A 57,594-nucleotide genomic window follows, 5' to 3' on the forward strand; every position below is an offset into this window, starting at 1 on the left:
CCTTTTTTTTTTTTTGCCAGTCCTGGGCTTGAGCTTAGGGCCTGAGCACTGTCCTTGGATTTTCTCAAGGCTAGAGCTCTACCACTTGAGCATCAGCACCACTTCCAGCTTTTTTCTATATATGTGGTACCAAGGAATCGAACCCGGGTCTTCATACATGCTAGGCAAGCACTTTAACCACTAGGCCAAACTCCCAGCCCCTTTGCCTTCCCTTTTTTAAATAAACAAACATATATACAATATACCAGGTACCAAAGTCAGACATAGTAACAATAAGAGATAAACCTTAAGGGGAAAAGAAGAGAGAAGAAATAAGCTTCACATAGTATATTAACAACAACCACAAGAGAAACCTCTGGTTTCTATACCTGATAATTTCTTTTATCTACGTATGTGATATCTATCACTGTACACCAAATTCTTATACCTTGTATAGTTTTTCCTGGAGATATTTTTCCCTTTATTTCCCCCTTCTAGATGAATTCCAAGCACTAGAATAGCTCTTTCTCAGGAGTTTAAATGTTTTCTCTCCCTTCTAAGATGTTGCTCATTTCCAGTACTGGCATCCCACTAAAATGTTCTGTTTTCCTTAGCTTGTTTCACTTTTTGGTCAATGGCACTGGTTGACAGAAACTGTTTTTGTTTCAGTACAGGTGATCAGGAACATGCTTGTGCAGAGTCTACTTGATAATAGGGTTATACTTTCATTATTCGGACTTCAAACTCTGCTTCTTCTTCTTAATGTAATATTGTTTTAGAAAGGCATTTAGTTTATATGTCAAAACAGTCTTCAGAAATATTACATTCCAATTGACATGAGATTTTTGGAGGTGTGAAAATGGTGTCTGTATCCTGGTCAGATGCTTCCATTCTGGTAAATATTCTCAGGTCTTTTAATAGGTGGCTTTGAACGATACTTTATCTCAGTCTTTCAGGGCTTCTATAAACAAGCACCACAAATAAATTGGTTTATACAAAACAAAATTTATCTGTGACAGTTTGGGGGGCTGCAACATTCAAGGTTAAACAGCTAGCAGCGTAGGTGTCTGGAGACAGTGTGTTTTCGCATTCATAGATGCGGTCTTCTTGGACTCTCAAAGGCGAGTCCTCATGTAGTAGTTTTCCAACCTACCTCTTTGTATCACCATCTCAGGAGTTAAGGTTTCAGCACACGAACTGAGGGGGAGGACACAAGCATTCAGATCATAGTTTCCTCGTTGAATGAATGAATATGTGACTCTAATACATAGCTAGCAAGACTTATATTAGTACAAATGCTTGATGTATGTAATCAATAAACAGATGTTTGTGGAGTCTATATAATGGGCCAGACAATATGATTAGCTTTGAGAAAGAAAGGAGAGTTTGAGGCCCTCCACAGAGGACTTCGTACATTTAAAAGAGGAGCTATCATCTCCTGTTCCAAGTTTTCTAGTTGAAGTCTAGAGAGTAGAGAAAAGAAGACAATTAATTCTGCATGGGTAGAATTACCATGGGAAGAATCAACCAGAGAAAAAGTGGCACTTGATTAGGATGTTGTCCAAGGATTAAAATCAAGGTTTAGAAGGTAGTATGGAAGAAGAGAGTAAAGAAAGAGAAGTCAGAGATGGTAAAGTAGGTATTATACTTAGGACATGCTCTGTGGTCTTGTGTGGAAACTGAAAGCAGGTAAGATGAATAAATCGAACCACTGCAGTTCAAATGTCATTTACAAGGAATTGGAAATGGAGCTGAGTGGTGGAATATTTGCTCAGCATGTACAGTCCCCTGGATTTGATCTCTAGTGCTGCATCAAACATTGCTCATAAAAACTAGGTGAATTCTCTCAGGCTCCATCCTACATAGACGCCAGCATATAGTCAAGATGCAATTTCTGCCTCAAAGAGGATTGCTCAGGCAACTTGGGTAAGTTACAGAGCTATCTCCTGGATCAGAGGGGAACCAGGGCAAAATGCTTCATCTCACACTCAACTGTCAGAGGATGTGTGGATAAATTGTGCTGGGAACTTAAAAGCCTGAGAGAACTCAACGAGAAGTGAAAGGCCCATCATTGACGAATGTAAACACTATGGCAAAGAAAATGCATGAAGAAAATTCCTAAGTCCAAGCATTCCCAATGTGAAAGCAACAGGCCCTAAAAGGTAGTACCTGTTCTTTGATAATTAATTGGAGGCAACAGAAATAAAGTAATACCAACACTATTTGTGCCCATTTGCTCAATTTAAGAATGGGTGTTTTCCAAGATCAAACAAAAGGGAGGAAAACCCTGAGGTCAGTGACCAGAGTTGGTGACTTAAAGAGAGCACACGTGGATGCAGCTGTTGTTCGTTTTGTAACATGGATTAGTTAAGTACACACACACACACACACACACACACACACACACACAAACCAAAAAAAAAATGTTTCATTTGCACAAACTGGCAGGAAAGTAGAAGGTACAGAGAGATAAACAACTTTGAACAAAGGAGACTTTGCCCTGGCAAATAGGATTTTGCAAGTTCTAAGTTTAAGGCTGAACACCTTGTGACCTTTCTTCATCATTTCTAATGACACAGGGTCATCCAAGAGCCTAGAAAACAGTCGGTTTCCTATCACCCTGTCCTGTTCCACGGTTCTTATGCTGTCATCTCTAAGATCCCAGTAGCTCAGCCCTTAGCGGCAACAGCCACAAGCTCATGCTTAGGCAGAGCACTTGATCTGGTCATTCGTCAGGCATAGCCCTTTATTTATCATTTTACTCAGCATGTTATAACTTAATAATTCCAATGTGACACAATAGGTAGAAGTCTTCCTCGATATTTAGTAATACACTGCTATGTTTAGGAATGGAACAAGGTTTGAGGGCAGTGGAGAACTCCATGAAAGTGAATAGATTGGCGTCACACAAGACTTGGAAATAAAATCAAGCATAATGACTTGTTATTGTTGTTTCCGTTTTGGGGTCTTGTCCTGAGGGACTCTGCTTTGTCCATTGCCTGTTCTGAGTCAAGGCTAGCACTTTATTAGTTGAGTCATAGCTCTCTCGGGCCTTGGGGTAATTAATTGGAGATGAGAGTCTGGTGGACTTTGCTACCAGGATGGATTCAGACTACGATCTTCAGATCTCAGACGTCTGAGTAGCTAAGATTACAGGAGCTACTGGCATCCAGCTTCACTTATACTCTTTGAAACAACTGATTTGGAAGAAGAAACACAGCCAATGAGTAAAGTTAACTTGCTCAATATTATACAGCTTTGAAGTGTCAGAGACCTTAAACAGGATAGTCATGTCAGTTTAAGAGACGACATTCCAACTTGTTGGAATTCTGGCTGTGATAAGAATAGAAACAAAATTTTCTAAAAAGTTAAAAAAATTAAATGACAGTAAAGGGGATTCCAGAAAGAGACACCTCTCTCTTTTCCATCAGGTTTATTTTTTTTCTTGAAATTGCAGAATGGAAACCCAATGAAACAACAGGAATGGAGCTCAAGCCTATTGTATCTATCTGTCCAGCTCCTCTCACTCTTTTATGTTTCCAGACCCTCTTCTTAGGCTGAGATACTTGCCAAGATGTTTGCTTTGCAAGGCCCACAGATGTTGCAGAGGCTGGAGAAATCCCTAAGGAAGAGCCTCCCTGAGTCCTTGAAGGTAAGGACATTCCAAGGACAACAGACTGTCTATCCTATCAAACAGGAATGGATGAGCAAGAAGACCTGCTGGCCCCTGTGCTGTGACAGGCCCTCATTTTGTGGCCTGTGGTTTAGTTCACAGCACCCTGATAGAAGGGAGATAGATGGCAGCCATGTCACTGAAGTGGAAATGGGGACTGTGCCTATATAACTGGAGCAAAACCAGATTGCTGGTGACTGGCAAAGCGATTCCTCCACTGTAGTGGGATCTTTGCTGCATCATGACTGAAAAACACTGCCTGAACTCTCCCAAGAATTACAGTTTCTTGCATGGGAAGTTTTCCAGAGTTGCAAAGTTCAGTAAAATGAATGCATTAATGTTTAATTTGTTTTCCTAAATAGACACATTTCTGGTTAAGAAATTAGCCGCCTGATTATTCCTTGGTGCTAATAGTAAGTAAATGTTTATTGAATCTTAAATGATTATGTGCAATTTGAGGAAAGTAATTTTCATTTTGAATAGATTGGTTGTATTTTCTATGGAAGTTTTATTTCATGATAATATTCTGTAAGGAAACTAGAACTTTGCGAACTATAATGTCTTTGCATCATATAAATAGATGCATGAATATTTATTAGATAAAGATGTTAATTTGTTCAAAACACTTAACAACTGCTGGACTTTATCCATAAAACAACAGAGGCTCAAAATACATGAATAGAAAGTAGAAAAGTAGATAAGCCCACAAGAATTATTAAAAGCTTCAACACTCATATAGAATGGTTGAAAACATGTAGCATATAGACTTCAACAATACAAGAATGAACTCAAGCAAATTGACATTTATTATATAACCCCTTTACCTGTAACAGAATATATATTATATTAAAATGTTCATACAATATTGACCAAGGTAGGTTAATTCAAATTTTTGCATGTTACCAACTATGTCTAAATAAACCATGCTTCAGTGTCACAAAGAAAGAATATGTAAATTTAATGAACAAGAAAATATAGCATGTCTATATTTGTGAAATGAAATTGATAACTGGGAAATATATGGGATTTACTGTATATATGAGAAACAAGATTGCTGGATGCTGGTTGGTGGCTCCTGCTTATATTCCTAGTTACTCAGGAAGCTGAGTATCATAGTATGAAGCCAACCTTGGCAGAAAGTCTGTGGCAGTCTTCTCTGTAGTTAACCACCAAAAAGCCAAAAGAGGAGCTATAGTTCAAGAGGTAGAATATTAGCTTTAAGAAAGAACAAAGTGCAGGGATAGCACTTACGTCCTGAGTTCAAGCTCCAGAACTGTACCAAAAAAAAGCTGGAGAGAAAAAAAAAACTTAAATAGTGATTTTAGCTAGGCATTGGTGGCTCATGGCTGTAATTCTATCTACTCAGAAGGCTGAGACCTGAGAATTCCAATTCAAAGCCAGTGTAGGCAGAGAGTCAGTGAGATTTTGATCTCCAAGAAGCTATTCAGAAAAAACCAGGGAAGAACTGTGGTTCAAAGTGGTAGAGCAATAGACTTAAGTAAAAGATCTGCCCAAGTTCAAGCCCCATGACAGACAAGAAAAAAAGAAGAAAGTGATTTTAGTTTCTTCATTTAAAACTACAAGAAAAGGAGAACATTTTAGCAAGGAGACTATAAGAAATCAAGGAATTTTTCAGAGAGAGAGAGAGAGAGAGAGAGAGAGAGAGAGAGAGAGAGAGAGAGAGAGAGAGAGAGAGAGAGAGAGAGAAGGAAAGGGAGGGAGGGAGAGGAAGAAAACCACACACTTAAAATTTGTTTCTTAGAAAATATTCTATCATTTTGATAATTGCAATCAGTCTGACCAAGAAACAGAACAAGGACTACCACTACCAATATCATGAATGAAATAGAAGACATTACCATACCCAACAGAAAATATAGACATAGTATAGAATATACTCTTATCAACATCATATTCAGAGATTTTACAACTTACTCTGTGAAATATACAAATTACTAAAGGTCATCTGAAGAGAAATAGACAGCTTAAATTGCCCTTCAACTATAAATGAAAATATTCTTACAAAGAAAATTCCACATGCACATGGCTTCCTTGGCCCTTTCTCCAGCCCATATAAGGAAAGAAATAATCCAAATTCTACCCAAACTCTTTCAGGAAAGAACAGAGGAGTAAACACCTACAATTTCATTTTATTCGGCCAGGATTACCCTGAAAACAGAAAAACAGAATTAGAAATAACTTAAATGAGAAAACTACAGGCCAGCATATCAATACATTCCTTTAATCCCAGTACTTTGACAAAAGGAGATGGGGGAAGAGAGAGACAGAGAGAGACAGAGACAGAGAGACACAGAGAGACACAGAGAGACACAGAAACACAGAGAGAGAGACACAGAGAGACAGAGACAGTCAGACAGAGACACAGAGAGACAGAGAGAGAGACAGAAAGAGACCAACAGAGAGAGACAGAGAGAGACAGAGAATATCTGTTATCTATCTTATATTTATCTATAATCTATCTCTATCATTAACAAACACAACTGCAAATATAATTTTAAAAACCTAACAAGTCAAATACAGCAATATGTAACTATGGTAACTATAAGACATTTATCTGGAGAACTCATGGAAACATCAACACTCAAAAATCAATATGAATCATTGTATCAACCAAATAAAAAGAAGCATTTGATCATTTTGTGATAAGGACAGAAAAAGAAGTGAGCCAAGTTTAATCTTCATGATTACAAAACTCTCAGACAGCTAGGGCCCCTAGGGAATTCCACAGTCACCCCCCCCTAAAAGCACGTGGACAAAATTCACAGTTATTATCATTCAATAGTGAAAGACAGGTCGTTCCTTTCAGGATAGATTGCCAGGTAAAATATCCTCTCTCATTCTCCTTATGCTATGTGACACTGGCTCTAAAAGACAAGAAAAAGCCAGGCATGGTGGCTCAAGCCTGTAAATCCTAGCTACTCAGGAGGCTAAGATCTGAGGACTGAGGTTCAAAGCCAGCCAGCTAACTCAGGCACTCAAGACTGCAAGACTCTTATCTCCAATTAACCACGAGAAAACTGAAAGTAGTGCTGTGGCTCCAGGGGTAGGGCAATAGCCTTGAGCTGAAGAGCTCAGGGATAGCACCCATGCTGAGTTCAAGTCCCACAACCGACAAAATAAAAAAGACAAGAAAAAGAAGTACAAAGAATATGTATTGGGTATTGGAAAGAAAGATAGCAGTCTGGTCATAAAGGACATAATTATTTAAGGTAAATAATTCTAAGGAATATACATAACAGTAATTAAGATATAGGTTGAATAAGATGACAGGATTTGAGGTCAGTATGCAAAATAACAGAAATTACTTACCTCTATAATTCAAATTAAATCAGTTTAAATTTCAATACCATTTGCAATAACAAATGTACCAAAAAAACTACCCTGTAAACTTTATGTCTGAGCCCCTGTTAGTTATTTGTTGTTGCTCTTAAGTCCTCATATTTCTGGACTTTTGGAGCAATGTGAGGTTGATGTATTTAGTTATTGTGCTGATGTCGGAGAGACTGGAAGAACACATTCTTTCCTTGGGTTAATTTTTACTGGCACTCTAACACATTGTTTGTGGACTAAGCCACGGAAGCTTCATGTAGTGGCAAGTCACTGATGCAGAATCATAGCCCAGCTGCTTTGAAGGCAGAGTCCAGAATCAGATCTCTTTAACTCCACAAAGTCACTCATTACTGAGCCACACTGTACAAGTTCAACAACACTCTCAATATTCCTGCTTCTAAAATAAGTGAGATCAGAAAGACAATATATATATTATATATATATTTATTTATATAAAATCTTTTTTTTTTTGGCTAGTCCTGAGCCGTGAACTCAGGGTCTGCGCAATGTCCTTGGGCTTTTGCAAGAGCTCTACCACTTGAGCCATAGCACCACTTCCAGTTTTTATTTTTTCCTATGTATGCGGTATGAGGAATCCAAACCCGGTCTTAATGCATGCTAGGCAAGGACTCTACCACTAGGCCAAACTCCTGTCCCAGGAGATAACTTTTATAGAAAGTAATTTAGGTAGGAGATGATAGGGCTTTTTTCTAGGAGTCTGTTGACTTGGACATAGAAGTAATCCTAGAATTTTGCCATTGGAGGCTTATTTTCTAAAAATGTAAGCAAAAATGGTTCCTTACAGAATCAGAGTAAAATATCAAAGAACATTGAAATAATCTGAAAGAAGGGGTAGGAAAATTAAATGATCATAATAGACCTTATATTGTATTTGTAATGTTTATATAGTAAATATTATGCAGGAGTTGGAAATTAGTTCCATGGAAGAGTGCTTGCCTAGCATAGTACAAGGGCCTGAGAACCCCCCCAAAAATCCACCCAGAAACCTGATTACCTAGGTTTGTTTTCATCGATGTGGAAATAGGCCCACATATAGTTTATTTTGAAAATTATATTTTAAGCTTCTGTTTATTTGGTAACTTTATCATAAATGTTAATACACAGAGGAAAATGGAAAGGCATAAAAGTAAATTCTGCACTATAGAGTAATTATTTTAGTTATCTGGCTATTTAGCTATATACGTGTATACACACATATATATAACATGTAGACATATACCTATACACATATGTACATGTACATATATTACACTCATACAGTATATGTGTATACTATATACCATATATTATACATGTATTGTATAAAAGTGTTTTGGTAATATATGTATATATGCCATGTATATACATATATTACCTGAGGTATTCTCATGACTTCATCCAAAAATCTATTTGTGTTTCAGGTGATAAAACAACCTGATGATTGAGCTAAATAGCTTTTTAGTGAAACACCATGATTTTCATAGAAGGAAAAGGAAAAGGACAGGGCTCTTCACTGTCCTATGTTGACCTCCCACTGTGTTGAAATGTTACAGGTGTACAGTACCGTCTTCCACATGAACAAGGGAAACCCGTTCAAGTTAAAGGCCCTGGTGGACAAGTGGCCTGATTATAATACCGTGCTCATTCGTCCTCAGGAGCAGGTCAGTTGTCTGCTGGGGAATGGATTTGACTCTGTGCTTGCATCTGCTGTTTGTGTAACATGAACCTGGACATACGCTAGACTCCAGGGAAACAGGGAGGAGCTCTAGCAAGGCTGACACGCACATGTCCTGCAGGAAAACGTAGATGAACAGATGGACTCAACCGGATGCAAACATGTGCTGGAAGAGGCAGAAGCATTTGTTTCTGTTTATGACATTGTTCTTGTCTGGGTGCATGGCTCAAGTGCTACAGTGCTTCCTTAGCAAGCATGAGGCTGAGTTCAAATCTCAGTATCACCAAGGAAAACAAAGGAAGAAAGCAATTGACATTGATGATTATTCTTTAAGATGCAGAAGGGGCCACTGGCTAAGCGATGGCTAAAATGAGAATTTCAGAGGGTATGAGATGGCTGAAGGCAGTGCTACCCAATAGACATGTCATGCAGACTAGATGTTGATGTTAAGTAGGCTTGAGAGGCTGAACAGAGCAACAGACACATTCCACACAGAGGAAACAACATCTACAACTGTATGCAAGTAAATATGAAGAATGTTCAAGAAATAGAGAAAAAGATTACAATAGGAATACTTGAGAGTGTATCTTTAGTATTAGACTGCTAAATAACACTCAAAGTGAATGCACTTCAAATAAAATATTAGGTTAATCATAAATATTATCTGGCATAAATGACAAATAAAATGTAAATGTACAGTGCTTTTAAATCACAAAGGAATAGATAATTGATATTATGGTGAATACATATGAAATTATAGAATCATTAAAAGTACAAACAAATTTTGAATACTCCAATTCTATAATAGTGGTGGGTAAATCCTGGAGAATAATACCTATCTATCCATCTATCCATCGATCTCTATTTTTCTATCTATCTGTCTGCCTATCTATCTGTATCTATTTTTATATCTGTAGACATGTGCATATATAGACATGTGCATAAGTATTATGGCTATATATTATATGCATACTATATATTTGTATATTATACATTATACATGTATATATTGTATAAATATATATTTACAATACATGTATATATGTAATACAGAGATATTACATATATAGTATTCTCATGACATCATCCAAAAATCTGTTTCTATTTGGGATGATAAAGCAACCTTTATCTATAGATATAGGTAGATAGACAGACAGATAAAGATCAAATCCAGCTTGGCAGGAATAGTTTAACCACCAATTAACCACCAAAAAGTCAGAAATGGAGGTATGGCTCAAGTAGTAGGAAACCAGCCATGAACAAAGCAGCTAAAGGACAACCCCCAACCTCCAGGTTGCAGTCCTAGTAGCCCAAACAAAACCCATGCCAATTTTCTGTACTATTATGGTTGAATTGGTTGTGAGTGAATTGAGGGGGTTGTTCAGGAAAATTTGCTAATATAACAAAATCAAGTCACCTTGATTTCATGATAAACACAATTGAGATGTGGAGATAATATGTAAAAAGCACGCATCTTTAAGTTGGTACAACAGTAGTATGATAGGATGCAAGGAAATATTGAAATTCCTTGGTATAAGCAATCTCATGCTTTCCATGTCACCCAACCAACAGGAGATGACAGATGACCTCGATAACTTCACCAACACCTTCTATATCTTCTCCAAGGAACCCAAAAACTGTCATGAGTCCCTTGCTGGGTTGGATGTCATCAACTGGAAACAACATCTGCAGATTCAAAGTAAGGCCAGGGACATGTACAGAGACTGCCTATGGCTGGACAGCTGAATGGTCATTTTTCCATGAGGGTCTCCTTCTACCAAACCAGACCTCAGACTCTCTATCTGATGATCATCTCATTCTGGTGGGGCAATAGGAAATAAATTGAATTGCTTACACCAGCCACTTTCAATGTCTCCTCGAATTTTACTTGCCTTTGATTTTTTGGTACCGTTGGTTTGGTTTCCTTCCATCTTTTCAGTGGAGTAGATTTCAAACGCTACAGACTATGGAGTTAACCAAAGCAACATTGGAGAAAGGAATTTCTTATTGACTGAGGAGCAATGGTGTAGTCTGAAGACATGTTCAGAGTGTCCTGACATAGCTGGGTGTGGGGCCCAGGTTTGTTCTCTAGAATTCCATTCCTGTAATCAGAATGACATCCTTCTGTGCACAGAATGCCCCGTAAGTCACCAGGGATGAAGAATGGTATGGTTCTGAGCATGCCCACTGCAATCAGACTCCTGAGAGGACATTCATGCTCAGCTTCTTGCTTTATGATTGTTGAGCAAGTGACTCAATTTATCTAGTGCTCAGTTTTCTTGTATATAAATAAAGGAAGACAATGAAAAAGCATAAAGCAGAGGATCAACACAAGGATCAAATGGGGTACATAATCATGTACACACTCAAGGTCAGCCATTATTTAAATGTCATGCTTCTCTAGCTTTCAGAAGCCTATGCTGGGCGTGCAGTATTGTGTTTACATAAGGGGAACATGTCTTTGTCCACAGCTGCACAAATAGTGACAACACTAGATGTGACATGATCTGATGCTCACTTATGCATACTTGCATTGGGTCACTGAGGTTTTGCTCCAGCCTAGAGTCTAGCACTTGAGCCACCATTCCACTTCCTGATTTTGGTGGGTAGTTAATTGGAGGTAAGGCTTATGGATTTTCCTGGCTGGTCTGGATTTGAACTTTGAGTGTCAGATTTCAGTCTCTTGAGTAGCTAGGATTATAGGCATGAGCTGCTGGCACCCAGTCACTTCTTGCATGTTTCTAAATCTGCTTCTTTCTAGGTTCACAGTCCAGCCTAGATGAAGTGATACAATGCCTTGCAGCTGCTAATTTGTCCAGGGTGGAGAAAACACAATGCATTCTCTACATGATGCCTAAGACTGCTCAAAGACTGGTGCCATTTCTGCTGGCCACTAAGAATTTAGCCCCTAATTTAGGCAGACCCAAGACCATGTGAGTTGAGTTGTAGATTACTCTATACTAAAGCTACTCAAAGTGGTTCTGATTCCTCCATGAGCTCACTCTTGACTCGCTACCCAGTACTGATCTCTTTAGTGTGTAATGTGTTCTCTTAGTACTTATCTCTTTAGTATGTAATGTGTTCTTTTTAGAATATAATGTGGATTATACAATTCATCTGCTTACAAGCCACCCATGCTTTTCTTCTCACCTTGAGTGACATTTGTACTCTTTTATGGTCCCCATAAAATGTGAATCCTTCACTTCTGAAGCTTCATCTTATGAGTATGTGTGTGTGTGTGTGTGTGTGTATACTGGGTGGGGCTTGAACTCAAGGCCTCACACTCTTGCTTGGCTTTTTTGCTGATGGCTGGCATTGTACCATTTGAGCCACAGCTTGACTTCCAGCTTCTTGCTGGTTAACTGGAGATGAATCTCCTACTCCGGCTGGCTTTGGACTGCGATCCTCTGATCTCAGATTCTTAAATAGGTAGGATTACAGCTGTGAGCCACAGGTGCTTGGACTTTTTGTGCCTTTTGCTCTCTCTCGTACCAGCATCTTGGGTTTCCTGCCACCTGGTTTACACACGTGCACATGTGCCTTTCTGTGACTAGACTTGCTCTTTGCTTGCCTAAAATGTCCATTCTTTGGATCTACACCTCCTTTTCCTTTGGCTTTGCCCCATGCATCCTCCTCAATTTTATTTCCTTCAATAGTTCTTTTCAGTGTACTAAAACTAGAGACTTACTTCTTTGTTATAAAACCCAAGTTTAATTTTCTTTATTGCACCCACAGTAGCTTATTGGAGTATATATCTACATTTTTTAGTCTCCTTGCAAAATTGAAAGTACTTAACAGTAGGGATCCTCTTTCTGTTATGTCCTGATGGATCCCCAATAACCAGAAGAATGCCAGGCATGTAGCAGGTTCGTAAGAAAAAACACACACATTTCAGGAGTCTACTTCACAGAGGAAATATCTTTCAAAAAATGATCAGTTAAGAGTATTGCATACTTCCCTTCATCCATTTCTAGTGTCACACTGAGTAGACCTGGAAACAGTATTTGCATTTGATCTACAGAGGTTCAGTCCCCTGGTCTTCTGTGTGTTCATGTGCACGGGACAGTTTTATATTTACAATCTAAAGTGGCTTAGAGCCCAGGTAGCTGTTACTGTTGAGAATCTCCTGAGATCCTTACTTCACCTTGAGACAGTCAGGGTAGGAGACATTCCTTCTGCTTCCTTAGAGGCACATCGTCTCAGGATGGAGTGTTTGTAACTATGCAGTCATTGAAGGCAGTTCCTGGGGTTTGAGTGGAGGTTCTCTAGGTCCACATCCTGAGCTCTTTCCAGGCTCTTTATGTCATTCAGGGACCTTCGCATTTCAGTCCCTGATTTCAGGGGCCATCAGCTCTTCCCATTTTGGATACGGCGTCAGCTTTGCCATGTCTTCAACATGGTGTCCAATCAGCCTGGATATCAGCACTCCTGAATCCAAGATTCTACAATCAGGAATAATTGCTTGCTAATGAGCGTGTTGAGACATTTATTTACTAAGTTTCCTCATCTGTTCATAGAGGATGACAGCATGTGTCTCCTGTATGGGAGACTCACAGCAGTGTGATACAGAGCAGTACTGACTGGGCCAATCTTTTCCACAGTCGTAGGTATTCACCACAAAATCATTCTTATATCATTAGTTTTTGTCTTTTGGCCAAAGTACCATGAATGCATTTCCAACGTGTGTAAGAAGGAATGGAAGCAGGGGCTATCACCCACTGTCACACACGGATGAGTCTTACCTGAATGTTGTGATTCTCGCAGCCTGACCTGAGTCTACTGGCCACTCACTATGGTTTGAGGAGGGCTGGGGGGAAACAAATGGAATGTTTCCCAGTGTAGCTAATATTCTGGACTGTTCTTTCCCATTTTTGTCAACAGTAACCAGGAGATGTTCAAACTCGCCTCACTGGATGACACCCATGCGGAGCTGGTGGATCAGTTCTGGGCTTTCGGTGGCACTAGGTGGAGCCAGAGATTCATCAAGCGCTGCATCCAAACTTTCCCTAGCACCTGTGTTGTGGGACCAGAGGGGAGTCCTGTGTCCTGGGCCCTGATGGACCAGACTGGAGAGATTCGAATGGGGGGCACTGTGCCCAGGTACCGGGCCCAAGGCCTCAGCTCCTACGTCCTTTATGTTCATACTCAAGCTGTGGAAACACTTGGTTTCCCTGCATATAATAATACAGGAAGATCCAACATATTTGCACGGAAATCATGCAAAACCCTGCAGCTTGTTCCAATGCCCTGTGACTGGAATCAGTGGAAATGTGAGCCTTTGAGAAGCTAGCTGTAAACACAAGTCTGAAATAGGTGGGCTGTGAGGTAGGGGGCCTCTTTGAGCTAGATTATTTGTGCTTTTGTTATATTTTTAACTCTGCTTTCACATTAATGTCTTATCCAATGAATAGTCAAATCTCAACTCTGTGCCCTGTCTTCATTCTGCTAATTATGTCCTTCATGGGAGTATTTTTAGTTTGAGGAATGCCTCCTTTCAGTTCTGTTTCTAGGTCCTGGATAAGTAAAATCCTATTAATAGAATATTTAGCTGTGCTTACATTTTTAAGAGTTTTCCTATAACAAATTTTAATTCAATATTCATCAAAATCCTTAGTGACCTTCATGAAAAAGAAAAAAAATCCTAAAATTCACTTAGAAGCACAAGAGTAAAACCCTGGATAGACAAAGTAATCTTAGACAAAAAGATTATTGCTTCATCTCTCTCAATTGTAGACTTCCAATTATACTACACAGCCATACTTATAAAAGCAGCATGTATACGAGCACAAAAACACATATGAAGGCAAATGGAACAGAAGACCTAACCCTAAGGAATGCATGGAGAGGTTGGGGGCGGTGATTGGAACATATTGTAAACACATGGAAACATAAGTGTGAAATCCTCCTCTGTATAACTAATGTAAACTAATAAAAAAACTTTTATAACTAAAAGAACTGAAGACTTACTCACAGGACAATATGTTGGAAATGAACTTTACGATGTGGGGGGAGAGGAGGGAAGGTAATGTGGGAGAGAAACATGGGGTGACAGTGTTCACAAGAAATGCACTCACTGGGTAGCCTAATGGTAGAGTGCTTGCCTAGCATGCTCGAAGACCCGGGTTTGATTCCTCGGTACCACATACATAGAAAAAAGCAAGAAATGGTGCTGTGGCTCAAGTGGTAGAGCTCTAGCCTTGAGAAAAAAAACCCAAGGACAGTGCCCAGCCCCTGAGTTGAAGGCCCAGGACTAGCCAAAAAAAAAAAAGAAATGTACTCACTGACCTTACATATGTAACTTACCTCCTCTGTACATCACTCAGAGAATACAATTAAATTAATAAAAAAGAAGAATGAAAACAGTCAGGAGTTAAGTACTTTTAATTTTTACCACACTAACCTCAGTTTCTTTATAAACTAACAGGTCTTCTCACTGAATCATTGCTTAGCTATTTAACTGAAGTTTCAAAAATGAGCAGGAGAGAAGAACTAGCTTATCCCAAACAAAAACAAACCAGGAACACAGAGGGCAAATCATATTAAGTGAAGTAAGCCAGACCCAAAGAAACACAGGCTCCATGGGTTTCCCTCTTTTGTAACAGTTGGTATATGACTAGTACTCTCCTAACAGAGGATCATAATAGCTCAAAAGCTATGTGCATATGGCCATATAGGATGAGGCTAAGGAAAAAGAACTTCAGGATACGGAACAAGAGGTTTATCTTTGTGATGGTTGTTCTTAATGTCCTATGTGGAGCCTTTTCTTTTTTCTTCTTTTCCCCTTCTGGTTCATCTCATTCTGTTCCTGCATCTGAATGTGGTGCCTGATATATTGTATATATGGCCCAATTTGTTTATTTGAAAAAGGGAAGGTAAGAGAAAAACAAGATGAGTGGGAGGGGGCGAGAGAAGGGAGAGTAGGAAAAAAACATGGGAAGGGATAACAATGTTCAAGAAATAATGTACCCACTACCTAATGAATGTAAGTGTAACCCCTCTATACATCACCCCAACAATAACATTAAAAAAAAAAGAAAACAGAGGATCTTTGCTTAACAACCCTGGCCATAAAGAAAATGGAAATCAAAACAATACTGAGATTCCATCTCACTCCAATAAGAATGGCAATAATCAAGAATACAAATAACAGATGCTGGATATGGAGGAAAAAGGACACTGATGCACTGATGGGAATGTAAACCACTGCAGTCACAGTGGCAAGCAGTCTGGAGACCCCTTAAAACAAGCAAACCTGGACCAGCCCTATGGCCCAGGGATACCACTTTGGGGCATTTATCCAAAAGATTACAAATTAGGATCTAGTAAACCATGTTCATTGTTACACTGTCCATCATAGACAAGATAGGAGAATAGCCCAGATGCTCTAGAGTAGAACAATGAATCAAGAAAATGTGGCACATATATACAATGGAGTCTTACTCATCCATTAGGAAGAATGATATTTCATCATTTGCAAAGAAGTAGATGAGTCTGAAAAAAAGTTATGTTAAGTGAAGTCGACAGGTCCAGAGACAAAAGGCATGTATTTCTTCTTATGTGTGGAAGCTAGATCTAATTTATAAATATATAAGTAGACATATATAGGGTCACAGGCACATGCACACACATGTATTAAGTAAATATGGTCTCTGCAGGGAAGAATGTCAGTGGTGTAACTCCTCTGAACAACCTACAGTCTACAGTATAAATACTAACAGATAATAAAATAATTAGCTGGCAACGGTAGCTCATGCCTGTAATCCTAGCTATAGGAGGCTGAGATCTGAGGATTTCTGTTAGACGCCAACCAGAGCAGAAAAGTCCCCATGAAACTCTTAATCTTCAATAAACCACTTAAAAACCAGAAACAGTGCCATGGCTCAAGGGGGTAGAGCGCTAGCCTTGAACAAAAAGAAGAGCACACAGGCCCTGAGTTCAAGCCCTACAACTGAGAAAAACAATAAAATAATTATTTATAGTAATAGATCTTAGCGACATCAGTAGTTTCAAGCAAATAGTTTCCTCTTTGCCTATGTGTAAGAGAATAGAGTCAATAACAAATGCCATAAATCTAACCTCGTTTCTGTCAACGAATGTTGCTACTTGGACACCTGAGAACAGGAAGGGGAGGGAGAGGGCAGGTCCCGTTTAACCGGATCTGCCTTGCAGAGTCCAGTAACTGGGTTCATCCAGCTTTGGTTTGCACAGTAACAGGCTGTGGGGACAAAGAGCAGTGCAGTGTTTTGGAGAGAGAAACTCAAAGAGCCAATGGCAGCCTCCTAGCCTTGTAGAGCCAACTCCTCCAACACGAGCCGGACTAGCTGCCCTTGGAGCTGACCTCCAGACAGTCTTCCAGCTCTGCCAAGTCCAGTTGCAAGCCTCAGCTCAGAGAGGTGCTCTGGAGGACGGCACAACACAACTCCCCATCCTCAAGAGGCTGCAGAACTGATCTCATTGGAAGGAAATCTCGTCTCAGATCCCAGGGACATCCGTGAAGACTGACAGCTTTTCAGGTGAAACCTTATCTCAGAGCACACGGGCATGCGGGATGGATGGGCATCAGAGTCAAATGGATGACCCAAGAAACACAGGCATTCAAATTGTTTTGTGTGTAAGAGTCACACTAAATGAGTTCATTTTGATTCTTCTTAGAAAAGCAACCAAACAAAACAAACTATCCCAAAGCAAACAAATGAAACCAGTATTGTCTGGGTTCACCGTGGTAATCACGTTTATTCTCACTTAAAATCATATGATAACTTTAAAGATACAGCCTAACTTTTTTTTAAGAATAAAAGATTGAGCCAGGATCTGGTGTAATCCTAGCTACTCAGGAGGCTGAGATCTGAGGATTGCTCTTTGAAGCCATTTATTTAGAACAGAAAAGTCTGTGAGACTCTTACACCAATTATCCACAAAAGTTCAGAAGTAGAGCTGTGGCTCCAATGGTAGAGTGCTAACTTTAAGCACGAAAGTCCTGAGTTCAAGACCCAGGATCAGCAAAGGAGTCAATTCAGAATATTCACATTTAGTTATTTGTGGTCAGGATGTGCAGGCCCAAGGGGAAAGCAAATGCAATTAAGAAATGTGTGTTTGGGCCTATTCTTCAAAGAGCATTGGCTCAGTATGGCTCTGAGCTGGTAAATAAATGAGGAAGGACGTGAGAGGCTTTCTGGGAACAAGTGAGAGAATGGAGATGTTCTATGTGAAGATGCTGTAAATATCGTATTTAATTCTTCTGGTTACATCAGATGGTAGGTATTTTTTTATTTCTTTGCATGACTGGTGAGAAGATAGTTAAGCTCAAAGTCAGAAAGGATGTAACAAGAATACAGACCAGATTAACGTTTACATCATATAAGCTCATTTTATGATATTGCTTGTTCACCCACAATTCCAGCACCAATGTATTTTTGTTTACCTATATTCTCTTTAGAATTTTTATTTAGACTCTCTATGTTGCATTTTCCAAATCTACTTTAATGCTTTATCAGATCCTCATATGTACTATGTACTATGCCTGTATGTTTTATATAAATGCTTTGAGGATTGCATTGTCAGGGTGGCCCAGGCATGAGCTTTAAGACTCTATCATCACCCCCCAAATAACTAAAGGTGTTGTTTGCGTATTCCCTACTAATTTGTCCAATCTGTATCACAGATCTGAGAATGAGGCTGACAGATGCAGTTGGGCTGAGAAATACTGCCAGCCCCAGTGGCAGGACAAAAGCAGTGCTTTCAATATGATCTAGTAATCATGTTAAGAAAGGGTCAATCATCTATGTTTAGAAGATATCCATGTCGTAAAGTTAAGGCCTTGCATTACAGGTGATGGACCCCTGTAACCTGAGTGACCCAAAATGCAGAAGCAAGAGGGCCCACACAAGTCTGAGGCTGGACTGGACCAAGTTATTGATAGCTTATCTAGGAAACATAGCTCAAGTGACAGAAAGCTTATGTAGAAAGCACAGGGCTGGGTTCACTCTTCAGTACTTAAGAAAAAAGGTTCATTCAAACAGTCCTCAGCATTTTTAACCCAAGTGAGGAAAAGAAGGAGAAATCCTAGTAATAAAATAAGCAATGTGACCAGTGCTTTCTACATAGCTGAAGCTGTGCAAAGCACGTTGTATGCACACCATGTATTGCTCACGAAAGTTCCATGAATGCAGGGTTCTTGGGGTTACATAGCTTGATCCTAAAGGAGTAACTAATCATGCATAGCAACTCCAATTCAAGAGGACATTTGTCTTTAAAGTAGATGTGTGAATCTGAAGTGAAAACGGATGGCTGCAGTTCTTTCCAGGGTAAGCATGGGCAGTGAGAAAGAGATCTTTGTGCTTTGTGGCCCCTCTCCCCCATCTTGTCTCTCCTCAGACATAGTGAGGATGTCCAGGAAGACCCAGTAAAGAACCTGGCCCTTCACATAGACTCTGGAGGCTGTATCCACTCCAGTTCTTCTCATTCCCGGATGTTCCTTGGTTATCTGTAGGCGGAGGCATTTCCTTCCACCATGTTTCCATTGCAAGGTGCCCAGATGTTGCAGATGCTGGAGAAAGCTTTGGTGAAGAGTCTTCCTGAGTCCTTAAAGGTGCCAACAACAATGACGAAATGCTGTGGGAAACCAAGGCAAACTTGCTGTGGAAAGGGGGGAAATGAGTTTCACATTTATGTTGCACCTTTACTGAGCCAGTAACTGTCCCATTAATTTTTCCCATTGAATTTACAGAACTCTCTACTTGATATTTGGTATTAAGTCCTTATCGTTGATTTAAAAAAATACACGGAGGCTGCCAGGAGCTACTGGCTCATGCCTGTAATCCTAGCTACTGAGGAGGGTGAAATCTGAGGATCATGATTCAAAGCCAGACCAGGCAGGAAAGTCCATGAGACTCTTATCTCCAATGAACTTCCAAAAAGTAGGACGTGGTGTTGTGGTTCAAGTGGTAGAGTGTTAGCTTTGAGTACCAAAAGCTCAGGGATAGCAACCAGACCTAGAGTTCAAGTCCCAGGAAAGGAGGAAAAAAAATCAAGAAGAAGGATGATGAGTTATTGGACCAATATCCCACCAGTCATGAGTTGTAGAGGAATGATCTGAGCATGCATTTTTTAAAGGTCTGGGTGCTGACTAAAAAATGTACTTGAAATTTGCCCAGAGATTTCCTCCAAAACCAGCTGAAGCTACATATTATTCTTTAATCTATTCACTCTACTAGAACATTTGCCAGGCAAGAGGTTAACCATCACACAGGCGTCCTTGACATTAGATTGATTTCTATTTGTGCTGCAATTTCCCAATTGCTCTGAACTTAGCGTATATTGAGCTGTTGAGAGGCAAGTTGCTAGTATGTTTCTTAACCTCATTGCAATCGATCACACATCTTCGGATTGAATACGGTCTATAACACAAATGCTTTCATCTTGAACCAGGCAAGAAACTAAGTAGATTCAAATTCTTGCTCTTGTACTTCATCAACAATAAAAAAGTAAAAGTAAAATCTAGGTATAAGTTTCTGGTTGGTAGGTTCATTTAAAAGAAAATCATTTCCAGATTCTACTATATACCACATGTCCTATAAAATGCATACATTTGCTCAATGGGGAAAATAACATGTCTGGGTCATTTGATTATTTTAAGTTGTATGTCTCTGGCTATGAATAAGAGAACGCTTAGAAAGAAAAGGATTGGAAACACAATTGAATCCTCCAAGAGAGTAAGATTGAGTTTATTGGAATCCTTACTCCTTGTCTTATGATTCACATTGAAGAAGAAAGAAAGCTCCTATCAAATTAAGGTTGAAAATGAAGAGTCGTACATGGAGACTGTTGAATCTAGATGATCGACATAGCTCTTTTCTATCACACAATATGGCAGTTTCTTAGAAGAATTTCTTGTTGAACAGATATTTTTGACATTCCTTCTTAATAAACTTCTCTTTCCCTTCCCTGGGGTCCTTCAGGTATATGGTACTGTTTTCCACATAAACCATGGAAACCCCTTCAAGCTAAAGGCCATCGTAGACAAATGGCCTGATTTTAACACCGTGGTCATCCGCCCTCAAGAGCAGGTAAGTGCTAGTTGAGGAACAAATGTGCTCCTTATTCATTTCTGCTATGTACCTACCAAATGCCTGTGGATACAAAATTAAATCACAGTAGTGGCACAAACACAAAGTCCTTGTCTTCATTATATTCTAGAAGAAAAGATCATGGAACAGGTGATTTTCAACTTGATGTAGGAAAGAACAGAATCTGTACAAGGTATAGAAAAGGTCTAACAAAAGGGGATTAAACAGTAGAAAGTTGGAGACAGGATTCAGGATAATGTCAGAGACTCTACTTGGTGGAGATTTCATGCAGGCTTTATCTTTTAGGTAAATTCATTTTTTTTGGTGAGGTTGACAAGGGAATGTGTACATTCAAATTGGAGATCCTGGAAAGAGCAAAACTATTTAAAAAATATAAAAATATGACACAGAGCAATGTAGCAAAACAGGGTTGCTACAAAGTGCTGTTAGAAGGCTGGAATTTCCAAATGCAACAAGGAGAAAGCCTTTACATGGATGAAAGGATGTAGTTAATGCAATTCAAACATTAAACTTCATGACCTTGTTTTCAAAGATTTTTCTGAAAATTAGTACACATTAGCTGTACAAAGGGAGATTTCATTGCCTGTATCCTGATCAAACACACCATCTCTACCATCTCTCTCTCCTTTCTAAAACGATTTCAACAGGTTCTGTTGTTCTGTGTTCATATATGCAAAGAAAGTATTTCAATCATATTCACCCTCCTTCACTGTTTCCATTTGCCTTTCCTCTTCCCTCTGCTCCCTAGGACAGCTTGTTTTTCTTGCAAATATATTTCACACCATTTTTTTCAAAGAAAGCATTTCCAATTCATTTGTGTCTTTGGTTTTGGTTTTTATTATACATAGCTAGAGATTTGAATGCAGAGTCAAATGTATGAAATTTAATACCAGCATGACCACAGTTGGTGTACTCTTCTAGCCTTTGAATTATAAACTTTTCCCTTCATCCGCTACTTTTCTCTTCTTCAGGGTGAGGAGGACTAACACATAGCTGTGACTTTGATTTGAAAAGTTCATACAGTATATGCATAGTGGATAGTCTTGTTCTAAAACTCTCCATCCTGCTTTGAATGTTCCAATCCCTGATGTTCATCTCATAACTTAAATGCATTCTAAAAGAATTCTACCAATGCAAGTCCCAATAGTTTTGTTACCTAATGTATAATGGAGCTAGCAATACAATTGTAAATTAGGAGGAAGGTATTTCATTCTCCTTTTCCAAATGATTGCAGGCGATGACAGATGACTGTGATCAATACACCAATACTTACCAGATCTACTCCAAGGACCCTCAAAATTGTCAGGAATTCCTTGACTCTCCAGGAGTCATCAACTGGAGGCAGCACCTTCAGATTCAAAGTAAGTAGAGGGAACCAGGTGTGTATGGGTTCACACATGATGTACTCCTACCTCTCTCTATGGGATTTGTTATTTCTTTCTGCTAAGCTTTAAATCCACATCTGGCAATCCATGTTCAGATTAAGCTTCATCTCTATCTGCAAAGTGTGTGTGTGTGTGTGTGTGTGTGTGTGTGTGTGTGTGTGTGTGTGTGTGTGTAGATTCTTCAAATATCGCAAAGAATGGGCTCCATACAGAGGCACAAAAATTCCCAAGAGTCTATGGCCTTCTTTTCAGCTACATCCAGAGTCTATAGCTTGACTGGGTGTTTGAACAGTGATTCTCCTCTGTCCTTCCATTCCTAGAAAGAATGGCAGCTCGTTGTATCCCAGCTCACCTCCCAGGTCACAGTCACTGTCATGATTACAAGTGTGCTCTCTATGACAGTGTCTTCATGTATGACTCTATCGAAGTGACTCATGCTCTTGACATATGTAAAAACAAGGATTGTAACTGAAGCTAACACAATATCTAAAACAAAGTCACCCGAAAAATTAAGTAATCTCATGAAGAGGACGAGTTTGATGTTTATTATCTAGCAGGTTCCAGTTAGTAACTATTTCATAACAAGCATCACAATTAATTGTTCATAGGCAGTTTCCCTGCTGATAACTTTGGTATAAGTTCAGGATAGATTTATGCAGCATGAGTTGATGGGACAGGTAGGTCCTGATTGCCTTGTCATGGTCTCCCTCACACATCTGTCAGTCAGTGATGGTGGTTGGTGGTGATGAACGCATGATGATCATGCATGTCCCCAGCAAGCTAGCATAGGCCCATTTTAATAATGTGGGTCTCAAGATTACCAATGGAATAAAACAGGGAAAGTCCCAAAGTGCAACACTTTTAGGGATCTACCTGCATTTTTACAATTACTGTTGCACTGGTGAATGCAAGCACCCAGCCCAAGTACCCCAGGGGTGGCTATAAGAGACAGCGTTAAGTTGTAAGTTATTACTGCAATAATCTATCACATGGAGAATCCAGCTCAGTAGATATTCAATAGGCACTAGCTACCATTTTTAAAAAATAACTTCTCCTCTTTGTTGATCAAAATTACTTGACTTTTAAATTAAATTTAATTTTATTGTTGGGTAATATATAGAGGGGTTACAGTTACATTCATCAGGATGCATTACTTCTCACATATTGATACTCCTCATGTTTTGGCCCCATTACCCTCCCCTCACCCCCTCCCAATCATCTTTGCTCCCTTCCCTTGCCTATTTCAAATAAACAAATATGCTTGGTATATACAATATACCAGGTAACAAAGTTTGATTCAGTAACCACATGAAATTAACCATAAGGGGGAAAAAAAGAAAAAGAAATAACATAGTACATGAAGAACAGCAATCACACAAGATAAACCTCTTGTAAAATGACATGCTTATGTAGCCCAGAAAACTTAGTTCTAGCCTTTGACTTGCCACTAACAATATGACTTTGAACGATGTGTTCTTTTTTTAATTTATGCATGACAGGAAAACTGTACAAATCCTAACTATGTGATGATTTATATAGTAGTAGCACTTATGGCAAGTGTTTTTTTCCTTTAAATCTAATGACACTTTCTTCTCCTCTATTGGAAAGTTTTTCCCTGGAATGGATTTAAACCATTATGTGTCTCCTTATAAGCCCATAATGTGTTGCTTTATACATCTAGGTACGCAGTCCAGCCTGAATGAAGTGATACAAAACTTTGCGAGCATTAAATCTTTCAAAATCCGCTATTCGAATAACCTTCTGTATATGACGTCAGAGACAGTTAACAAACTGATTCCTTCTTTGCTGGATACAAAGAATCTACCACCCACTGGTGGCAAGCCAAAGGCCATGTGAGTTTGATGAAATCCACCCATACTAGTAATAATCCTCTCACTATTCTCCCACTATCCCTCCCTAGTTTCTTCGATCTGGCTTTCTAACAATCAGAATATAAAGGTTCTGGGCCATGGTCCTCAGATCTCAGCCTCCTGAGAAGCTATGATTACAGGTGTGAGCCACCAGTGCCCCGCTCAAAATAATCTTTGTAAAAAGTGTAACTCAGAGACAGGCTGGTAGTTCATACCTATCCAAGTCTATGGAGACACTTAACTCCATTTAACCAACAAAAAGCCTCACTAGAGGGATGGCTCAAGTGATGGATCACCAGCCTTGAGAGGAAAGGGCCAAGTGAGAATGTGAGGCCCTGAGTTCAAGCCTCAGGACTGGCATTGAAACAAAGGGTAAAATTCAGACTAGGCTCCTGCCTATTTAAAAGCCTTCACCACCATCCTTCTCACAAAAACTTTATGTTCCTGTCTCGTCTTCCATACTGCAGGACTCACCATTTGCTGACTCCCCTACTCTGTCGTTCAATCTAGTAGAGGTCAGAACAAATACACACTCTTACAGTCATATATTGTGTTTTATTCTTGAATTCTCCATAGTAATCAAGACATGTTTAAGCTCTCTTCCTTGGATGCTACTCACGCGGCCATGGTGAATCAGTTTTGGTCTTTCGGTGGCAATGAGAAAAGCCAGAAGTTCATCGAGCAATGCATACGGAGTTTCCCAAGCTCTTGTGTCTTGGGACCAGAGGGAACCCCCGTGTCCTGGACGCTAATGGACCAGACTGGAGAGATACGAATGGGAGGCACCCTGCTCGAGTACCGGGCCCAGGGCCTGGTGTCCTATGTTGTCTATTCACAGGTGCAGACTCTGAACAAACTTGGCTTTCCTTCCTATTCTCACACAGACCGGAAAAACAAAGCAATGCAAAAAATGAGCGATGCTCTGCATCATATCCTTATGCCATCTCATTGGAACCAGTGGGTCTGCTCTCCTCTGTGAAGTGGTCTCAGAACACAAGGCAATGTGGTTTTGTGCCTGGGCATGGAATTGGAGAAGTGGATGGTAGATAAAAAGAATAAATGTTAATCAACAGCAAAGGAGTGGGTGCTTTCTGGGCTTGGGTTGAGTGGTCTAAATAAACCAAGATGAGTCCTGCATTTAGATGGTTGCTGAAGGTGCTTCCTCAACACTTGAATCTGGTCTAGATCCTCCTCCTTCTACAATCTCCATGACATTCCTTCATTGGCTATACCATGTTCCTAATTCCTTCCCTAGAGCCCCTCGCCCATGGGTGGGGATGAAGAACTAATATTTTCTGGCCATTAGGATATACTCTTCTCTCTCCCTGTGGCTTCTTTTGAGATCAGCAGGTGGTCAGCATGCTAGACACATAAACACAAGTGATTTGAGATATTACACGAGACAGAATTTACATGACATACCAAGGACAGTTACTAGACACATTTACTACAAATTCTTTCCTAACTCCCACACCAGGGAAAGGCAGTCTGTGGGTCACTTCTAAAGGCTGGGTCTCCTAACATCCAGTAACTTTCCAGTGGTCAGGTTTCGAGCTTGATTATACAAGTGCATGCTGAGCAGAACATGGTAAACGTGCGGAGGGTAAGAAAATGAGAGCGCCCAGACCCACAGAGAAAGACAATTATTGAGGGAGAAGGGAGGACAGTAAAAAATCTTCATGGAATCTTCCATGTTGCTCCCAGATGCTTGGCTCTGTGAAGTTCAGATACTTGTGTCAAGAAGGCATGTGCCAGTGGTGGGAATAACAGGAGAGATATTAGAGGGTGAGGCAGGTTTGCTAGGACACTTCCAGAGAAGTGGACTTCTCTGGCATGAAGGAAAGTTGGGACCTGTATTTAAAACATGTTCTGTTCTGTTCTACCCAAGGCTGAGATGAATCTATGGAATTAGTCCCGTGCAGCTCTTACCCACTCCCCAAACAGTGGCTGAGGTTTTGTTTCCTAGGCAGTCATGAACTGGAAATTTGGTGTGGTGCAGTATTTTATCAAGCATGGTGCAATGGAGATGGTGGATGCATTAGTATTGTGTTGTGGGGGTGACCAGGAAATGGGAAGATGTTAGCTGTATCTACCCACTAGGTTCTAGAAGCACCATCCCTCACTGATGGTTGGTGGGGGTGGTGGTTTTTAATTTTTGAAGTTGTTATTAGAAAGGGTGCTGCACAGAGTTCACAGTTTCATAGGTGGGGTAAGAAGTACATTTCTTTGTGGGCAATGCCCCCCCCCTTCCCTCTCTCTCTCTCCTGGGTTTTCCCTCCTGTCCCCTCCCACAAGCTGAATAATTCATGCTCAACATAATGTCGAGTGGGTACCACTGCTGCATGTGTGCTTGACTTGTCCCTCTATTGTTATGGCTCAGCTGTTAGAGTTCCCACCAATGAGTGAAGTGGAAGGTACCAAGTTGGAGTCCCAGTCTCAGAACAAAAATTTTTTTTTCTGAAGCAAGCAAATTCAAGTCAATTTAATTAGTGAAGGAAGGCATATAGAAACAATCCCAAATTCCATTTTTAAGGAAATTTCCCAATAAACTTTTGAGACTATAGTAATAAACTATTTCCACAATCCTATCCAAGTGGTGGAAGTCCTAAGACTTTGTATTCAAATGAGAATGCAAATCCCACCCACATCCCTTACCTCTGCAGGATTCTTCTATTCTATTACTGAACTTTACTAACTGCTGCTAACGCTGTGAATATGACTGACAATATTAATGATTGAGTGATACTGGTAATACTAGTAGTGGTAAAGAGGTTTCATTATACTGCATCAGTGTATAAATGCAGTACATTTGAGAGAACAAATGTATCAGAACAAAATTTTTAAAAAGTGAAAGACAGCAGAAAAAGAAGAGAAAGGTATTCAAAGAATTTCACTGTGGTATTTCACACATTCATTTACACCGCTTTCATCAGATTGACCTCTTTGCTTGTTTATTCCCTCCCCACTGCACTCATGCCCTACACTTCCCTCCCTCCCTCCCTCTCTCCTTCTCTCCCTTCTTTCTTTTCTCTCTTTCTTGTCCGTAGTGGGACTTGAACTCTGGGCCTGGGCGCTGTCCCTGAGCTCTTCAATTCAACCCTACCCCTTAAGCCACAGCGCCACTTCCAGTTTTCTGGTGGTTAATTGGAGATAAGAGTCTCAGGGACTTTTTGTGCCCAGGCTGGCTTTGAACCTCGGTCTCAGCCTCCTGAATAGCTAAGATTACAGGTTTGAGCCACTGGCGCCCAGCCAGTCCCAGGGCTTTGAACTCAGGGCCTGAGAACTGGCCTTGGACTTTCTCAAGGCTAGAACTCTACCACTTGAGTCACAGCACCACTTCTAGCTTTTTCTATGTATGTGATACTGAAGAAATGAACCTAGGTCTTCCTGCATGCTGGGCAAGCAAGCACTCTTACCACTAGGCCAAACTCCCAGCCCTACACCTTACATTTCTAGGGCGTTTCTCAGTGTTGTTGCTATTGCCAGTCCAGGACCATGTTTATTTCAAGAAACACTGATTTTTGAGAACTCCTGATTTTGAGAAACAATGAAATATATCTTTTTCTTATTGTAATTAGTAAAAGGGTTACATGATATTTGCCAGATAGAAGGTGCATTAATTCACATACATTGATACCCTTTCACATGTCTTGGTACCCGTTTCCCTCCCCCCCCACACCCCCCACCCATCTTGGTTTTCCCCCCTTCCCTATCAAATTTCAAATATCCAAATACAAATAAATTCAATATATCAGATAACAAAGTGAGATACTATACCAATATGAGATAACCAAGGGACAGCAAAGGAGATGAGAGACAACATAGTACATTAAGACAACAATCATTCATTATATGGCTTTTGTTTCACTATCCTGGAGGTCCTTTCAATTAGCTTCACATTATATGTCCTTATGTATCAAGATTTTGCTCTATTGCAAATCTCTGCAAGTAGAGCCCAAGGTTTCTACTGATTATGACAAATGAGGGAAACCATTGAGCCTAAGTTCCTTTGAGTCTGGCTTACTTCACTTAATATGATTTTTTCTAAGTCTTTCCATTTCCTAACAAATGGGGCGATGTCATTCTTTCTGACAGCAGCATAGAATTCCATTGTGTACAAATACCACAACTTGTTGATCCACTCATCAACTGAGGGACATCTAGGTTGGTTCCATATCTTTGCTATGGTGAATAGTGCTGCAATGAACATTGTTGTGCTAGTGGGTTTAGTATGTCCTTGTTTCTGGATGGTTGGGTAAATGCCAAGTAGTGGAATTGCTGGGTCATAGGGGAGTTCTATGTTTAGTCTTTTGAGGAACTGCCACACTGCTTTCCATAGTGGTTGAATGAGTTTGCACTCCCACCAACAGTGTAGTACTGATCCCTCCTGGCCACATCCCCTCCAGCATCTGTTGTCATCCGTTTTCCTGATCCTGGCCATTCTAGCTGGAGTGAGGTGGAATCTTAGAGTTGTTTTGATTTGCATTTCTTTTATGACCAGAGATGTTGAGCATTTCTTCATGTGTCTATAGGCCATTTTTGTTTCTTCTTCAGAGAAGACTCTCTTTAAGTCTTTGGCCCATTTTTTAATGGGATGGTTGTTACTTTGGAGGTTAGTTTTGGAGTGATTCAATTTTTTGAGTTGTTGATATATTTTAGATATGAGGCCTTTGTCCGTTGTTTGGTTGGTGAAGATCTTCTCCCACTCTGTAGGCTTCCTGGTTAGTTTAGTAGCTATGTCCTTTGCCATACAGAAGCTCTGCAGTTTAATGCAGTCCCACTTATCCAGCCTTTCTCTGATTTGTTGTGATTCTTGGTCCTTATTAAGAAAGTTTTGACCTGTGCCAAGGAGGCCTATGAAATATATCTTATTCTCTAAGACTACACAAGAAAATCCACATTCCATTCAATTTGGTTTTCCTTTAATATTGATAATGTATCTTTTTATGCTATGAATGCTTTACATATATATATACACACATATATATATAATGCCATGAATGCTTTGCAAACATACACACATATAATGGATACACACACACACACACACACACACGTGTTATATATATGCCAGTGCTGGGACTGGCAGAGTCCCTGAACCTTTCTGCTCTCTCTACCACTTGAACCACAGACCCACTTTTAGCTTTTTTGGTAGTTAATTGGAGGTAAAAATCTCATACACTTTTTTTTTTTGGCCTGACTGGCTGTGATTCTCAGATCTCAGTCCCTTGAGTAGCTAGCATTGCAGGCATGAGCCATAGGCATGCTCAGGTACCAAAATTAGTTTTAAAGATGAAACCACTTCTGATTTGGAAAAGAAAGAGTTTTATTTAAAAGATTATGGGAAGATAGAAGAAGCAACTCTTGCAGTAAGGAGCATAGTGACCACTTCAGTAAGGAGACTTTTCAGACCATAATATCAATTGACACCTGAGAAATGGAGAGGAAAAAGAAAAGTATGGCTGCTTCTACCTTTCTTGCTTCATGAGAAAGAGGATTTTCCTATATTCCAACACTTACTCAGGTTGAATGTGTGTTAAAGGTCAACTGAACTTAAATTTGATAACAGAATCTTTGCCCTGTTAGCCAGTGAAGCTGAACAGTTTAACCAGTGAAGGTGAACACTGTAGTTAACCATTCATGAAGGGAAGGATGACAACTATGTTTCCCAACAGAGAACATCTTTCTGTTCATTCAGCATTTTCTTGGCAGGGGTTGTTAAAGAGGTGTTGCATTCTAACTCATCCTAAGACACAAAGAGAAAATGGACCAACAATTGTTAACAATTTTAATTTATTATCGGGGTTAACTGTTCAAACTGTTGAACTCATGCTTTATGAGGTAAAGAGGATTCGTGTTCAGCCACACAAAGATGTGAATATTCGTGTTAAATACTACTTTGTTCCCAATCACATAAAGCTAGAAAGAACCCAAGGGCCTTTCAATAGGACAATGGACACTCAAACTCGTGCATTGAAATACTATTCAACAATAAAAAAATAGCACTGTTGAATGATTATGTACCAAATTGGGTTTGTCAGAAAAAAAGATACTATTTTCAATAAGATATGTACGAAATGCCAAGAATTTAAATGACTGGAATCTAAAATGGGAATAGAAATTTTAAGGTGACTTTTAAAATGAAAGTGGTACTTTGATTGAATTGTGAGTGTAATTCTGTGTTAATGGTTAAAGTGCTTGCCTAGCATGCATGAAGACCCAGGTTCGATTCTTCGATACCACATACATAGAAAAAAGCCGGAAGTGGTGCTGAGGCTGAAGCGGGAGAGCTCTAGCCTTGAGAAAGTCCAAGGACAGTGCTCAGGCCCTGAGCTTCAAGCCCAGGACTGGAAAAAAAAAATTCAGCTCTTCAGTACTGGGTTGGCTATCTATTCAGTTGAGACTAGTTAAGATTATTGTTATTTTTAATGATAATTCGAGTCAGCATTGCACTTCAGGAAGGTCTGATAGATATTTACGGGGTTGGATGGTTTTTGTCAAATCTTTTCAGTAAGACCTTAGCAAGCTTGTTATAAAATCTTATTTATCAACCAGATCATGTGTCTCATTCAAGTTCAGCCATTCTGAAAGGATCAAGGACAACCAAAGGCTGGTCTACATGGCTTCCCAGGTATATCAGATCCCTTTGAGGAACTGAAGTTGGCCATCTAGCTTCCTCTTTCTATTAGATAACATAAAACACAACCCTTCAATCTGAATAGTCCTATCAAACACCTTTATAGCTTTTGACTTTCACAGTTTAAGAGTAATGGGTTGGTCTTGTGTGCTTTTCACACCTGTGGGAATCTGTAATCTGGCAATCGCAACCAAATGTCCATGGTTTCACACCAAACGTATCTGAAACCATTGCCATGTAAAGAGGAGAAGAAGTCAGCATAGCCACTAACAGGCCAGGGGGGTTCCCTCTAGTCCATGACTGAGTGCGAGACTTTTGTAGGTTGGTGGGTGAAGGAGGAAGAGCCTGGTGGCCAGGGTGGAGGGACTGAAATGTCTTCTCTCTGTTGTCACAGAAAGTCTACTGAAGCAGGGAACTGTGCCTACCTCCTATAGGAATTCTGCCTCCTTTTCTGAAGGAGATATTTCTGTGTTTGTCCATGATAAAGCCACAAGGTGATCTGAGTTCCAGGAGGTAAATGTTAGGACAGAGTAAGAAAGTGATCGTTTTAAATTATTTTAAGAAGTTGTACAAAGGAGGTCCCATTTAACAACGCCATTTACTAACACAATACATCTTAACCAATGTCAGCCCTTTCAGTAATCTCACCCATCTCTTCCCTACTCACCCCTTCCCTCACTCTTTTTAGTTTTGTAGGATACACGTTGAATTCATGACTGTGGTCTTCCCTTCTTCTCTCCACTTGATTTTTTTTTAAAAAAATACGATTTTATTGTCATTAAGGTGCCATTTCGTAAGTTAAGTAATGAGTACATTTCTTTTTTGGTCAATGTCACCCTTTCTTTTGATTTCTCCCTCCTGTTAGAAAGTGATTTTTTGAAGGATCCAGGGAGGAAATATTTTAGGATGCTGGATCAAACCAGCTATGTGAAATATATGAATAAATGATGTGACTAGTTTACAAGAAACCTTTATGACAGAAGTATATTGTACTTGGCTTACCACTGTTGTAGAGACAAGGCTGAATCTAGAAGAAAAACAAAACTTTCTAGAACACTGTGCTTGTCCACCTCTGTATAAGCAAAACTGGGTTCTTATTCTTCTACCTACCATGAGATTACTAAATAATCTGAAAAACCAGAAAAGAACTGAAATATTCAAAGTCCTGAAAAGTGGCACAATTCCTTCTTCATATTAAAAAAATCCAGCATGGTGACAAATATAACTCATCCATTCCAGGTAGGAAAAATGTGTTTTTTGGTTGTGGCTGGGACCAAGTGTTGCCAATGAAACTAACACTAGCCAGCAGATTTTTTTTTTCATTTTTGAAGTGCAAGGTCCACATAAAAACCTTTTACTTAGGGATACCTGTAAAATATTTACAGATATCTGTAAACGGAGCAATCCTAGTTCTACGTATCTGAATAAAGAGACAATCACATCTTTTCACAGTCTGGTTTGTGATTAAGTCTTCGGAGACACTGTGTGGACAGTTCCAGGAAAGGACTCCTCTTTGCTCGTAGGTAGAAGCACTGCTTTGGGACTCTACCCTTCTCCTCACTCAGCGAGGTGGGGGAAAATGACATGGTGTTGGTGATTGTAGATAGAAAGTTGCTGGAGAAAGTGATGGAGACTTAGGCACTGGGAAAGGAGGTGCATTGAATTAGAAACATATTTGCACCCAGTAGTATGGATTGGGGGAGAGGTCTTGATGGAATGAGGCAGGTTTCCATTCTAAACAGATAAGCAGTAGAGGGAGGTCTGGGGACTTGTCTGGGGCCTGGAAAGGTAACAACACATGCAAGGAAGAATGCCAACCTGGGTTATATTTATTTAGTGGATGCCATGTGCAGACAATATGCAGATAATGTTCTCTCTGCCCTGTTAGGAGACATGCTAAGAAAGGCTGCATAAGTGTTACCTGGGAAAGTGAAGTACCTTATTCTAATAAGGCAAATTGTATAGAGAGATATGAAGAATAATATAGACTAGATTTGTTGTTCAATCCAATTGTCTGGAAAAGCTTAATTTAAACGATTTTATCAACAATGTCATCATCTGGTACTTTATAAAGTTTGGGGGTTTTTCCCTTTAACCTGATGTTTCTTTCCATTTTCTGATGCATATGGAATATTAAATACTTGTATAAACAAATACTTCCATAATCTAGTCAAACCATGTATTGTTTAATTTTCTTCTTTTATTTTAATATTCTTTTACAGATGTATGTATTATATTTTGCTAAAAAGTTTACTTAGAATTGAGACAATTACATCATAATCATAATATTTATAATAATAATAATCAGGTTTTTGAAGCAGATGTAGGGATTTTGTTATAGATTTTATGTTCCCTGAACTGTTTTCCCCGGACACATTTCCAGGACCTGAGTAAATTGTCCAATATCCACAATGCACTTTGCCTCGTGACAATACAAAATCCTCCTATTTGTGCAGATTCTTTACTTCTAGAACTCTGTCATTCTGGCATCATGTTTCCTTCTTGCTTTTATTTTTTATTGTGTATATGTGCATGCTTGCTTTTTTTAGTGTTTTTTTCCCAGTGAATCTCTGTGTTTGCATGCTCACATGTGATTGGCCTCATATGATATGGGGCATTATAGTCATTCACAAGGTTGGCTTCAAAATCACTTTTCTTCTTATGCTTATGTATAACTTTCTTTTAGATAGAATGTAGATAATTCTAGAGAAAATGTCAGACTTGTCTCTAATATTTTGAGACTCTCAAGGACAAATGTCCCCAGACATTTCTACACTGAGAGGAGATGTGTTACCACATGATTCACCTAGAGAGGGCTGGGAAGTCTGATACCCCATCTCCAGTGCATAGGATACCCTCCCATGGCAAATTATTTTGTGGGTCCAAACATAATAGAGCTGAATGTGAAGAGCTCTGTTAAAAAATAGAGATGAAAAGGACATAGATCACCAGAACTAGGAAAGAGGGAAAGGATTTTACTGTAGAAACCAGACAGTGAAAGAGTAAAAAGTACATGGAGAGATGGGAGAGAAGGGGGAGGATCATGGTTTGAGGCTAGACCTGGTCAAGCTTGGCAAACCTCCATCTCAAAAACAGAATATAGGGCCGGGAGTTTGGCCTAGAGCTAACGTGCTTACCTAGCATGCACGATGACCCTGCTTCAATTCCTAAGTACCACATACATAGAAAAAAGCTGGAAGTGGTGTGTGGCTCAAGTGATAGAATTCTGGCTTTATTTATTTATTTATTTATTTAGTGGTTCATGGGGCTTGAACTGGGCCTGGGCACTGTCCTTGAGCTCTTCAGCACAAGGCTATCGCCCTACTCTTAAATCAAGCCCCATTTCCCATTTTCTAGAGGTTAATTGGAGATAAGAGTCTCAGGTTCAAAGCTGGGCTGTCCTTGAACCATGATCCTCAGATCTCTGAATCATGAGTAAACTAGGAGTTCAGGCCTGAGCCACCGTGCCCGGCTTTAAGTAAAGTATTTCTATGGGGAGGCATTGGCAAAAAGCATGCAAAGTTGAAGATACATTGGATAAATAGCAATCTAATATATGACATAATATAGGCTAAGATTGTATATTTAAATAACTGTAAACCAAATAAGTGTAATGTACTCTTACACAAAATATGGTTTACTATTTAAGCTGAAGACCATGGAATTTTGCTTAATTATAACAACCCCCTGGCTACATGTATATACATGTAAAATAGGACAGAAAAAGAATATACTAAGGTGACCTATTAATACATTTGAATTCCATGACAAAAAGAAAAAAAGGAAAGAAAATTCTTTTCCAGTGTTAGGTGCCCTTGTTACTATAAGTAACTAATACTTGAAAACGGACTAATATCAATACTGAATGAAGAAAATGGAGGAAGAAATACTATTCTTTCTCAAGAAAATAAAGGAAGATGAAACACTTTCTCAAGTCATGTTTCCTAACTGTAATAATTATTCTACCAAAGCCAGGTAAAAAGCAAATAAAATCACATATCGGTGTCCCTAGTTGACACAAGTGCATGAATGTTTAACAAAAATCATAGAACATAGACTCAGAAAGATCACTATCTCGAAATCAAATGGGGATTATCCTAGGAATATGAAATCTACTCAGCACCCAAAACTCCACAAATGTATCTCAACGTATCAACAAGAAAGAATTATCAAATTGTCTTGACATACCTATACAATACTTGATATGTTTCAGTACTGGTGACTGAGTTTCAAAATGCAGTCATGTCAGAGAGATGACAAAATGTTTGGGTATCTCCAGTCTTTTTGCCTTCCACAAACACAGGTTTTGCAATCCTCGATGAATAAAAGTGACCTTGCAACTCTGAGATCAAAAGTATTAGGTTGTAAGCCCAGATCGGAGCCGATGACTAAGGAAAACCACATTGAGATGACAAGCTTGTGCCTGCTGGCAGGGCCACTAAACACAGACTGGGTTCAGATTCATATACTGCGTTACATCTTTCTGTGGACTTGCTCCCAGCCCTATCTGTTTGCAGGTCTGTAGAAAAGCCCTCTTTCAAGGAGTCTTCATCTCTTATAGCAGGATCCTTAACGACAAAGGCCAACTGTGGCACAGGACCAAACCCAATACCCAGCTCTAGCCCACCTCAATTATCTTTCAGAGGTGGTCCTGTCCATCTTGGGACTTTGGAAGAGAAAAGTAGCTGCCAAATCCTCTCTGAAAGAGCTGAAAGGCATGATGGATTCTTCAAACATAACAGATACCAGTGCAAACCCACAAAGATCACTAAAAATCCAGAAAGACAGGATACCATCAAATGAAGCTAATAAAGCCCCGCCAACTGCCCCATAACGAAAACTGATATCCATAAACTGTCAGACAAAAAATAAATCACAGTAATCCTCTTAAAGAAACTCAATGAGCTATGAGAAAACTCAGACAGACAAACACTGCATATGGTTTTAAAGTTGCCGCTGATTGGTTAAACTAGAGGTTTTGTGTTGACATGTTCATATACGTATAATGAACCTTGATCCATTCTTCCCTTCCCATCAGTCTCTCTCCTTCCCCTTCCCAAATGAACCTCAACAAGCTTCAACGTTTCATTCACATACATGTGTGTCAAGTATTTTGTCTATATTCACCATCTTCCACTCCGTTTCCTCGTTCCCTTCCACTAGTATCCATACTCCAGATAGGAGCCTGTTTCACCTTCTTGATAATCATGGTGCTTAAAGGGATGAGAGTCTTTTAATCTTGGATTTCTCAATCTCCAGAGCTGTGATAAATAAATGCCTGTAGTTGATCATACTTCCAGTTCTTGGTATTGAGTCCTGTCAGTCCAAACACTTTCTCACTCTTTCGCCATTGTCATCACATTAGGTGCCAAGATGTTCCATTTGCAGAGTCCACAGAAGCTGCAGATGCTGGAGAAGTCCTTGAGAAAGCACATCCCGGAGTCCTTAAAGGTGAGGGTAGAACAGAACTAAGAGCTCTGTTTTCCTGTGCCAGACAGAAGGAAAAGGAATGCCTTTTTCTGAGTACCTATGCTGTGGTGGAAAATCACTCAGGCTGTATCTCATTTTGTTCACATCATGTATTTGAATGGAATTACCATTTGTTCATGTCTCATGAAGGAAAACATATCTTCATACCCTTTATAGCATTAAGAAATGAAAAAGTCTTGCCAGGTGCGGTGGCTCACACCTGTAATCCTAGCTACTCAGGAGGCTGAGATCTGAGGATCAAGGTTCAAAGCCAGCCTGGGCACAAAAGGACCTGAGACTCTTATCTCCAATTAACCTCTAGAAAACAGGAATGGGGCTTGGCTCAAGGGTAGGATGGTAGCCTTGAGCTGAAGAGCTCAAGCTCCATCACGTGCGTGCGTCTCACACACACACACACACACACACACACACACACACACACACACACACACACAAGAAAAAGTCCTGCTGACTCGTAAAAGCATAGAGTTCTTTGCTTTCAAAGGTTTCACAATTGCATTCGGATTTCTCTTTGAAGGGTTGTTTAACTATGTGCTAATTGATAAACAGTTGTACCAGATGTTTGTGCCATGGAACTTCTTGAAACATGTAACCAGTCCACTCTTATTTCACCAACGTATCATAACAGATTGTGTGTTATATAAAAGGTAGATCTGAAGATGATTACATATTGAGTAGTTCACTTCAAAAATTATTTGGGTTATGTTTATTTTTACTTACTTTCCTCTTATCTTTTCTTTGCTATTTATGTTACCCTGTTTCATTTATCTTTTCAGAAACCCATCGTTTAATTCTCTTGATCATTTGTCTTATTTTTGCCTCTGATTAGTATATTTCTACTCCTATTCATTTTCAGTTGGGTTAGTTCTTTTTTTTTTCTCCCTAAAACCTTGAAATACATCATTAAATTATTCCAGATGTTTCTTTTTTTTGTCAGTCATGGGACTTGACCTCTGGGCCTGGGTGCTGTCCTTGACTCTTCATCTCAAGACTTCCATCCCTTGACTCACAGTGCCACTTCCGGTTTTCTAATACTTAATTGGAGATAAGAGTCTCACAGACTTTAGTGCCAAGGCTGGCTTTGGACCATGATCCTCAGGTCTTAGCCTCCTGAATAGCTAGGATACAGGTGTGAGCCATTGTGCCAAGCTCTATTTCTTTTTTTTTAAATGTAGGCATTTATTACTGTAAAAATTCTCTTAGGAGACTTATCAAAAGAAGAGGTTAAAATGGCAGAAAAGCATATGAGAAAATGCTCATCATCCATGGTCATAAAGTAAATGCAAACAAAAACAACCCTAAGATACCATCTTACCCCAACAAGAATGGCCAAGATTTTGAACTCAATGACAGATGCTGGCAGGGTTGTGGAGAAAAAGGAATCCTACTGCACTGCTGGTGGGATTGTAAGCTAGTTCACCACTCTGAAAAGCAGAGTATAGGTTTCTTAAAGAACTGAAAATAGACCTTCCCTACAATCCCGCCATACCACTCCTGGGCATCTTTCCTGAACATCATAACTCAAGATATGATAAGGACACCTGCTCAGCTATGTTCATTTCTGCAATATTCACAATAGCCAGGCAATGGAAACAATCCCGATGCCCTACCGCAGATGAATGGATACAAAAAATGTGGCATATGCATACAATGGAATGCTACATAGCCAACAGACAAGATAAAATAATAGCATTCGCAGGGAAGTGGATGAATCTAGAGCGAATCATGTTGAGTGAGACAAGTCAAGACCTAAGGAACAAAAGGCACATGGTATCCTTAATATGTTGCTATTAGATCCGAACAGTACAAGAGCGAGGACTCAATATTTGGGCACCCAATGCTATGGACATGGTATTGGAAATATAAACACAACTACATACATAGATATAAAAATTTGTGACTCTATGGACATAATGTTTTAATACATAGATTAACATGTATCTATGACATACAAACCCTCAGCCTAATTTCAATTATGTTCTAAAATCTAAGTGCCAGTGATTGTATATAGAGATTCCCTTCTTGAATTCTTGTTTGTTAAATATGTCATTTGAAATATGATGTAAAAATCAATGTAAATAAATTCTTTAATAAATAAATAAAGAGCCTATACCTATCAAAAAAAATTCTCTCTTAGGCTAAGCACTAAGGATTGCTGAAATTTTAGCTACTCCAGGAGACTGAGATCTGAGTATTGAAATATGAGGCCATTTTGAGCAGAAAAGATCCTGGAATTCTTATCTTCAAAAAGCCAGAAATGAAGATCAAGTGGTAGAAAACTAGCCTTGAAAGCAAAAAGCCCAAGAACAGTGCTCAGGCCCTGAAGTCAAGCCCCAGGATTGGTGTTTTTGTTGTTTGTTTGCTTTTAACTCTTCTTCATACAATATTTCTTGTACCTCATATGTTTTAATTTGCGGTGTTTCTATTTTTTTTTTTGCCAGTCCTGGGCTTGAGCTCAGGGCCTGAGCACTGTCCTTGGACTTTCTCAAGGCTAGAGCTCTACCACTTGAGCCTCAGCACCACTTCTGGCTTTTTCTATATATGTGGTACCAAGGAATAGAACCAGGGTCTTCGTGCATGCTAGGCAAGCACTATAACCACTAAGCCAAACTCCCGGCCCGGTGTTTCTATTTTTGTTTGATTCAAGGACTTAAAAACAATCTTCCATGTTGGTTGGGGTCTTGTTTCCCCTTGTTGGGACCAAATAACTGGCAGAAACATCTTAAGGAAAGAGATTTATTTTGGCTCATAGCTCCCTCGGGTTCTGTTTATGGTAACCTGGCATACACATAGAACATCACAGCAGCTGGACATGGGTCAGGGACACTCCACATTTTGGTGGTCTTGACACATCGAGAGGGAAACAGGCGGGGTCCAGGAATAAGGGTCTCCTCCAAATAAACTCTTTCTTCCAGGGAAGGCTCAACACCCAAAGTTTCCAGAACTTCCCCCAAATAGTACTACTCACAAAAGCCCTAGGCTTCAACCTGTGAGCCTCTGAATTAGGAAATTTGTATGAAAAGAAGTTGCCTAGTCTATGTCACTGTCAAATGATTTTCAGGTTGTACTTGTTTGCTCCAATTAATTATAAGCAACAACAAACCCCCCCCAAAAACACAAGACTTTTGGGGACAGGGCCTTGTGATGAGGACAAGGCTTTCCTGGCGACCCTTTTGCCTCAGCCATTTGAGCGTTGGGAATATAGGCATGTATAAGCTTTTAGGATTCCGCATAGTTTAGGGCCATCATTTCATAGAAGGGAATCTAGCCATGGTCAAACTCCATGCACTCTTCCACCTCTGCTGTGTGCTGACCCTCCCATTTTATCGCACAATTACAGGTTTATGGTACCATCTTCCACATGAACCAAGGAAATCCATTCAAGCTTAAGGCCCTGGTAGACAAGTGGCCTGATTTCAGCACAGTGGTTGTTCGTCCTGCGGAGCAGGTCAGTTGACAAAGTTGGAAGGAATAACTGTTTCTCTGGGTTTGTGTCTGCTGTGTGTCTACTACGAGCCTGGCAACATATTAGACCCCCAGGGAAACATGCATGAAATGTCATGATATCCACAAGATCTTGTCTTCCATTATTTCTGGATGGGAAGAAGAATGTAGAGAAGTCCACAGATAAATTACAGCATGGACAGAAGCATATACATGTAATTCTGGAAGCACACAGAGAAACTTGATTAAAAGTGTACATGTGGAGCTGGGAGTTTGGCCTAGTGGTAGAGTGCTTGCCTACCATTCGCACAAAGACCCGGGTTTGATTCCTTGGTACCATATACATAGAAAAAAAAATCTGGAAGTGGTGCTGTGGCTCAAGTGGTAGAGCTCTAGCCTTCAGAAAGTCCAAGGACAGTGCTCAGGCCCTGAGCTCAGTACCAGGATTGGAAAAAAAAAATAAAGGGACATTTTTACACTCATTCTTCTTCTTCTTCTTTGTGGGTCATGGGGCTTGAACTTGGCCTGCTCAGGCCAAGTTCTTCAGCTCAAGGCTACCACCCTACCCTTGAGCCAAGCCCCACTTCCTGTTTTCTAGAGGTTAACTGGAGATAAGAGTTTCAGGTTCTATTGTGCCTGAGTTGGCTTTGAACCTTGATCCTCAGATCTCAATCCCTGAGTAGCTAGGATTACAGGCATGAGCCAACGCGCCCGGCTTACACACTCATTATTTATTTTTTTTAAACATTGTCTTCCTCAGTCAGGACTTTGTGATACTGAATACCAAACTTGCATTTGGGGGGGGTTGGCAGAGAGAGTATAATTTCCCATAAACATTTAGTTTACAAAAATTAGATGCAATTAATCAATAGAGGCCATGCCAATTAAAAATGGTAGAGCTAATAGAAGAGGGAGCCTGACATTTTGCTATAGGCATTGTAAGAGTATGTCTCAGGCTAGACTTCTAGTTGTAATAAAGCAGACTCTAGCTCCATTTTCTAGTTATTAGTATATTCAGAAAAACAAAATCGTGTCTTTGAAAAGACACTGGCCATTCATACTTCATCCCAACTTATCATTAAGATACTATCTTTTTGCTGAGATTCTTCAGTGTGACATACTGTAGGCTCTGCCTACAATGAAGTCAATAAAACAGAGTAGAAGAAACATCTTCATGTAGTAGAGAGAAAATCAGTTATTTCCTAGTAGAGTCTCTATCTGAATACTAGGTGTTGAAAATACATTAAAAAAAACACATTTTAATAAGAAAATAAGACAGGGCCAGGATTGTGGCCTAGTGGTAGGGTTGCCTAGTGGTAGAGTGCTTGCATAGCATACAGGAAGCCCTGGGTTTGATTCCTTGGCACCATATACACAGAAAAAGCCAGAAGTAGTGCTGTGGCTCAAGTGGTAGAGCACTAACTAGCCTTAAAGCTCAAAGACAGTGCCCAGGCCCTGGGTTCAAGCTTCAGGATTGGAAAGAAACAAACAAACAAATAAATAAATAAAAGAGAAAATAAGACAGCCCCAAATTGAAGATTTGACTTATAATGCCATCCTGAAGAGAAAGTATATTTTTTGTCTAATATTTTCTTGAAATTAGAAAATAAATGCTCTGTAATTCACTGATTAAACTCAGTTTTCTACTTATCTGTTCCTTCATGTTCAAATAATTCCATCCAGCTTTTCATAAATTTTCCATATGCATCTGAATTTATATATGTATGAGTACATGTAAATAAATGCACCTGCTTGATAGAAGTGTAGTTCATTTAACTACAAATATAGTTCATGCTATATAATTTTATGTAAAGGAATAGCTACTATATCATCTTTTTCTTTAATTTCATCACTTGTAATGCATACTCCAATCCTGTTATCTATGGATTTTAATAACAAACTACTCTTAGGTCAAAGGAGAGCATTTATTTGGCTGAAGATTTTGCTTTACAATTGATATTTGAATTTTTGACTTTTCTTGGAAGTCTAGAATAATGATTTTAAATGGATTTAAAATTCTGACATTTAAGTGCTGCAACTGAATTAGGGATAGATTTGTCCAAGGATATTCTTACATTTTGAACTGGATTGAGTTCACAATGTAAACAGTCTTTATGTAAAGTTAAAAAAGAATCAGAAACTACTATTATTTTTAGCATCTTAAAATATAACAATACAATGGAATACTGAAAACCTAGTATGGCAATTAACATCAGCAAACATTGTAGTTGATTCTTTTTTTTTTTTAACCCAATCAGGAAATGACAGATGACTTTGATCACTACATTAACACTTACCTCATCTTCAGCAAGGATCTCAAGAAATGCCAGGAATTCCTTGGCATACCAGAAGTCATAAACTGGAAACAACATTTGCAGATTCAAAGTAAGAGAACTTGGATATGTGGGGGCAGCTAAGAATCTTCCGTGTCCTTTGTGAGTCACTTTCCTTTCCTAACAAGCATCAGGCCACCACATGGCTTTGTGCCCAGCTCCATTCCGCCTGCTGTTGTCTATTTCTTGTCTTAGCAACTGCCTCCGCTACAGTGAAATATTTTTCACTGCATCAGATTTACATAGCAAATTGTAAAATGAAGCCTTGTTGGGCCTATTCCTGGCTGTGAGATTCTAGGACAAATAACAACATTTCTGGTTGTGTCTTTATAAATCAAAATGATTCCAGTAGTCTTCTAACCCCGAATCCTTAAAGGTTAAATGAGACACTTCGTGGAAATTGCTATCTTGATTTTATCAGTTATGTCTGCAAAGCAGCTCAAAGTGTTACCAATCAGATTGCCATGCTCTTGTGGCTCTACCGGGCAGGAATCCTGGGGAGGTTAGAAGGGTGTGCCAACGTCTTAGGGACTTCCCTAAAGTCATAACTCAAATTTCTGAGAGACAGGAAGCCTACTGTTCCAAGAAGAAGCTGGAGATGAAAGAGTCAAGCCTCTCAGTTTGGAGGTTATCACTCTAGCCTTCAGTTATGAATCATCTTGGCACTTGGTGCTATTATAATTCTCAGGTGCTGCTGCTGCAGGTAGCATATGCTGGTGTTAACAGCTCTTACACAGCACTCGGGTGCTTCAACTGCCAGCCATACAGCAGCAAGTTGTCAGGCCCAGAATACCTAAAAGCTTAGACCTCGACTGTGGCGACTGTGGCTAGTGTTAGATCTGTTGAGCCTAGGATTGCTTTCTTGGCTTGGCTGCTCCCTGGAGCTTTTCATGACTCATCGGTGCCAAGTTTCTCTTCTCTAGGTCTTCATGGCCTTCTATTTATCTTCAGCATCAGCTCTTTGCTCTCTTTGGCTTTGTCCACTTCCACCATCTTTGGTTGTCTCTGCTCCCTTTTGTGTCTGCCCAAGTCCCTCTCTGGAACTCTTTCACTGCCTTCTCAGCTGCTACTTGCCAGAGTTGTGGCTAAACACTGCCAGGTTGCAGTTGCTTCCTTCTCCACCTTCCTCTCATGTTTCCTGCTCAGCCAGTTCTACTAATGATAAAGATCAACAATAGACCAAAATAAAATGGAAAACAAAAAACAAATTCCATTAGGAGAAACAACCTACTGGGGTTGATGATGCAATATCACAGTGTTCTGGAGGGTTTTTCCCCACTAACCAAAAGATGTCTGCATCAACCATAACACCAAACTCATGCAAACGAAGGACTGCTTTCCCACCAATCACTGGCCTTCTAGTCAAGTCACCAGAGAAAGTACCTCCCTCCCCAATCTGAGAATACCTTCAAGGTTAGTAGCAATATCCAGAGGGGACTGAGGCTTCTGGTAGCTTTCTGCCATAATCTAGTTGAGTTATTCAAGACTGGAATAGGGTGCCTCTGGAGCTGAAGTTATGGTTCCAGTAGCCAGAAGCTGGGTATAAAAAAACTCTAATAAATTTGAGAAGTGGTGCTGTGGCTCAAGTAGTAGAGAGCTAGCCTTGAGCTGAAGAAGGGCTCAAGGACAATGGCCCCAGGCCCAGAGTTCAAGTCCCACCACTGACCAAAAGAAAAAAAAGTCTAATAAATTTTAGTTAATATGTCCGAACTTCATTTCCACTGGCAATCATAAGTATACTATGATATATATAGGAAAAATGTTATTACCTAATTATTGTGGGAGTTAAGTCGTTATTCCTATATAATGCCTAAACACAAGGCTGGATGATTGCACGCATGCAAACCTACTGTCTCCATTAGGAAGTTTTCCAAAAGCATGAAAATGATTGAGGATTTCTTATTTACATTCTCATTTTCCTCATCTAGGTTCCCAGTCCAGTCTGGATAAGGTGATAGAAAATCTTGTGGCCAATAATTTGGGCAAAGTCAAGCACACACAATGCATTCTTTACATGACACTGAACGCAGTAAAGAAGTTGGCTCCTTCACTGGTAGATGTGAACAGTCTTCCAACCAACGGTGTTAAACCAAAGCCAATGTAAGTATAAAAGCCAGTCTTCCTTCATCTCGCTCCTCCATAATGAAGTTGCCTCCTGTATTAGGCAAGAACTGACACAATCATGCTGTTTTATTTATTTTTTAAATAATTCGTTTTAGACTCTAGAAATCCAGAATCAAGAGAGCAACAGAACCTCTCTGAAAACCAGTGGAGGGGAATCTTACTCCTTTCTTACCACTGCTGATGCCTCTCTCCAGTCTTATTTGGTTTATAGCTATAACATTCACATCTCAGAGCCAGTTTTACTTGTATCCCCCCTATAAATGCATGGATATCAAGATTCACCAGGATAACCAGAACAATTTTATGTTATGCTCCTTAAGGATTATTGTATATGTGTACCCTTCTTTTAAAATATTAATTAAAGCTGGGTGTTGGTGGCTCATGACTGTCACCCTGTCTACTCAGGAGGCAGAGATCTGAGGATCATGGCTTGAAGACAGCTCAGGCAGAAAAGTCTCTGTGAGAGTCCTATCTCCAGTTAACCACTTGAAAATCAGAAGTGGTACTGTGGCAGAGCACTAGACTTGAGCCTAAAGAGGCTCAGGGACAGCACCCAGGCCCTGAGTTCAAGCCCCACCACTAACAAAAAAATACACACACATATTTTAATATGTGTGTTTAATATGTGTTTAATATTTTAATATCAAGGTATCATACAGACAGGTTAGCTTTTCACAACTCAGGTAATGGGCAGGTTTGTCTTTTGGACAATGCCATCCCTTCCTTCACCCTTCCTCAGTCTGCCCCCTTTTCTACACAAGAACATTTGCACAAGTGTGTCTTCTTGAGGGGCTACCATTTAATCTGCGATACCTCCTACTTTCTCTCTTTGCTTTTGCTCTGCCCTCCCTAGAATCTATTTTCCACAAAGCTATCAGAACAACCTTTAACTTTTAAGTTAAATCATGTTCTTTTCCTACTCAAAATATGCTAGCTCTTTCCATCTCACGTTGAAATACTCCGAACTTCTTTCTTATTCTTTCTTCTTACTTTATTTATTCTTTTTTTACTGTAAAGGTGATGCACAGAGGCTTACAAGTTACAGGCGTAAGGTAATGGGTACATTCAAACCGTGTTGTGAACTCCTTAGTTGTGTAAAAACCAGACTCCATCCACCTTTTAGAACTCACTTCTTCTGTACATTCTCATCAACAATCCTTGGTAGGCTGTGTGTGTGTGTGTGTGTGTGTGTGTGTGTGTGTGCACGTGCGTGTGTGCTATCAGTGTTTGAGCTAAAACACTTAGGATTGTTCAACTTACTTGATTGGCTGGGCCTGTACCACTTGAACTATGTCCCTACCCTGGCTTTTTGCTGGTGATTTTAGAGCTGGATGCTCATAGACTTTTCTTCCAAGGCTGTTTAAAAGCCAGATATCAGCCTCTAAGGATTACAGCCATGAGGCACTGATACCCAGTGTGAATTGACTTTTATTCATGATTCTAGAATCAGATAACAACTTCTATAAAGCAGAATAAACTTATGATAGGGTAGACATTGGAGTTGGTTTCATAGAAACAGAATGACTAATAATAGCAAAAACAAAATAATCAGATCAATAGTTACTTTTCTTACATGGGTTAGGTATTGAGTACATTTCCTTTCATTTAGCGTCTTCTGTTCCCTTGCTCTCTTCCAGTCCCTCCCTCCTATCTCCACCCACGAGTTGTGTAGTTCATTAGTGTCTATCTAGTAAGCTCCACTTTTGCACACTTCCATCTCTCTACCCTCTTGTCAACCCTTCTGAAGATGTACACTTGCATACAAACCTAAAATAATTTTCACAATAAGAAAGGAAGAAAAAAATAAAGGATGTTTCTTATATCCATATCTTGGAGTTCATTTCTGTATGTCTATTACTTTATATAACTATGAAGAGGCATGTAGTCATTGTACTTTTTGTTTCTCTCTTTTTTTCTATATATTTTTATTGTAACTAATAGAGGGGTTACAGTTATATTTTCCAGATAGATGGAGCATTACTTCACACATATTGATACCCCTTCTTATGATTTTGTACCCATTTCCCTCCCCCGACCCAATCATCTTGGTTTTCCCCCTTCCCTTTCCTATTTCAAATAAACAAATAAATGCATATATAATATACCAGTACACAGTACATGTACAATATAGAGTAAGATACTGTAATAATATGAGAACAACCAAGGGACAACAAAAGAGATGAGAAATAACATAGTATATTAAGAACAACATTCACTCATTATATATCTCTGTTTCCATATCCTGGAGGTCCTTTCATTTAGCCTCATCCTATATGACCCTATGTATCTAAATTTTGAGCTATTGTGTAATAATTATGATAAATGAGGGAAAACATTGAGCCTATGTTCCTTTGGGTCTGGCTTACTTCACTTAATATGATTTTTTCCAAGTCTTTCCATTTCCTTACAAATGGAGTGATGTCATTCTTTCTGATGGCAGCATAGAATTCCACTGTGACTACATACTGAAGGGCATCTGGGTTGGTTCCATATCTTTGCTGTGGTAAATAGTGTTGCAATGAACATCATTGTGCCAGTGGGTTTAGTGTGTCCTTGTTTTTGGATAATTGGGTAAATGCCAAGTAGTGGAATTGCTGGGTCATAGGGGAGCTCTATGTTTAGTCTTTTGAGGAACTGCCATACTGCTTTCCACAGTGGTTGAACAAGTTTATACTCCCACCAACAGAGTAGTAGTGATCCCTCCTGGCCACATCCCCAACAGCATCTCTTACTATTAGATTTCATGATAATGGCCATTCTAGCTGGAGTGATGGTGGAATCTCAAAGTTGTTTTGATTTGCATTTCTTTTATGGCCAGAGATGTTGAGCATTTCTTCATGTGTCTATAGGCCATTCTTATTTCTTCTTCAGAGAAGACTCTCTTTAAATCTTTGGCCCATCTTTTAATGGGATGGTTGTTTCTTTGGAGATTAGTTTTGGAGTGATTCAATTTTTTTAGCTGTTGATATATTTTAGATATAAGACCTTTGTCTGTTGTATGGTTAGTGAAGATCTTCTCCCACTCTGTAGGATTTCTATTTAGTTAGCTAGCTATGTCCTTTGCTATACAGAAGCTCTGCAGTTTAATGCAGTCCCATTTGTCCAAACTTTCTTTAGTTTGTTGTGTTTCCGGGTCTTTATTAAATTTTCGACCCGTGCCAAGGAGACCTAGTGTATCTCTGATTCCAGAGTATCCTTTTTCAGTATCACTGCGTGTGAGTATCTAGAATCTTATATCATTTTTCATATTCAAATATATATTTTAGATCTAATTTATTCATCTTGGAGAAAATATGCATCCTTTATCTCTCTGAGTTTGGCTTACCTCACTTTACATGACTGGTTTTGGTTCCATCCATTTTCCTGAAAATAGCATTATTCTTTCTAAGGGCTGTGTAAGATTCCATTGTGTATAGGCACAGTTTTTGGATCCACTTGTCTATTGTGGGGCATCTGGGTGGTTTCTGTATCTTGGGTGTGCAGGTGTCCTTGGTCTCATGATGTCCAGCGTAGATGCCTACGGGTGGTATGGCTGGGTCATAGGGAAGGTCTATGTCTAGTTCTTGAAAACCTCCGGACTGTTGTCCAGAATACTTGTACCAGTTCACATTCCTACCAACAGTGTAGTAAGGTTTATTTTTCCCCAATCCTCAACAACATTTGTTGTTGTTTGAATTTACAATGTTAGCTAATCTTACTGGGGTGAGATACAATCTCAGAGTTGTTTTGATTCACATTTCCTTTATGGCCAGCGATGATGAGCATTTCCTCGTGTGTGTGTGTGTTTTATCATGTTTACCTCTTCTTTTGAGAAGTCTCTTCTCAGCTCCTTTGCCCACTTACTGACTGGTGTATTAGGTTTGGGAGGGGTTCGTTTCTTAAGCTCTTTGTATATTTTGGATATTAGGCCTTTTTCTGACACATGGTTGGTATAGATCTTTCCTCAGTTTCTTGTCTGTCTTTATAGTTTAGTAACTATGTCTTTAATTGTGCAGCGATTTTTATTTTGATATAATCCCACTTGTCAAGTCTCTCTCCTATCTGTGTACCCCTGGGACTTTTAAAAGAAATTTCTACCTATACCTATAAATTCTAAAGTTTCTCTTACTCTCTCTTGCAGTAGTTTCAAAAATTTCCACCCCAGATAAAGTTGATCTTTTGGTTGAGTCTGCAAGTTCTTAGATTTCTCTTTGCTATATTCTGAGTGTATCTTCCATGACTTTGATTTTTCGTTCTAATTTCTGGGTTTTTTTTCCCACAACTCCTGACACCGTGTTTTCCACTTCATTTATTCTATTGCTTAGGCTTTCTGCTGTGGTTTGCAACTGTCCCATTCCAGTCTCACAATGGCTCCTCAAGGCGGGTATGCTTAGTTCAGAAAGTAAGAGCTTACCCAGCCTCAAGTGACGGTGGCAGTGTCGCTAGGAATCCAGAGTTCGCATCATTAGATGTGCTTCCTTTTCTTCTCAGCACAGAAAAACAAATACAATATGCCGTAATAGGTGTCATGTTTAGACTTGATCTTCTGTCTTATTTCCAACAGCAATCCGGAGATGTTTAAACTCTCTTCATTGGATGTTACCCATGCTGCCTTGGTGAATAAAGTCTGGAGTTTTGGTGGCAATGAGAGGAGCCAGAGGTTCATCGAGCGTTGTATTCACTCCTTTCCCAGCTTCTGTTTGCTAGGGCCTGCGGGGACCCCTGTGGCCTGGGCCCTGATGGATCATACTGGAGAAATGCGAATGGGAGGCACGGTACCTGAGTACCGGGGCCAGGGCCTCATGTCTTATGTCGCCTACGCTCAGGTCCAGGGTCTAGGGAAACTGGGCTATCCCAGTTATTCCCATATAGATAAAGCCAATCACATTATGCAGAAAGTAGCCAGCAGCATGTGTGAAGTCCGCATGCAAGGTCACTGGAACCAGTGGAATTATGTGCCTTTGTAAAGCCACATATGATGGTGTGTGTGTGTGTGTGTGTGTGTGTGTGTGTGTGTGTGTGTGTGTGTGTATGCGCGCGCGTGCAGGCCGGTTGTATATGTGGCTAGGGAAATGAATGGGTCATCAGCAGAAAAGCACATGTTGTCAGGAAATGGATCCTGAGCCCTAGAGGAAGGAAGCAGTTAGGAGAACAACAGAAACCTAGGATCCTGCCCTTAAACAACTCATGTAGCTCATGTACACTTTCCTCATTTCCTCTACTTCTTATGTTTGCAGGCGGTACCGTTCTTCCATTCTCAGGATCTATCTTTCTGGTTTGTTCTCCTGGCTAACTTTTATCCATTTTCCACAGAGCAGGGTTCTGGCATCTTCCCTTCTAGTTTTCTGTGATTCATTTTTAATTGACTGGAAAGTGTCCTGTCTTCTGAAAGAGATGTATTCAAAACCAGTCTTGGGCCAGTGGTAAAGTGCTTGCCTACCATGCACGAAGCTCTGGGTTCAATTCCTCAGTACCACATACACAGAAAAAGGTGGAAGTGATGCTGTGGCTCAAGTGGTAGAACACCAGCCTTGAGGAAGACAAAAAACAAAATCCAGTCTTTCCTGAGCTGCTTCTTAGACTTTGAATTATAGTCATGTGAAATAAGAGCACACACAGGCACACACACACACACACACACACACACACACACACACACACACACACACACATGTATATATACCTATATATGTATACATACTTATACATATACAAATATGTGTACATATACACCCACACATGCATGCAATATATATGACACAATATTGCTAAACATTAGCAAAAAGAGTAAGTTATTTTTATCATTAATATTAAAAATCTTTTGCAATAAGTGATCCATATCAGTTCATACTGCAGCAAAAAGAAACCAGCATTGCTTCTAAAGGCTTAGCTTCCTTAAGCCACAGTGTCATTATAATAAAGAGGCTCTCATTATTTGAGCTTATACTACATAGTCCACGAAGGGAGATAAATGTAGGGAGAGAAAGAAGTGAGAGCCTTCAAACTTAGAGAGGTGGATATTTATTATCTAGGCTGGGGGCTATGGAAGCTTTGTACAGATTGGAGACCTTGGCTCTCCTGGAAGGAATACAATGCTTGGAGATATATCAACTCTTTACAGACTGAACAAGAGTTATGTGAGAGGAAGTCACTGGATCAGCTGTCCCTAAATAGCCTGAGAAGTGCTTTCCCATCAGTGCTTGATGGTATCATCCATTCAAAGATGGAAAAAATGACAGGAATGTCCCTGAATTAAAAAATTGGACTATCCCAGCCTACTTCCTCAACATATCGGAAAAATAATTATGCTTCTATTGAATGCCAGCTAAAATACTAACTCTGGAACTCTCCTGAAATCAGAAAGAAGAGAGGGTTTTTACGATGTAGAAGTAAAGAAAAGAAAGTCTCCTTATAACGAGAGAGAGAGAGAGAGAGAGAGAGAGAGAGAGAGAGAGAGAGAGAGAGAGAGAGAGAGAGTGCATTCACTTCCTCAGACTGTGGTGAACTTGTGTCTTGATATCTAGATTTATTATCAATTATCTGATATGAATTAAAATTATGTGAAAACAAACCTAACAATATGCACTGAAACCCTCTGTGGAAAAGTCGATCTCAGGAGGAAGACTTTGTAGAACTAAGTCCCTGAACCATGACATTGAACTAATTCAGCAGTTTTACATCTCTCTTAATCAGGGAAGACAATATATAATAATAATTAATAATAATTTTTCTCTTGATCTTATTAAAAGAAAAAAATTACATAAACTTGTTTAAACTGCTTTTTTCTTTATCATTGGTTGACTGGAATAAATACTTCACAAAGACATATAGTTTCAGGACTTTATTTTTTCAAGAGGCCCATCCCCAAATAAGCTTACAACTTGAATCTGCAGGTATTGCTTCCAGTTGATGATTCCTGGTCTGTGAAGGACCTTTAGTGATCTCTAGATTCTTGAAATAGATTGAGTAGATGTAGTAGCCAAAGTCTGCATTTATCTCCTAAATGGATTGGAGAAAAAAAACAAATGGCTGAGAAATCTATGCACGTAGAAACATGGTCCATTCCAACTCCAACACAAATATCACAGGAAATGAGCTCAGGCCCTAAGAAAGAAACAGTCCTTGTAAAGAAATCTTGTAGTTTTGCTGACATTTAAAACTTTCTGATTTTGAGTGGTCACATGGCTGAGCAATCTGCACCTCAACCTTTGGGCTAGATTTCTCTTCAACTATGCATATTAATTATTTACAGAATGTTTGTCCAAAGCTAGTACATGGCTGATTTCCTGAAATGTTTACTTAATTCCTCTCCTCCCTCTTCAAGCCTGAAGACAGTGAGAAAAGTAACTAAGATGTGTTCAAGATTCACTATGACCGTGATCCAACCAGGTTCCTGAGGGTCCTATCCCCACGAGCTGAACAACAGATGATGACGAGGAAGTCACCGAGTCCAAAGAGCCTGAGTGTGCAAACTCGTTGCTTTGATGGCTTTCCAGCACAAAGCTTATCCCAGCAATTTTAGCCATTGGGCTTTTGGGGCATCTAGTACACACTTGTAGCTGTTACTCTTGGCTGTTCTCTTTGTCAGGGAAGCACTCTGTGCAGGTTAGGCCACTCATTATCCATCAGTACTTGAAGCATAAATATATTCCTCTGATTTAGATGGAGAATGATATCAGTTCAAAGAATGGAAAATATTGAGACAAAGCAGCAACATATGCTTTGGGCTTTATGTGTAGCATATTCACCAAATAGTGAACAGTTCAAAATAGCATGAGGTACAGGGAATATGCAGCCCTTAAAGGTTAATCTGGTAGGCAGTGGATCAGTTCTCTTATTTAAAAGATTTATTTTAGAATAAGTTCCTGTTTCTTCTTCTTTTTTTTTTTTTTGCCAGTCTTGATTCTTGAATTCAGAGTCTGGGCACTGTCCTTGGGCTTTCTCAAGACTAACACTCTACCACCTGAGCCACAGCACCACTCTGGCCTTTTTTGTATATGCAGTACTGAGGAATTGAACCCAGGGCTCCCCCATGCTAGGCAAGCACTCTATCACTAGGTCACACTCCCGGCCCAAGTTTCTGTTTCTTAGAGTAGTTTTCTTTTCATTCTCAGTCTGGAACCATAAAGAATCATTCTTCATTTTAGGCCAACAGAATTTCCTGTGAAATTCCTATCTTAGTAATAATTACCATTGGCTAATAATCCCATCTCAGGCCACATTAAATTGCAGCTGCTTAGGAGTTGGCAACCAGATGGATTATAGTTCAAGGCTGGCCTCAGACAAAAACACAAGATCTTATTCAAAACACAACCAACACAAAAATTAGCCTGGGGTATGACTCAGGTGGTAGTAAGTACAAGGCCCTGAGTTCAAACCCAAGTATTTCCAAAAAATAGATACATAAATACATAAGTAAATAAATAAGTGACACATCATATATTCTAGCTACTTTTTTTTTTTTACAATTTTGCTTATACGATGTGATTTAAATCTTATGCATACTTGATTGGGCACATATTTTTATTTCCATTTTAGAATTGACAAAATGGGGCCTGAGAGACCTAAGTGTCTAAGTACTTCATTTGATTCACAGAACAAAAGCCCCAGCTCCACCTACTTCAGCTTTCACAGATATTTCAGTTGTCCATTACGTTATTTATCTAGCATGGATACCTTGGCACTTCCTGGCACTACCTATGCATGCACCAACATACCCTGTATGTGTTACCCATGTCTGTCACTAACAGTGGTGAGGTTATTTCATGTCTGACTACAGTTACTGAAGGTAACTGAAATTCCATCGACGGTTACAATACTGAAAGTAAAAACATAGACTTGTACAAGGCACATTCATGATTAACTTTCACAGCTGGAGCATATCACTTAATGAATGAGTCACCATTTTTTTCACCTAGATAATGGTACTTCAATATAATTTCATTTTCTTCACATGGCATAGGCATCGCCAGACTGCACAAAAATTTTCCAAAGCTATGTTTTACACAAAGATCAGAATCTCAGTGAGAGATTGGTGCCTGGCAGTTAATTCTGTAGCGATCTCAGGGAAGAAAACACTTAGCAAGAACAGAAAGTGACAGAAAAGGCCCTAGTGCAATCTCTCCCTAGAATTTTTGTTCCCTGCACAATTCAGAAGCTACCAGTCCTAGCGAGTATTTCATTAGCACTCTGGAGAATTAGCTTGACATGACTGCAGCCATAACAGAGTCATAACTTCCACCAGTATCCCCTCCTGAAGAGTCCTGCTCTGCATTCCCCCAAAAAGTATTACCATGCTAAAAAAAAAAAATAGGCGTAACTGTAGTGTGTGGTGCTGGGTGCCAGGAATACGCCTGATTCACAGGAGCTAAGTACATTCCTGGATGAAGCAAACTTCTGTCCTAACCAATATTGGTATTCCTGAGTAGCGGCTTGATTCCTTGTCATTTTTACTTCCTGTCTTTCCTTCTCAACATTTTGTATATTGTTTCCTTCACTTCTCATGGATGTGGAACTCTTGAGCATGTCTTAGGCTTCAGCCCTTTGCTGGCGAGAGTCTACTTGGATGATCTGAGGATAGTTCTATCCTTATAAACAAGTTTTTTTTTTCCCTATAGGAAATAACCAGGTGTCAGCCACATTTTCTGTCCATTAGGGTCTTTCATCTCTCAGTCTTCTTTGAAGAACACTGTTATTCTGCAGTTGAGCCTTTTCTTTCTAGCCAACAAATCTTAACATTCTTCATGCATCCTTCACACAATCTTCAGATTTAAGCCTCGGTTCGCTTCTAGAAAATCCACTCTCAAAGGAAACAGGAATGATTACATGAAGCTGCTCCACTTTCTGATGATGTCTAGGTGATGATGTCATTTAGACAGACCTAAGTGTCTAATGGCGAATCCTCTGACTCAACATCAGACAGTAAGGGTGAGGACTTAGCTGCTTCCCTCGCAAGCTTAGAGTCTATCTCGCTGGCGTTCTATCCACTGACTTACTGATCCCTTCCCTGGGGATTGGACCCTGCTGTCCACCTTTGTCCAGTTGGAAGAGTTGGGTGCTGACTTCCTTCTGAGTCTGTTTTGTTCTAACTTGGCTCACTCCCCACACTCCTGCTGGAGTGACCTGGTTCAGACAATCCTGATGACAGCCGCAGAGAGGCTCCCGGCAATGTGCCACACTGCCAGGATAGGAATTAACTCCTTGAGGACTATGCCCCTGTCCTCCCTCCCCTCCACCCAACCTGCAGAAAGGGACACCATAGCCAGAGCACAGGATGAGGAGGGAGGTAAGGAAGAAGGAAGAGGAAGACCTCTGCCACCTGCTACTTCAAGAAGAAAGACCACCTTTGACCTTCCTGGGGAACCATGTTCTGATGAGTTTGTCAGAAAATGTTTGCACATAATATATCTGGAAATGGGTTAATAATCAGAAAAAATATATATCCACAACTAATGAATGAGAAAAAATCTACCAGCTTGATTTTAAACTGGGCAACACACTTGAATAGGCATTCTCCCCAAAACAAGAAAAACAGGTGATCAAATAACCCATAAAACAATGTTCACGGTAAAAAGTGAGGGAAGACGCTGACATTGTCCAGAAGGAAATGCATTCTTGTTGGGTATCTGTGGCTCATACCTGTTAGCCTAGCTACTCAGGAAGCTGAGCTCTGAGGATGAAGCTTTGAAGTCAGCCTAGGAAGGAAAGTCCATGAGACTTTCCAATGAATCATAGAAAAAGCTGGAAGTGGTACTGTGGCTCAAGTGCTAGAGCTCTAGCCTTGAACAAAAGGAGCTTAAGGATAGTACCTAGCCCAGAGTTCAAGCTTCAGGACTGTATTATATATATACATACAATATGGAATTACAAAACCAAAACCAAACTAAACTAAAAAGCAAATACAACAACATCAATATGAAACCTCTCCAAATAAGCAAGTGTGGTGGTTACAAGCCTATAATCCCACTTACTCAAAAGGCAAAGGCAGAAGTCACAAGTTCAAGGTCATCCTAGGCAAATTTAGGAAGCTCTTCTGTCAAAAACAAGTCACAAAGGGCTAGAGCCAAGATTTAAGTAGAAGAGCTGGACCATCATTCAAGAGGCCCTAGGTTCAATCCTCAATATAGCAAATAATAACAATAACAATAAAACTTGAAAAATATAACTACCATATGATCTGGCTATACAACCCAAAGAATTAGCAAAAAGTCTCAGGGTGATGTTTGTATAGACTTGTTTATGGAGGCATTATTCACAATAGCTTTTGGCTCAATCCCAGATCAGAACCATGATAATTATCATTGGCATTTATAGAAAGCTTCCCATATGCTAAATATAATTTTAAATGTATATCATTTCACTTACTGCCTATAACAAGAAGTATACTTCGCTGTTTCACATTTTATAGATCAGGAAATTGAGGCAAAGGAAGTTAAAGAAGCTCCCTAAGGACTGATGACTGATATGTGAGTGGCTGATCAAGATTAACCCCCGAAGTCCAATTCCAGAGGGGGCTTCGAAGAGCCATGTTATCTCTAGAACAATCAGGAGCCTAGGTTGTACCTCGAAAGGTAGCTATTTCTTCCACATGCTCCCCTTTAAATCCAGTAGCTTTCTCATTCCAGATCCAAAGCAAGTCAAGTTCAACTACGAATATAACACACACCTCAAATCTCCTCATCAACTGAAACATCTTTAGCGTGTGTTCTTTAGTTTCTTAGATCTTTCCCTGCACATCCCTTTTTTTTGTCCCAGATTTTCCATCTTACATGTATGGGACATGACCGAGAAGTACAAGGCCCGAACTCATACACATCTGGATAAAATCCCAATTTTCAGTTTACTAGCAGGTTTTATATTTTCTTCCAGCCTCAGGATCATTAGCTCTAAAATAAGAATGGTAGAACGTTCCTCCTAATGGTAGTAAAGGCTTAATTAATAACTTAAAAGTATCATGGTATTTTGCATGTAATAGGGGCCATAAACTCTAAAATTAGAACAATAAGACGCTTCTCCTAATGGTAGTAAAGATTTAATTAATAACTAAATGTTTAATGGCAGTTCACATGTGATGATGTTGATGATGATGATGATGATGATGATGATGATGATTCTAATTGAAAATTATTCAACAGCTGAAGAACCACTCTGTCAGGTGAAAATAAAAGAAAGAACATTTACTATGATTCCAAAACTGAACATGAAATCAAAATTAGATTTTCTTTGAGATCCCTGTAATTCAAACTGTGCATGCAGATGCCATCTGGTGGAATGTGCTAAAAACACACAGATTCTAATTGTGGCAGGCCTGAGAGACTGTGTGAATGTCTTCCAAGATTGCTCTGCTACCTTCTCCCCGTGTTCTGACATTCTCTATTTTGGGGGCTGCAACTGGTTTTTGGTTCCAAGGCCCATAAATCCCCATCAAAGCTTCAGGTGCTCGTGGACAGGTAAGCGATCATCAAGATGGCTGGAAGAGCAAGCAGGAAGATGGTCTCCACCTGTATACCGAAGCTGAAATGAACCAATTATCTTGCTTGTCATTTATTCGTAGTAGCATATGTTAGCTGCATGATGATATTTTTATCCATGCATGTGATTTGTCTCCTATGAAAGTTACCCCCTCTATCATCATCACTTCTCTATTATTCAATTTCAACTAGTTTTATGGTTCTATCTTCATACCTGCATTTATACCACATTTGCACCCTTCACCTTCTCCATTTGGCTTCTCCCTTCCCTCTGCAATTCACCTGCAGACATTCCTGTCATTCACTGTTCTCTAGTGTGTGTATACCGATGACACACAAAAACTTTCAACATTTATTTCACTCATGGATAGACTATATATATATATATATATATATATATATATATGATATGGATTCACTTGGGGCCCAAAGAAAAACTTTATCTTTTTTTCAACTCATCCAGAAGAGTACAGGTGACTTTGCTTACTGTATAAACACTAAGCATGTCTACTGTAATAATACAAAGGATTTGCCAGGTACCTGCTTATGCCTATAATCCTAGCTACTCAGGAGGATGAGATCTGAGAACCATGGTTCAAAGCCAGCCCAGGTAGGAAAGTCCATGAGGTTCTTATCTCCAGTGAACCACAGGAAACCCAGAAGTGGAGCTGTAGTTCAAGTGGTAGAGCACTAGCCTTGAGTAGAAGAGCTCAGGGACAGTGTTCAGGCCCCGATTTCACATCCCACAACTGACATAACAACAACAACAACAATAATAATTCAGAGGATTTACAGTAAGACTTTGTCCTTCCAGGCACCATCAACTGGACATAACATTTACAGATTCAAGGTGAATGGACATTGGGCGCCATTTATCAAAAGATGGGTTCAGTGTGGGTAGAAGCCTTGGTCGTCGAGGCTGGGAACTGGAATTTAGTTCCTAGGCTACCTTATGAATGACCTTTCTTCTGGAGCACGTACCTGTCTTTACTTCTTGTCTGAGTAGCCTCATTCATCCTTCAGGTTTGAAGCTGAAACACTCTCTCCGAGAGACTTCTCCAAGTTCTGAAGACACTTCCTGGAGAGCAAGTGCTGTG

The 57,594-nt window shown here is 39.7% G+C and overlaps 3 protein-coding genes across 5 annotated transcripts; all 3 read left to right on the forward strand.

The window, feature by feature from the left end:
• Positions 1–3,503: 3,503 nt before the first annotated feature.
• On the forward strand, positions 3,504–14,997 carry LOC150052567 (glycine N-phenylacetyltransferase-like). The gene is made up of 5 exons (XM_090347626.1): positions 3,504–3,631; positions 8,557–8,664; positions 10,251–10,377; positions 11,440–11,611; positions 13,560–14,997. Exons 1-5 carry the CDS (start codon positions 3,554–3,556, stop codon positions 13,966–13,968), a joined length of 894 nt encoding a protein of 297 aa, XP_090203752.1. The 5' UTR covers positions 3,504–3,553; the 3' UTR covers positions 13,969–14,997.
• Positions 14,998–16,888: 1,891 nt separating this feature from the next.
• Positions 16,889–25,161, forward strand: LOC150052568 (glycine N-acyltransferase-like). Its single transcript, XM_090347627.1, has 6 exons — positions 16,889–17,191; positions 19,168–19,266; positions 20,636–20,743; positions 21,999–22,125; positions 23,831–24,002; positions 24,597–25,161. Exons 2-6 carry the CDS (start codon positions 19,189–19,191, stop codon positions 24,997–24,999), a joined length of 888 nt encoding a protein of 295 aa, XP_090203753.1. The 5' UTR covers positions 16,889–17,191; positions 19,168–19,188; the 3' UTR covers positions 25,000–25,161.
• Positions 25,162–32,114: 6,953 nt separating this feature from the next.
• On the forward strand, positions 32,115–48,994 carry LOC150052569 (glycine N-acyltransferase-like protein Keg1). 3 transcript variants are annotated; one of them, XM_090347628.1, is made up of 6 exons: positions 32,115–32,176; positions 36,023–36,108; positions 39,488–39,595; positions 41,850–41,976; positions 43,853–44,024; positions 48,592–48,994. In XM_090347628.1, exons 2-6 carry the CDS (start codon positions 36,031–36,033, stop codon positions 48,992–48,994), a joined length of 888 nt encoding a protein of 295 aa, XP_090203754.1. In that variant the 5' UTR covers positions 32,115–32,176; positions 36,023–36,030. The 3 variants fall into 3 exon arrangements, with proteins under 3 accessions (XP_090203754.1, XP_090203755.1, XP_090203756.1); XM_090347629.1 differs by having other exon boundaries at positions 32,127–32,180; XM_090347630.1 differs by having other exon boundaries at positions 32,141–32,226.
• The last annotated feature ends 8,600 nt before the right edge of the window (positions 48,995–57,594 follow it).

The sequence above is a fragment of the Megascapheus bottae genome, chromosome 16 (assembly GCF_031878675.1).
Source record: "Megascapheus bottae isolate mThoBot1 chromosome 16, mThoBot2.hap1, whole genome shotgun sequence".
NCBI classification, from domain to species: domain Eukaryota; kingdom Metazoa; phylum Chordata; class Mammalia; order Rodentia; family Geomyidae; genus Megascapheus; species Megascapheus bottae.

What these genes read in the sequence shown, in the direction of transcription:
- LOC150052567 (XM_090347626.1), top strand. Translation starts at nt 3,554, where the DNA reads ATGTTTGCTTTGCAAGGCCCACAGATGTTGCAGAGGCTGGAGAAATCC. An exon ending in GCCTCCCTGAGTCCTTGAAG is followed by an intron (nt 3,632 to 8,556) that starts GTAAGGACATTC and finishes GAAATGTTACAG; the next exon opens with GTGTACAGTACCGTCTTCCA. An exon ending in TCATTCGTCCTCAGGAGCAG is followed by an intron (nt 8,665 to 10,250) that starts GTCAGTTGTCTG and finishes CCCAACCAACAG; the next exon opens with GAGATGACAGATGACCTCGA.
- LOC150052568 (XM_090347627.1), top strand. Translation starts at nt 19,189, where the DNA reads ATGTTTCCATTGCAAGGTGCCCAGATGTTGCAGATGCTGGAGAAAGCT. An exon ending in GCAGCACCTTCAGATTCAAA is followed by an intron (nt 22,126 to 23,830) that starts GTAAGTAGAGGG and finishes TTATACATCTAG; the next exon opens with GTACGCAGTCCAGCCTGAAT. An exon ending in GGTGGCAAGCCAAAGGCCAT is followed by an intron (nt 24,003 to 24,596) that starts GTGAGTTTGATG and finishes AATTCTCCATAG; the next exon opens with TAATCAAGACATGTTTAAGC.
- LOC150052569 (XM_090347628.1), top strand. Translation starts at nt 36,031, where the DNA reads ATGTTCCATTTGCAGAGTCCACAGAAGCTGCAGATGCTGGAGAAGTCC. An exon ending in ACATCCCGGAGTCCTTAAAG is followed by an intron (nt 36,109 to 39,487) that starts GTGAGGGTAGAA and finishes GCACAATTACAG; the next exon opens with GTTTATGGTACCATCTTCCA. An exon ending in GGTGTTAAACCAAAGCCAAT is followed by an intron (nt 44,025 to 48,591) that starts GTAAGTATAAAA and finishes TATTTCCAACAG; the next exon opens with CAATCCGGAGATGTTTAAAC.